We start from the raw sequence: 60,948 nt of genomic DNA on the forward strand, positions 1-60,948 counted from the left end.
CACCTAAGGAAAGTCCATATTTGCATTATGCATTATTACTTTTTATGTCAAACATTATACCTGAAAGACTGTTGTTTTTGGTTGGTTGGTTGGTTTTTGCTTGTTTGTGTTTGTTTGTTTTTAATTGTAACAGCCTTATATCATCACAAGTTTCCAGCACTGCATATTGTTTTGGAGCAATGTTCTTCAGTAATATGGAGATATTCAGTGCACAGAAATTCATGTATTAGCTCTTCAAAACACTACCCAAGGAGGGATTTACAGGTAGATCTTGAGATGTCTACTGTGCATTACTTTATACAAAACATGCTGTGAACATGTTTGTTTTCTCCTGTTTGCATTTTATTTTATTTCATTTCATTTCATTTCATGTCATTTCATTTCATTTCATTCCATTTATTATTTTATTTTATTTTATTTTTAATATATCAATCTGGGATAAGCAGGTCTCAATGTATTCTTTTTTTTAACATGACTTTACAATTTCCATCATGTTCTGTAAACCTTGCAACAGATTTTATTAGATCCTTCCATTCTACCCATTAAATGTTTCACAGTGTATTGTCCAAGTTGACACCCAAACTGTTACTGGAAAATTTTTAATGCTCTTTACAGAAGTATAAAACTTTTCTAATTGTTAAAAAATATATTAACTCATCAGTACATTTTTACTGGGATTGAAGTGTTTTCATTGACACAGAGATTATTTATTTCCACAATCATCTTTTCATGCTGAGTTAGGCGAAATCAGACATTCTACTTAAGCTTTCAGTGCCTGCAACTTTGGAGTCATACAGATACTTTTTACTTATTTCTTTAATTTCTTCAGCTAACAAATCACATAGATCTCTTCAAAATGGAATACAATTATATTAAAATTTATATAATTTTAATTATACATTCGTAATTTATAAAAATGTAATTGTATAACATATTTTGGTTTAATTGCACATGTTCATGGAGAAAAAAAAGAAATATTACTAGTAGTAGTAGTTACTTTTTTAATGCAATAGAACCTAATAACTAAGTACCAATAAGAGAGTTACTGTAATTTCTCCATGTATGTTGCGCTGCTGCTGACATATTCGGGTAATTTGATTTGAAAGGCTATATGAATTTTGATCCTTCCTCAGTGTGCAGATAAATTTGGCTCTTTTACAGAGTGAGCAGCAGTATAATTGAAAAGCGTTATCACACTTACATACACCGTCTTTCAAGTAAATTTTGTCATTATATTGGTTACTGTCCTAAAGACTCAGATCTCAGTCTAGAATCAGATCCTTTGGTTTCAGATTTTACTTTAAAATCAATAGACATTCAGAGGCTAAAACTGTAGTACAATATTCACCACGAGAATGTGAACAGGGGTATTTGGGAAGGAAAAATTAGATGAGCAACATGGCTTTTTTGAATGCAGAATTTATTGTATTAAGATCTCTAGAAACAAAGGAACTAAGCTGCACTCTTTAATTTTTATTTTATTTTTATTTTTAAATTTTGTTTAATTAACTGTGTTTACTCATGTATTTAATGTTCTTAAAACTTCTGGAAAAGAGGAATATTAATCTCAGTAATCCATAGCATGGCAAAATCTTTGGACAGACTCAAGTAAAACAATCTTTACCTTTAGGAAATATCAGAAGCTGATACAGATATAGATCTATGCTCTTTCATGCATTCACCTAGCTGTGTTCTTGCTCTTTACCAGGGATTTTTTTATTATTATTTTTATTTTTGGGGAAAAAAAAAAAAGCCTTAATTGGAATAAACTGTCATATTGGATCCTTGCTCTATGTAAGGAAATATATATACATATTTATATATTTATACACATATCTATATTCCCCCTCAGGAAAACCCTACAGTTTCACTAATACACTTTCTAGCATCAGAAATATTTGTAAACTATTACTGTCCTTTATTTCTAAACTGTCACCCTACAGCACAAATTGACAATACTGAGTATAACTGTATATTTTAATCTTATAATCTGCAGAATTCTTTTTATGTAGCCAGTGCCATTTTCCTTCACCTTTTGCAGTTAAATCAAAATTATTCATTATTTCAATTTATATACTCCATGCAGATGGAGAAGATCCATCTGCAAACCACAACAGAAGCCCTAAAATCATACTAACTGTTTTGACTTTCTTACACCTAGTTAGGGAAAATAAATGTTTATAAAGTAGATTTATCAGAGCATTTTTTTAAGTATTATAGTTTTAGTCATTAGAAAGGTGTTTTCAACTTCGTACTGCCAGTTCTGCTACTCTGCTAAAGAAGAACAGCTACTCCTAAAATAATCTATTTTTGCAAGCAAAATCAAATTGTTGAAAGATAGAAAAAAAAATGGGAAGGAGGTCTGCAAATATACTGTCAATGTGATTGTCAAATACTGGTATTTAGCCAAAGGTTTCATAAAGTAGTTTTAATGCCCAGATTAGTTACTATAACAGCTAAAAATTGCTGGCAGATTTTTTCGCTTTAAAATAATCTGGGGCACGTTAGGCAGTCCAAAAAAGCTGGGATTCACTAACTGCTGTCAGGAAAAATCATTGCAACCACATCATAAATATTATACTCTAAGCAAATCTCTCTTCTTAGAGATTCAAGCTCATAGGAATCCACTTAGTCAAAATCCCAGCAAAGGTATGTAGGTCTGCATGATGTGAATCCTATAAGTTTTTTTATAAATTATGACCTTTCTTACTAATATTTATTCTTAGAAATGACTTTTTCCATCAAAATCCAGCAAACTTGAGCCTTCTTAAGTGAGGCTTTAAAACCTGCAGGCTGACTCCAGATAATCCCAAACTGAACTAAACATTCCAACTTCAGTGTCCTATTAGGACTAATAAGGTTCCCTTTAAAATTTTACCCAACTGTTCTTTCAGTTCTTCTGGTTCAGAGACTGTAATCCTGCCAAAACAACCTGCAATATCTTCATCTAGAGATGTCCCAGAAGACTAATCAACAAAGAATGGTGACACCTCTCTGCCTACTAAACTGAAAGCAAGGCACCTATATTTCCAAAGTTGGCTGGGTTAATAGCTTCATGCCTTAGAAAAATTACATATGCTTAATCTCGCAAATGTAGTGTACTTTCATACAAATTCTCCATTCCAGAGTACACCAAATTAATAAAACACATAAACAAATGAATAAGTAAATAAATCATTTTCTTGATTGTTCAAAGAACACTTTGGCATTTTTATTTCTCTTTACCTTTCTCTCGTCATTGAGGTTAAAATTTACTCAAATGGTGATGACACACTTAAAAATTAATACTTAACACAACATGCATAATTTCATTCAAAAGTGAATATTTAGTTGAATTAAGCTGGCTCAAATCCAAGCCTGATTCCCATTTGGAATAGGAATGATTTCATGTGGCATTGCCTATCTATTCAAAACTGGTTCACATACAAATTCCCATAGAACAATCACTGGTTTGTTCAATTCTGATAAAATATGTGTTTTTGTTTTTAAAACAGTTAACCAAATATAAAATACCTAAAAGCCCTCTCCACCTCTATCTGACTAGATCTGTACATAATGTTGTTACAGAATTTGACCAGACAGAGACATGCTTCATCACTTTTATCAGTTGATCTCCCAAGTTTATTTTGGTTCTGATGTGGCTTGTCTCTATGTTCTTGCATGCAGCTGAAACATGTTGAAGTGGCATATGTGCCTCTCATGTGTTTATCATCTGGATAAACTGGTGGGAGCTCCTTGTTGAGGTGACAAGAGCGCACATAATCCTGACAGTTTTGTTCAGTGTGTTATTTATGGCATTAGGAAGATTCTATGTACAAGACAATAAAACCCACCTCTCAAAGTCAAAAACAGTATCATATTAATGTGGCTCCATACAGTTTAGAGCAGAGTGTCTTGGCACAGTTGGTATTGGCAGAACATGGCCCATTATGCACTATTACTGTTTGTCCCCTTTCCAAACGCTCTGCTGAGATTTTACCTAAAAACAAGGTAGTAGCCACTGTGCTCCATGGCCTCTAGTAATACTCAGCTTTTAATACCTCAGGTTTCCTATTGTGCAGAAAATCTGCCTTTCTTATTAAATTCACAGAGCTGTTTTGGGGTGTTGGTGCATTCTTGCAAAATTATGTTAGAGAAAGAGAAATGAAGATTCTTAACTCAAATTAAATAGCTCATGCCATGTCCTGAAGTACTTCTCAGTATTAATGTACCATTGCATACTCTTATGTATTTCTGTCTAAGCACCTACAGTTTCATTATTCTTGAATTCAGAAGTAACATCGGTCATTAATTGCCCTTATCCTCTCAACACATCCATGAGGCAAAAAAAATGTAACCTTTGTTTTCCCATTGGAACAGACACCACAAACTGCTCAAGACCTCTCATTCTCTGGGAATAAGGTACTGTCATATCTTTGAAGATTATGGCTTAAGAAAAATAATACCCACTATTGCAGAGTTACCTCTGAGATGTCCTGCTGCCCAGCAAAATTCATACTTCACATCCAGTTCCAAAAGATCCAAACAATGTATTTGAACCGGTACATATCTGCCACCAGGATCCACAGATTATATTTAGATAGGCAGACACCACCACCTATGCCAGGCAAAGAAAGGGATGATCCTAAGTCTCATTCCCAAAGGCAGAGGGTTTCTCAGCCATGACTGACACACGCAAATCACTAAGCCAAGACAGCCTGAACACAGAGACTCTTCCCAATTCAAATGGCTCTGTATAGGCTAAGTAAAGATTATTTTCAAATCTCTGCTTAGCTTTACAGGGATCACAGATTCAAAACCAAGTCTTTCATCTCCAAGAATGGGGATTTCTGATACAGTCTGGTCAAGTTCCTTGCTGAAGCACCCATAGAAATACATACTTTCCCAGTTTTTCCTGAATGCAAAAAATTCCACATACAACAACAGTGATACCAACTGTCTTTGCTAGCTGCTTAGTCAATTCTCTTCTGGCCTAAGTATTGCCTGCGTCCAACCACTATTCTAATTAAGAAGAATTTTGGACCAGTTATTTTCTTTCTGTTTGAATCTCTGCCTATTTTTCCGTGAGACTGTTGTAACATAAAGTCAAATTCCAATTTCAAAATGAGCCAGATTCTTGGTCCTAGATGTGATTTTCTTGCCAATGCAAACAGACTTTGGGGGAAAGGTAGCCTCATGCTGCAGAAAATCACCACTAACTCTTGCTATCACATAGTACAGGTAATGTCAAAAGATCCAACAGTTAGTAATCTGGTTCCCTATTAATGTACATAGTGGTTAAAAACTGGACTCTGTGGTTGCTTTTTTCTTTACAAACACAAGAAGTGTTTCTACAGATTTAACCACCGAGGCTGCACTAAATTAGTGATGTCTTTTCCCATGCAATGTTTCAACTTATCTGCCCTTCTATCAAATGTATTGAAAAAATAATGCAAGATCCTACTTAGTATGGGGAAGACATGCACGCACGCACATACACACACTGATTACATTTTCATATCCAAAGTGCAGAGCAGATGTAGAATCCTTCCCCTACCCCAGCACATGCACATGAAGGAAAATCCACTGTTCTTTAAATCTTACATTTCTTACACACTTTGAAACCTTCACTCTAGGTTTTATTTTTAAATTAAACAAAATACATTTAAACATGGCATTTGTTTAAAGATCATAATGCACACCTAGCAGTAAGATGTCATCAATGTGACAGTTTCTTCTCCAATTATTTCCTATACCAATCTGTTTTATAATGAATTAGACTGGTTCATACCTATCAGGTGACTAGCTGATCAGTTGAACGTGATTTCAGATGAGCCAGAACTGGACAAGAACTTGCAGGAAATAAGGCAATCATATTGAAATGAACATGTTTCTGAAAAAAGTAAGAATTTTTGCCACGTGGTTTCCAAATAACTGTTTTGCTTTTAAACTTTTTTAGATTTAAAATGAAATGAATTAAATGAAACTCCATGCAAGCAAAACTAAAATTATTTGGTCCTGGCCACACAAAATGGTTGATGAATCTTTTGGTTCAAATGAATGCTCTTTTGTTTTGGTTTTTCTTTTGTTCACCACTGGTTTTGGAGGACAAGAACTTTTTAACACATAAAACAATAGTTAAGTTGAAAAGTAAAAGATAATCCTTAGTATATATTTCACTTTTCTTTTACAATGAGCAATTTTCTATTAGCTTACAGAGAATGAAAAAAAAAAAAAAATACACAGGAAACACCTTATGAAATGAATCATTCTACCACACAGGGTAATGGAAAAACAACCCAGTGTGTTCAACTCTTGTGAAAGGATGTGAAAACAAAACAATACAGCTACAGGTGTTCTTTATGTGTTTACACATGAACGATTTTATAAAGGGAGCGCTTTTAATTTGATTCAGACCTGGAAAACACTCCACATACAGATAGACTTCAAACACCAGGCCAGAATCTTAAAGGAGAAAATCTAACTAGAGTAGATATAAAAGACCATTACTTTTCCATTCAAACTATATTTTATTTATCTGTATAAGGTATAGCAAAACAAACAGTTACTTGTAACAGATCTTGGTCACTTATAACAGAAGAGCTTTTGACTGGAAGCCATTCTGTGAAATGACAGAAAAGAAAGGTTTATAATACAAACACAGAATTTGTTTTATTTTGGACATATTTATTTAAATTGTTACATAGGAATAACTTTATATGATACGACTTTTTAGTGGATTTTTCTTCTCTTTCCTCCTATGTCTATTCCAAGCTATGCTTATACTTCTTTTGATGTTCATATTTCAATTTCCACACTCTTCATGGGATGAAAAATGCTTTATGTACAAAATCATCCTCTGAAAGACACCTCAATCAACATCACACCTTTGTGTTTATTTGTAGGATGTCACTTGCACAAACTGAAGGGAGAACAGGGAGTTTACAGTGAACACAAGTCATATAGAACAATAGAATAATAATTATAAAAGTGAAAAATAAAGAGTCTGGTATATCAAAGTTTCTTCCTTAGTGCACTTATAACCAACCAATATACTCTCGCGGTTTTTCTGTAAGTAAGAACTGTATCCTTCCCAGAGTTTGTAAGCCATGCAATTCCAACTAACCACGCTCAAAGGCATTTCCTAAGCTATTTTATAATGTGGCATGACTTTTCTCCTGTGTGAATAGTCACTGGACACATAAATTATTCCATTTGCCAAGACAATATTTCCAGTTCTTGATAATGATGTTTGTAATTATCTTCCAGAAAAGTTGCCACTTGTTTACATATCCACGTTCAGTTCCTTTGCTAATGATCTTCCATCCAAATCACAAGGTTCACAGATGAAAACCTCAACTGTCCTGAATGAAAACTCAAGAGATATCACCTCCCCCATAGTTAATGTTATACTGTGTGTACATACACTTACATACAGCTTTGCAAAACTTAGTTTACCAAACAGGTTTACCCATGGGAAAGTAACTTTTTTCTCTCTTGCAGCTAAGGGGTACATTTGCTCAGAGACTCCCGTTTCTGAGAATTGCCTGTGAATTCCAAGATGATGACACCCGATGGTAGTAGAGAGCTTTGCACCAGCAACACCAATGGCCAAGGTCAGCAGCACTATTTTTGGCAGAAGAAAGCAGCTGTTTGTTCACAGAAGCACTGCCTCTATCTCAGCATCTCACAGGTTCCATTTTTGCAGATCTGAAATCTTTATGTTGAATTTCTCTTTTTGTCCTCCTTTCTTAGTTTTGTTTTTTTTTTGGAAGAAGGAAATGGGAAAAAGAAAGCCCGAGGGAACAACTCACGCCAGGATATCACTTCTCTTACTGCACCATACTACCAGTGTTATCATGGCACATGTTAACATGACTGGGATCAAGATCAGAGTTATGAGAATTTCATCTGGTGGATCTTCCCAGATAACCTCTTCTGAAGTACAGTTTGAAAAGAATTGTTTATGAATTCTAGTGATAAAGCCCTCTACAAGGGGGTTTGGCCAAAAGCAACTTGCATAGAAGGCTTCGTGTTCTGTGCACTGGGTAAAGATATCATAATACCTAGGAAAAGAACAAAATGAAGAGAAGTTTAAATAGAACACATATGTATATTATACTTACAGAAACCAAAAATGGGTGTGATCTGTAAGGTTGGTCTACCATGTAGATATTCTGCTGAAGGAACTGTAATGGAATCTGTGGATATCGAACACAACATAATGAGTCAGAGGGAGAACTGACTCACTTGTACTCATACAACCAAGAGATTTCATATGAAATGCTGAGCTTCTGGATAGACAGTGGTCAAAACCCTGTCTTTTGGGTACAGTTACTACAGCCAGGACCTCCTAAAGTCATTTAGGCACTACAGAATTAGAACCCCTCAGTAGAGACATCTACAGCATCATTAAAAAACTTGCACACAAATGTGGCATGAACAGGACTTTTTGAGCAAAATATGCATAATTTATGCCTCACCCATCATTGGACATGAGTTTGTGGCAACAATGATGATATGATGTTGGGATTGAGCCACAGCATACATTACTGTGTAATAATTTCAGTTCTGTTGCACCCAAGGCAGCAAGAAGACAATGGGAAGATAAACACAAAAAAAGTCAGCTTTTGACAGCCTTGATCTTTGACAACCTTCTCAACTCCAACAAATGCCCAACAGGGAAAAAAAAAATCATTCCTATTTATGTATATTCTCAATACTCATGAAAGATTGTGAAACCCTTTGTTGTGGTTTAGCCCGGCTGGCAGCCAAACACCACACAGCCGTTCGCTCACCCTCCCCCCTCCCTCTCCGGGATGGGGGAGAGAAACGGGAAAGTGAAGCCTGTGAGTTGAGATAAGGACAGTTTATTAAGACAGGGAAAATAATAACAATAATAATAATAATAATAATAATAATAGTAATAATGTGTACAAAGTGATGCACAATGCAATTGCTCACCACCCGTTGACAGATGCCCAGCCTATCCCCGAGCAGCCGGCCCCCCCACCCCGGCTAGCCACCCCTATATATTGTTCAGCATGACGTCAGATGGTATGGAATACCCCTTTGGCCAGTTTGGGTCAGCTGTCCTGGGTCTGTCCCCTCCCAGCTCCTGCTGCACCCCCAGCCTGCTCGCTAGCAGGACAGAGCGAGAAGCTGAAAAGTCCTTGGCTTGGTGTAAGCACTGCTCTACAACAATTAAAACATCAGCATGTTATCAGCGTTCTTCTCATTCTAATCCAAAACATAGCACCCTGCCAGCTACTAGGAGGAAAATTAACTCTGTCCTACCTGAAACCAGGACACCCTTGTAATGACAAACTTTTTTTTTCAACACAGCATGTGCTGAAACTTATTTGTACAAGGATAACTCATATTTATGAGAATTGGCTCCCCCTCATAATAATAAAAAAAAATAATAATAATAAAAACAAACAATAAGCCCTAATGAGTAACTGGATGGGTTTTCTGGTGTAAGCCAAAAAAAAATCAGGAAGCAAATGGGGTATGGGGGAATAGATCAGAAATTAAGAAGATGAAGAACTTCTTGTCAGTACATGAATAGGGGAAGAAATAAGGAAGCTGAATTATTGTCTGTTGCATTTTTATATATATCTTTCAGTCTTATGTGACTCAGTAAACTCACTTCAAAGGGAAAGAAAAAATAGAAAGGAAAGAACAAGAAACCACATGATACCTCAAGGGACAGCATTCTGTATTATTATTTGAAAGCCCTACCCTCCCTTTCAGTATGCTTAAATAAGGTAACTTGTGATGAATGACTCTTTCTTACATTAAGTATCACCAGGGACAGATGTTGACTCAATCCTTTGCTATGAAGTAGTGGAGGGGAGAGATTCAGTGTCTGGGTCAAGACTGAAGACTCCTGTCTCTCAGGAGAAAGGAGTCCGCCTGCCCCTGCTACAAGAGCACAGGCTGGGAATACAGGCTTCACAGTAACGTTCTCAGAGAAGGAAAAGAGGCCTCCCAAGAAGTTCCTTCTGCAGCCCCATTTTCATTCTTGGGGAATTTGAGGTTATACTGGGATAATCTCACAAGTCCACAACTTGATACTCTGTCACGCAGATGCATACAGACACAATGTATGTATATTTTTAAGCAAAGCAACTACAAAGGAAGCTTTTGTGACAAGGTCAGCAGCCACGGCCAAAAAGAAAAACAGGAAATAAGCTAAAAATAAAACACAAATATTAGCTGTTTGTTATTTTATTAGTGCCATTCTTCCATGTGACCCCATTGCATCCATTCTCTTTGTTCTTGGACTAAATTAGAATCTAAAGATGTCTAGCTGAGTATGGAAGAGACAGTCCCAGAGGACCTGAAATAAAATACTTCTAAGGGCATGTCTACAAGGATTGACGGACTACAATGCCGACATGGCAGAGCTAGCATCGAGTTGCCCAGACAGGTCAATGTTCTGTCTAGCACAGATACCTGGCAGGGCTCCAGAGAGCACTAGGCTCTGTTCCAGCCCTGTTCTGTGCCATGCTCTCGCAAGCAAGCCTGTTCCACCAAAGCTGCTCCAGCTCCTTGCTGCCGCAGCCACCTCAGTTTGCCTGTCTGCTTGTGCAGAGTAACAAAAACAACAAATCCAGGTAACCTGCAGACTTCACAGAAATGGACCCTAAAGTGAAAGATTTCATTATGTCTTTTTTTTTTTTTTTTTTTCCCCTGGATGGTCATAAAGTCGTATAGGAAGTTCACTATTCTTCCACAAATTCTTTGTTTGGTTGTTGGTTTTTGGTTGGTTGTTGGTTTTTTTTTGTGGTTTGTTTTTTCTTAAATGTTAGGTGGTGTAATCAAAAATATTTCCCACTGATTTTGCTCTTCAAGCCCAAACATAGCCAGAAAAATCTGCTTAAATGGTGCCAAAAGGCCAGATAAAAATAATTAGGGAGTTATATTATATTGAAAGACTGATTCCCTAAGAGACAAAATAGAATATAAACATTGTCTTAATAGTTTGAATTCCTCACAACTTTCTCTTAATACTCTCTCTTAAAACAAAAAGGTTACCTGCATTGTAACTCTTTTTCCTTTCAATTGTAGAATGTAAATAAGACAAAAATTCAGCTATTTGAGAACTATGTGTCTGACGGTAAAGCTCAATTCACTCAAATGTTGGTGCAATTTAGCAATTCAGAGTTTATACACTGCAACAGAAAGCTCACATTTTAACAAAAAATTCTCTGCATGGTACTGTGTAACAGCTGCTTTAGAAGGGAGCAACTGAATTCTAATTACAATAGCGTGGGCGTTTTGTAGTTGATCAATTGGTTTGCAAGTGGGTTTTTTGCTTGTCTGTTTGTTTTTAAGAGGAGGTAGTGTTTAATAAATATTTAATGCAAATTTTATTTTCCTATGCTTCATTGTCTTATGCTTTATGTAATGCCCTTTATTCAAATTGTAAAGGCTAGAGTAGGAAAAACTTTCCTTCTGTAAAATAAAATGCCTGTCACAATGAAATCCTGGCCTGATGAGGTACTTCAACACAAATGCATAAAAATTACACACTTCGTGAAAGGAAAAGAAAAATGCAATTTTCTACTTATTCCCAGAACAAGTAATTGGAAAGCAGGACAGTAGTACAAGCTCCAATACTTCACATCTCAGGTTATAAGGACGTGTGGGAACATTATTATTCTCTGTGCTGAGCCACATTTTGATCTCTTTTAGGCTAGCTACAAAGACCTTCATTAGTTAATACTCAGAAGAGGTATATTCACTGGGAGACATATCACAAGCTTTGTGACTAGTGGGTTGAAAAATGAATATAGCCATGAGTTTCATCTCAGTTTACTAGGCTACTACTTAAGGACAAAAACTAAGCATAGTCTGAGCACTGTAATTCATATAAAGATATGCTTTCCACTGGTATGCTCAGGAGAATCACTGTAAATTTTATTAAGGAACCAACTACTTGGTCATAATGCATATTATTTAAAGTATTCACTTTCAAAGAACTAAAAAAAAAAAACACTTAAATGCTCTTTGAAGCACTCTCTGAGCTGTAACACAACTGTCTAAAATATTTAAAATATTCTAGAACAATACTATAATTTTCAGAGTGAAAATACTTTTTCCCCAGTACTTTATGTTTCTACTTAAACAGATAGTAAAAATCACGTGGTTAGTTTTTTGCAAATATAAATATATATTTATAACCAAGATATATATATACTTAGAACCAAGAACCTGGACAATGGTTATTTATTATCAGGGACACTAACGCACACATGTGCCTTAATGGGACAGTGCTTCACGGATCGCCCATTCACACTATTTAAATAGACATCTGGATGTATCGCATCTCACCCATCTCTCAGTATGTAGTCACCTACCACTCAGGGAACTGCACTCAAAGTGGAGGGTTTGAATCTTATCTACATTTTCCCACATCCCTAGGGAGGAAAACAGTGATTTCTTTCTCCCTTTTCCTCAAGCTCCCTGCACAGAAAAACCACAGAGATGATTGATTTACAAACACAAAAAAATACAACTCCCTCCTCCATATTTCTATTAACAATGAGGCCAAGAAACCAAATAGATTGCTTCACTAAGAGCTTCCACAAATAAGCACTTTCCAGTGAAAAATTGTTCTTTCAAGAAATCCCAAACAGTTCTTATACTGCAGAGTACCATATATCATGTTATTCAAAAGAAGGCTTTTGAAGGCCACTGGCAGTAGACCACTGGCAGTTCCAGTAAGAGAATGCCCCCTATCCAGCACTCACGGACAGACCACCCCTGAGACTCTGCACACATGCAGACAGGGATGTTTTGCTATTGCTTAATGAGATGGATCAGTAATTAAGAAAAAACAAACAAACAAACAAGAATCATCTCAGTTACACTATCCCATTTTACATAAATTAGCTGCATTATTAGTGATATAATACAACGATGGAAAGGTCTTGCTTTCAAACAGCCAGGTACACACAATATGAGTTATTTTTTGTTATTTTGAGTCTACTGAGTATTCAGAAAATAGAGGGAAATTCTATGTAGCATAAATAAGTCTTGGCATAAATCAGGAAATAAATACTTCAGGGGCGCTTATTTCTGCTACTCCACAATCCTGATTAAGAATTTAGAATCACTGTTCCAGGGTACTACTAATTATGTGGCACATTTCAGTAAATAAAGATGTCTTAAGCATCTTCTTATTTTTTTAAAGATTCAACCAAGAAATTTCCTTAGACATAATTACATGCTTCATTACAGTTCAGACTGAATGATCATCCTTGTCATAACCTCCATCCAGACTGGAATGAGAAATGCTGAAATAATAATTATAAATAATATACAATGAGAAAGGCTCTTCTTACAGCATTTCCAGTTGAAGTGGAGGCAGAAGATACGAAACAACAACAACACCCCTCCCCCCAAACATCTTGTATGATATCTAGTCAGATTTTATATAATTTAAAGGTGTAACTGTCTGGATGAATTTCAAATAATATTCCAAACCTTAAGATAATTATCTGCTGAGGTTTCACCATTACATTTAAAAGAAAGCCTTAGTATTATCAGCTATGAACCTACAAATACGGTGGAATGCTTCTGAGCTTTTTTCATTTAACATATCAAACAGATTTGTTACTGTATCTCACCATTCCTTTACTAAGACATCTGCCAAGAAGAGTGTTCTCACAGAAACACTTGCACTTCCTAATCAGATTTGCTGTTGTGCATTTCTATTACAGAATTCAGCCAAAAGAAAATAGTACACCACAAAATGTAAGGAAGGAAACGAATGTGGAAAAAAAAATCTTGCTGGTTTAACGACATCATAAAGTATAGTTTACACTCGTGCCACTGAATAATGGACAGATTTACTCACTTGGCTTGAAAATAATAAATACATGATGTCCTTTCAAATAATTACAGATCTCCGTTCTTGGCTTCAAATCAACAGCTGGCCAGAAAATGAAAAATGGCTGAATAAATCTAACAGAAAACCCCCAAATACATAACTATTATTAAATGTTTGTTAATTTCCTAAAAAATATAGCAAGAAAAGATAAATGTAAAGAGTAACTGTAGATTCAAACAGTAGTTTATATACATAATATTAATCTCCAATAGGCAATAGAAGCTACCGTATTAAGCAATTCTAGAACAGGGAGGAAAATATAGCCTGACACCAGGTACTACACTATAAAAATCAGAAATTTAGTAGCATTGGAATTTTACTAAGGCAGAAGCTACTACTAGGAAGTGGACTTTGCCTTCCACCACTCCTGAGCTATATTTTAACAATTACTTAGTTGTAAACATAATCCATTTTGGGGGAAAACGAGTTTAGAGAGGGAGCATTCCCTGAAACCAATGTTATGCAATGGCAACAGGAGCCAGCCCCATAACTCCTGTGTATTAGACAAATTCAAAACACTAGGTGGGCGGAAATCCTAATCCTGCAAAAACTCAACCATATGTATCCAACATCTTAAATGCACCTCACGGCCCAAGTAGCCATCGCCATCAGTGACAATGTGTGAAAAAAGATGTACTTAATACACTGAAGATTCCACGCTGGTTCTCAGATGCTGTCAGTCACCTCATGAATTCCTACCTCTGTGGCAGAGAGAGAAACAGAGATAAAGGGAAGGCACTGGGCAGGGCAAAGGAAAATGTAGGATTCAAGATCAGCGCATGGAACTGGCATCATGGGATTCAAACACCAAAATGCTTTGCAAACTGGCTTGCAAAGATTTATTTGTGTACTGTATCTTCCAGATAAAGAGCTTCGTTTAATCCTTAGAAATTATTACAACATTGCAGTGTCACTCTGCTCTATGCAGTGATCTGGCTCAAGAACTATGGCTTTAATACAGTTTGTCAAAACCTTTATTTACTATCCTATTCCATAAGCAATGAGTCGTCAGAGCACATTACTTAATCATGAACTCTTCAGGGACAAGGGCTAAAATGAAGAAGGCAAATCTACTCCAAATAAATCCTTCTAGAGATAGCTTTCAGAGGAAATATGTATGTAGCAATGAACAAATACAAACTATTTTAGTGTGCTCAGTATTTACAGGAGGAACTTAAAAAATGTATACTTTTCATGTCCATTACAACAAAATTCTGCTGGCAATGAGATTTTATGCATGTATACATTTATACGCGTATACATACAACTGAACTTCAGAGGCCATGGAAAGCTAAACAATCTTCTAACACATTCTGCTGGAAAAAATGCTTCTTGATTTTTTTCTTGATTTTTTTTTTCTTGATTTTTTTTTTGTTGTGGTGAACATGGGTACTATTGGAATTTGCCAAGTTGAGGCAATTCCCTTCACCAGTTCAACGCAACAGATATTAAGCTGCTATATTAATATTAACATGCACACTGGACACTACATTTCTGGCTTAGAATTTTATGTTACTGTAAGAATAGGATCATTTGTGAGTCACTGATTTTAAACCACTGCTCAGTTTATAAAGTTGAATTACAGCTTTGGTGATAGAGCAGCTGATAAAAACCTAGTTACAACTAGCAGTTCATTTCTGTGTAAACTCCCGAGACATACCAAAGTGTTTGCTAAAAAACTCCTCAGTAAACAGATGTCCTCAGATTTGCAGCAGCAGCCGTGCTAACTCAATTCAGAATGAACTTAACATGTAACATTGCAAACAGGACTAAAGACTGGGTCCAGTACTATTTTAGGAAGTCTGATGCCTGTTCTGTGCCCTGATGCAACACCAGCAGACACTGTAGTAACACTGACATTTGATGGAAAACAGAGGGAACAGCAAGAGGAAAAGGAAGGGTCATTTGTCATTCATTTTATGTTGTGAGCAGAGTTAAAGCATGTAGTCTGTATCTGGAGGGACATGAGCCATTATGTGAACTACAGTAAGTTGTTTAAAGACAGATTATTAACACTGTTGAAATTCCTATTGTCACTAAAAACTCCTGAAATTGTGTGTGTTATTCTGCAGTAAACAGATGACTTGATACACATGAATTCCCTGTGAAGTATATGCAAGTCCTGTTTTTTCCCTCTTCTCTTGGTACTACTAAAGTGTCTGTACCTGAACTGCAGCTACAATCATTACAAAATTATTTGGGAATTCAGGTCATATTACCAAAAAGCAAGGGTGGTTTAACTTTGCAGAGATAACAGGTTTTCTATGCTCTGTTGTACTCCTCCCACTCCAGCACCATGATCTGTACTTTTCAGGAATCAGTTTCTGAGCCACTGCACCATGCAGCACCACGCCGGACCACCATGAGGAACTGTGGTGGCTTGCCCTGCAGACACTCAAGAAAGGGAGGTGCTGCCAACACGGTCTGCATGGGCTCTTCAGTTATACATCTCTGTTCCTTCTTTGTACCTCTGTAAAATGACGCTAAACTAGCATTGTCTAACCTCACAAAAACACTGTGCACTAAGAGACAATGCAGTCTCTAATGACTACCTTAATCGGGACCATATGAGTCATATGCAAATAGTTGCACTCAGTTTAGAAGTCCAAAAACTTCCCAAGTACATAACAACAATCCTTGTGTTAGATTGCCATGCAAGTGTTAAAATTAAGCTACAGTAACTGTATATGTTTCTCATTCTCAATTCTGTTTGCTGTGCTGCTTCAACTGTAGGTAATAGGTTAAGCAAAGAAAAGAAAGCCATCCCTTTATATTTTCTGCTGTAAAACAGCCAGAAAAATGTGGCATATTTTCAGCATCACTTCACAACTTCTTCATTCAAAAAGCCACACAAGTAAGCATCCCTGCAGTGACAGTGAGAGACCAGATAGTACTGAAAAAATGAGTAAGCAAATAAAACCATTTTGGTTGACTGTATAGTTTTGGTTTCAAAGTCAGAGAGCAGTTATGAAATGCTAGCTAAAATAAATCAACTGGTTTCTAAATATGGGATTGTAACACAAAAAAAAAAAAAAAAAAAAAAAAAACATGTAAGACTGCTATCTCAGACACCGACTTTTGCACTGAAACGTCCAAACATTTAAATGGTTTCTATTTTTTTTACTAATGGTAATATGAAAAAAAAAATAGTATGGCTAATAATGCCTATGCTTCATCCAATACCTTTCACTCATTTATTTACACAGGAAGCAAATGTTCTCTTTGTCTTATAGATGACAAAACTCAATTATAATACAGATCCACAATTTGCCTGCAGCAAAGTAGTTCATGGCAGAAATGGAGATAGAGCATGGGTCTCCCAGGCCCTAGATACAACCCAAGCTGCTTACTAGGACTGTAAAAATCTGGAGAGCCTGAAGTACCCAAATCCAACTCAGAAATCAAGGCAAGAACAGAGACTATACCTACATAAACTGGTGAGGCTGCTCCCATTACTGGTTATTTCCTCACAGGGAATCACACTCTGACACAGACAGGGGAGAAGCAATGACTTCCCATGGGGTGCAAGAACACAAGCCATGTCAGACTGTGCATTTGAGGGGCTAAATACCAAATACCCTATCCTTGCTGATAAATCTGCATCTATACTCCATAAGGAAAAAAAAAAAAAAAAAAAGAGAAAAAGAAAAAAAAAAGAGGAACATTCATCTTCCACTCAATTTTGAAGTCCATTTTAAGCTTTTAATATGACAGGACAGGTTTTCTATATAGTTTCTATGTAGTTATATAGTTTTCTATATAGTTTCTATATAGTATAGTTGATACTAATTTGAGAGACTCACCACTGCAGACAAGATGCATGAAGACAGCATTATTTATTGCCACTTTTAAAAGGTAAGTAAGGAAACTATGAAGGCCCAAGGGGTCAAGGTTTCTGGTTCCTGCCTAATGAAAAACAAACTTTAATTATTCTCCTGTAACAGCAACTGGGGTACTAAACGACTCTCTCCTTGTGAAATTCCCACTAACTAAGCTCCTCCTACAACGCTTCCCTCAGTGAAAGCAATCTCTTTTATGTAGCTGCCCACTTTTGTGAAACTTGTAAGAACTTCATGTCTTAAGATTACCTTTTCTCTTCCAAATGTTGTTAAAGTCAGTTAAGGGGCTCAACAGCTACTAAGAGAAACTGGCACACTGACACACACAGGACATGACTACATGTGACTTAATTCCTCAAGAAACCAGGCAGTTGCCAGAAAGTGGCCTGTTTTTCAGCGGAAGTGGAGCTCTAGAAAAGCTCAGTCTTCAGTCTTTGCAATTACTCAGATAACAGAGCACCAGGTCTGCTACAATCTGACAGGGGGCAAAGGAAGGATGTCCTGAACTTCTTTCTGTTCTTTCCTCTGTGTCTGACTGATATGCATAGGAAAGGACAATGCTGTCCATGGTGAACTCATGGACAGAAAGCAAAGTACAAAGTTACACCTGATCATTTTTCTCAGGACATACATAAAAGTGCAACAGTATGAAAGAGATCCATCAGTGACTGAGACCTGAATCTGCTTGCTTGCAAATAAGGACTATATGAACCACCATCTTTAATTCACGATATTTACCTGGTATGCAAGATACCCTGTACCTCAGTCCTGAGCAAATGCAAGAGGCTCTGTTCCCTGAGAGTTCATGGATGTAAGTTCCCTTTACATCCATGTTGCTGAAGATTGCATAACAGTTCCCAGGCTAAAGAATATTTACTTTTAAATTAATTCTGCAAAGTTATATACTTCCTATAAAAAGCAGACCTCAGCACACAGGCCAGATGAGCCCCCAGACAAGCTTCAACAGAGCCCTGATAAAGGGCTATCAACAAAGAAAGCTTCTGGAGCATTGCACAGCAAGTGAACCACAACAACAGAAATCAGACACAAAATGGAGGTGGAACTCATTACATCTTGCTTTGATCTTGCTTCATTTCCCTGCAAATGTATTGAGTTTGTATTTTTCACCCAATGATCAAAACCCTGCCTAGATTCAGCAAGTCACTTGCCAATTTTAAGTTTTGCACAATTCCAGCAAAGCTCACTACAGGAAATTTATGTTACATCGACTTGCATATCCTAACAACTTGAAATCATACTTTTGAGATATGCTGCAAACAAGTCAGTAAATGTGATAAAACAGTAAAACAGATTTAAGGATTCATAACACTTTTGCAACTACTTTAAACTTGAGTTTCACACCTGTTGTTTCTCCCTTCCATAATTTCTCATTAAAACAATAATCTCATAAAAGATCTTTGATGTTTGGAAAAAACATACATTTCATAACAGAACAGAACATCAGGAAATAAACAATTCCATTTGTCTATAGACCAGTTAAGCTCAGCTACACCAAAAGAAATCTCAAGTGTTTCTGATGTACATGGAATCGGGAATGTTCTTAAAAGACCCAATAGCATTTATGTGCCCTAAAGAAGCTGATCTTTCAGAGTAAGCTCAGGACATTGACTCCAGTTTTAAATACAAATTTTTGCTCCTGTCAATACTTTTGCAGAATGTTTGCCATCACCCATGGAGTCTTGTCACCACAAACTCATCTGTGACCACCTGCCACCTCTTAAGGTACCAAAAAAGGGAACATGATTCGTGACATATAAAAAGCAGTTTTTGTACATCTAAACATATATTGCTCATGGCTAGAAAGGTTCTTCAGTATTTTCAAAACATCTGTCAGACTTATCACAAGACCTGTTTTGCAAGCCTGTTTGTCCTAAGATTACATGAACTACTGTTGTGGTGGATACTACTAATTGATGCTGCTTTCTACTCTCTCCAAGTACTATTGGCTTTTTTTTTTTTTTCTCCATAATGCAGAAATTTTGCTTTTGGAAAGACATACTGTGCTGCTAGTTTTACAGCAAGCAAAATGATGAATGGGTACAGTTTAAAAGACAGAAACCTGCATGAACAGCAGCAGAGTTTGTAGTTTTGCCCGGGGCCCTGGCTAGAATCTCTGTTGAATAACTACATCTCTAGTTGAATAACTAATCAGTTGAAAAACTAATCCTCAACAGTAAAACAAATGCATACAAAAACACAAAGAGACCTTCTCTAAGATTGATTTTTATCTACAACATATATAAAAAAAAAAGCATGGGAAAAAAATAAATAAAAAAAAAGCTCTCCTGTTAATTAAACTAAGCAAAAATGAATTAGCCCTAATCCTTCGAGAATTAATCCCACACCAATCATATTAATCTTGCTACCGACAATCTAACTTTTTCAAATGGAGATGAAAATCTAGATGAGCATGGCCATTTTTAATTAACTGCTTTACTGGCAAAGTAATGTGGGAGTGGTCACTGCAAAACCACAGCCATGTTCTGCTAAACTTAGGTCTAATGAAATGTAGCATTCCCCCAGTAACAGAGCTCCTCCTCCAGCCAAATCACTGAACACACTAAAAAATCCTCACCCTCAAATTCAATAGCAGAAAGAAATAAACAAAATTACAGCTAAATCACAGGCCTAGAGTGGAATTCCTCAGCCATAATGTTTTATTGCAATTTAAATCATCAGTTCCAGACCCAGACCCAGATAAAGGAAGTGGTATTCTAGTGGGAATGGCAGTAAAAAAACCTCCATGTATATGGCCTACATAATATCAAAAAACTCCTACCTTTAATATCATTAATAAAGTGACAAGGGACTAAAGAGTATAAATCTGGCTAAGCAGCAAGATAATAGTTTCTCAATAATTATTTGCTGGAAAGAACTTTGATAACTGTACCACACAACTTTCCCAGTATTTATAATTATACAACATGAGTCCATAACCGTTATTCCTATACCAAATGACTCATAAATAAAAAGATGCTTTTTCAGTATGTAGATCTGTTTATACTTGAGCCACTAAACTAACAGTGCAACACAATTACAACACTGTAACTTTCTATTAGCCAGCCTGAACATTAGACATGGTTTAGCTTTACCTACATGCACCTCAGAACAAGTTAATGTACCTCATTTTTGCAGACAGCTTTGCTCAACTGTATTCTTCTATGGAGTTGACTAGTATCATTACCAATATATGTGGTTTAAAGGAAGTCAGTTGAGCTGACATTACATCCCATCTGGTGATGAAGCTCCTATGTGGACACATCCACTGCAACACTCCTTTTTCTTTTTCTTGTCCTTTTCTAGGAAAGCATAGTTTCCTAGTTTACTCCAAAAGCAATAACTCATATGGATGAGATGAAAACCTGTTTGATCTCATTTGAATAACGAAGAGATCATTTGAAGAACAGTAGCCAATAGGGAACATCCATTCTTATTAGTAAATGTATTTTTATGCTTCTGCAAAGTGAGTCGTGGTTTTGGCACTGCTTGGTAATTAAAAGAGCAAGACTCACATTATCTAGACAAGTGGTAAGCGCCCTTGTTGATCAAGTCCCATCCCATTTATATTCAAAACAGTATCACCGAGTCTAAGGAATAAGGAATGTCATGGCAACATTTGTAAAAGATTACTGAGCTTCATTGTTCCAAGACTGCTACTGCTCCCCCAGTTTCTTTCGAGAAAAACAAAGCTGAATGTAAATGAAAGCTAACAACAGAAGGAAGGTTGCTTGACATATTCCTTGATATCTTCAAGTAAGCAAGGTCAGAGACAACAAAACTAAAAGACACTGAACAATGTTCAGGAAAGCTATATTTGAGTTCATATTGTTACAAAATATATGTCTTCCTTCCTGGAGTATTTTGACTGAGCAAAGCCCTTCCTGTATGTAGAAAACCTTGGTTGCATAAAGTTTACAAGTCAGATGGTGACACTGCATCTTTAAACACCCCTACCACAATCACAGACAAACTAACACTCATCACTTATTTCCTGATCATCATTATCTTTACCTCCTAGCTCCCACATGCAGCTGCCAAAATTAAAAAAAAAAAAAAAAAAAGCCAAAACAAGTAGCTGTGAACTTTCCATGCACAAACTGGTATTCACTTGATAACAGTCAGTAGAGAACAAAACTCCAGCTTCACACAATATTGGAAAGGAGAAATTATACAAAAGCGCTACGTAGCTGAATGGTGGCTCAGGGAATTTAATTGTATTAAACATCCTAAGTGAGGACAGTTATCTTGATACAAGAATATTATACTGAACAATTCAATACTGTTCAGCACTGATTCTTCTTTAAGAAAAGAAGATAAAAAAACTTTCCCCCAAAATCTGTGTAATTCATATTAGGGTATTAATTTGAAACTTAATCTCTCTGACTCTGAACACATTTAAATCCTACATTTTGTAAAAGCACTGAGTACTTCCAAACCTCTGTGACATAGCATGTTTTTGAGGAAAAGAAACATTACTTAAGGACAGTTCTTTCTAAAAATCAGTGTTCTGTTTTTTACTGTTTCTACAATGGGAAATTTTTACCCATGGAAAATATCTTCAGTGCATACAAACAATACATTTACAGTTTAGCAGTAAGGACATTACTTTGAATTCTTACTTAATTCAAGGTATCAAATGCTACAATTTTGATAGACACATCTCTAATGAACGGGAATTACAACAATGAGTACATAGAACAAGTTATAGGGGAACTGAACTGCTGCAGGCACCTCTTCGTTCACTAACAGTCTCCAACCTCTGAATTCAGAGAGACAAAACTGTGTTACCTGCTGCTGGACAAACCCAGCAGCAAAGTTCTTCTGCCAAGGAACAATACCTCAAGAAAGATGAACAGCCTGCTACTAGAAAACAGCTTTTTTGCTCAGATGATCTGCTAACACATGCACACCTGCAACTCTGACATGCTAACAAGACAAAACATCAGAATCTTTACAGACCCACATAGAGTTTACTTCCAAAGATATACATTTTTATATAACTCTTTGTCTTCTTTTTTAGTTTGCTTTTCAATACCCATGAAATGCTGAGTGGCTACTTCAGTATGACTAGTCCCTTACGCTGATCTCTAACTTATGAGTTTTAGACGGATACCAAAAAACTCTGTCAAGAATTGATGCCTGTGTTTTCAGTGCTCATCAAATATCTTGTCCACTATTTCTTAGTGTCTCACCCTCTTATTGTCTGGTGCAAACTTGGCAACACTTTTTATGTAAAAACATGATATCTTCAATATAATTTTTCCCCTCAAAGTAGTATCTGAATTCAGAGCATTTTCTTTAGATTTTTTTTTTAACTTTCCAAAAACGTATATCCACAAGACACACCCATATGTAAAGTACAAAAACTAGAAAAGGGAGGAAAGGAAAGAAAGAAGTGAGGTATAGTTCTGAAATTAACAGGGTTAATGTGTGACAATTCCAACTAGCACAATTGAAATATCCTTTATGTAAGAATACAATTGGCCAGATAACATGCTAGGAAACACCCTGGTCTTAAAAACTTGTACTGCTTCCCAGACCACAAACATACATGTCAGACAACGTCAGTTCACTACAAGTAGCATGAAGCATTGCATATCTACCCCTTGGAGTCAAACAATTCAAGCTTGTGCTTCTGTAAATTAAATGAAGACTTTAAAACCAAGTTTCAAAGATCAAGTTTCACAACTATTGTCACCTTGGTTAATTATTGAACTCCTTTCACCTTCTTGGGTTTCTCATGAAAGGAGATGACATGTTTCCGGCACAGGCATTCAAATACATCTTAGAATCATAGAATCACAGAATGGTTTGGGTTGTAAAGGATTTTAAACATCATCTAATTCCAACCTCCCTGACATGGGCAGGGACACCTCCCACTAGATCAGGTTGCCTAAAGCCCCATCCAACCTGGCCATTAACACTTCCATGGATGGGGCATCCACAGCTTCTCTGTGCAAGCTGTTCCAGTGCCTCACCACCCTCATAGTGAAGAATTTCAATCATGTGTTTTTGTGTCAATATACTCATCAGTATTTAAAATTTTACATCTAAAATTTTAATCCTTGTATTAGAACCTGTCAAAGGAACCAGGAAGTACACCAGAATTCGGACCCAGGTAATCAGACCATCTAATAAATACTTCTCAGTGCCAAAAATCACAGATGCACATTCTCAGCTGCCTCATCTGCTTTTTCTCTATTAAAAACAGCTATTTCTCGATACAACTCAGATTATTTCCCACCAGCTTTGCCTCTCCCTTCAGTCTCACTAAGAATATCATTATTGTTTTCTAGTGTGTATCCTCCTTCAAAAGCCCAAGCATGAAGGCGATGAGAAGCCTGAGAAGCAGTGGGCTCATCTTCTCTGCTGGTCCTGCACTGAAACTTGCTTAAAAGCAAATATTATACAACTTTGCTCACGGGAAGGAAAGAAAGAAAGAGAAAATAAAATGAAGGAGAAAAAGATCTTGCTAATTTGACAACATCCATGATCCAAGCTACTAGCACCACTTGAAGACACATTCACACTATTTCTTGTCAGGTTAGATTTCAAAACAAACTTCCACACACTTATAAAGCGGGATGCCCTTATAGTCAGTGGAGACATTGGAATAATTGTAGGGCATGGCGTACATGATCTCTTTTAAGATGTCTTCCTTATGCTTCTATTAGCTAGGAAGTAAGTCTAGGACAACTAGTACACTGGATAGATGAATCCCACACCTGAATCAAGAGAATCACCAAAAAGCTAGTTATTCAAGAATTATGATCAAATATGCCACCATCAATGACAGAGAAACATCCAAACAATATGCTTTCCTTGTACCTACCCAAGCTTACCTCCTTCCCAGAGATATTACAATCAGTCACCATTTGTTTGCACAATTATCCCTCCAATCAACCTGATTGCAAATGCACTAACTGCATGCAGGTATGCAGGTCAGTCCCTAGCATCAGACATCTGCTGATGCAATTCTGCTTTCTCCCAAACACATCAGTCACTTTAATAATTCACTTCATAAAGTCTGCTGAAAATAAGGGCTTATTTTACACCACTCTTCTCAAAATGTTCCAACTCCAGCAATCATACTATAATGAGTATTCCACCAATGTTTACAAAATGAACACTCAATCAGGTCCAATACAGTCCTCCAACATTTGTGGAGGAGCCAAAGTCGTGAGGAAAGAGCCAGTTCCCCACCCAGTAGTATTGCTCTGAGCTAGTAATTCTCAGCACACTCCTCATATCATTGCAACAGCTCTAGGCTTTTCTTTCCATGTAGATGAATGAAACTGACTCAAAAGTAGAAAAAATGTGGCTCTAATCCAGATCAGCACTACACAGCTGGCCCTCCAGACAGATATTCAAAAAAGCACCTGTGAATTTAGTCATTTTTCAGACCAAGAGAAAAAAAATCACAGGGAAAGAAGGAACAAAAGGCATGGGAGCCCTCCACTTTCATTTCAGCTTTCATTTACAAACAACTGCTTCAGATTCCATTTTTAAAGTGTCATCTGCTGAGTAGAAGCTGTTATTAGATTTCACTTAGTCCAAAGTAGCACACGCCTTTTGTAACTCCAGAGCATCATATCTTAAAGTGGAATCAGGGGAGAGAAACATTTGATGATATCCAGCTGTAAAACACAAATCACAGTTCAACCAGGCCTAAGACTCTAGGAAATACCCTCTGCTGCATGTGTGTATGGTGAAAAATAAACTAAATACAAAAATAATTAATCTGCTTCTAAGCAGAACTTTCCATCATAATTTCTATACCCCTCCTTACTTGATTTTTTTGAGCACTATAAGAATATAGATTTTTTCTGATTTTTAAGAAAAACATATGTGTTTTATACATACAGATAAAATTCCTCTAATTACAAAGTGCATTTGTTTTGGGAGGAGAGTGGCAGTTTTTTTCTGCTCAAATCGTACCATAAATAATAGAGTCAAAAGTCAGGCAACTAAGATCTTAAGATTACAGATCTTAAACTTCAAATCTACTATTCATAGTAGAGTACTATTACTGCTACTATCTAGAAAATTAATGAAACAGTGGTTTCACTTCCAGGTTTGAATAACAAACATTTTCTTTAAAATTGCTGTCTGCCCATGGACAGTTCACAAAATCATAATCACCTTAATATGAAATGGGTAACTTCAGCAGAAATGTGTGAAGGAGATCTGTATACCGCAGAGAAATGTAAAACATTGGTTTTTGGAAGCTGAAAAGAATGGTGCTTTTAACTGTTCACCTATCCACTATGCCTTGGAAACTTTTGTTCTTTCCACCCCTTATATACTCAGCTATTACCATAGAAGAATTTTTTTTTCAGTTTTACAAAGCTGCTGTATCTCTTGGGTATCATTTTTCCTAGTGACTATAGTCATTTTATACATTGCCATCAAGATAATCAATGGAGCTAGTAACACATCTATTTGCCCTTTGCAAATTATTCAATAGGCTGGAAAAGGTGACTGATCTCTTTAAGAGTGCAGAACACAGCATTTCTTGTCTTGGAACTACTTTCCAACATTGAATTACATACCATTTTGCCAGGGTGAACAGAAAAAACAGAACCTTGTCAATTAACTATGTACAATACTTTTTTTTTCTAAGTATCGTTATATAATAAAATTCTGTAATTGAAACAAGACCCTGAATACAGAATAAATGGATACTGCTAATTCATACCTCGTTGTGCTGTCAACAGATTACCACATGACTAATACCACATCTAGCTTGAAGCAAGAAAATCCAGATTTTGCCTCTGCTGAGTTAATCTTATTGCTATTATTCATGGTGGATCCATTTGAAAAACAAGAATGTAGAAACTGTCTTGCAAAAGAAAACAGAAGAACCACAAACGTTTGTATCAAGTATTCATTTTCATAACATATTTATCTTCTTCTGCATATTCATTGCCTCTAAAAACATGCTGTGAATAACATTTGTATTGAATAAATGATACCAGTCTATCGGTTATGCCACATTATTTTACCATGAAATAACTTTAGACAAAATTTTTACAAATTGCTTATATTGAAATATAATTGCTTATATCTTTAATAAAAAGATCTATGCAGATTGTTTTCTGTTACTGATTACTGTCTACAACTGACATGGAGAAGGTTGAGGTATTCAACATTTTTGCTATCTACCTGGATATGTGTAAGGCTTTTGATACTGCCCACACAACATCCTTGCCTACAAAATGGAGTGACATGGATTTGATGGATGGACCACTCGGTGGATAAGAAATTGGATAGATGGTCACATTCAAAACTCTGTGGACAACATCTTGATGTCCAGGTAGAGACCAGGGATGACTGGTGTGCCTCAAGGGTCTGTACTGGACAGTGGAATTGAGTGCAGCCACATAAGTTTGTAGATGAAACCAACCCGAGTGGTACTGTCGACATGTTAGAATGAAGGGATGCCATCCAGAGGGATTTTGACAGCCTGAAGAAGCTGTCCCATATGAACTTCATGAAGTTTAACAAGGCCAAGTGCAAAGTCCTGCACCTGGGTCAAGTCAATTCCAAACATGAATATAGGCTCGGCAATGAGTGGATTGAGAGCAACCCTGTGGAGAAGGACTCAGGGGTATCCGTGAACAAAAAACTGAACATGAGCTTGCAGCCCAGAATGCCAATCATATCCTGGGACGCACAGAAAAAAAAAAAATATATATATATATACATCAGATCAAGGGAGGATCCTCAGAGGAGGGCCATAAAGATGATTAGAGAGCTGGAGCACCTCTCCTATGAAGACAGGCTGAGGGAGCTGGAGCTGTTTAGCCTAAAGAAGAGAAGGCTCCAGTGAGACCTTATTGCGGCCTTGGAGTGCTTAAAGGGGACATATAAAAAAGATGCAGAGCAACTTTTTAGCAGGGACTACAGTAATAGGACAAGAGGTAACAGTTTTAAACTAAAAGAGGGTAGATGTAGATTAGATATTAGGAACAAAATCTTTACTCAGAGGGTGGTGAGGCACTGGAACAGCTTGCCCAGAGAAGTTGTGGATGCCCCATCTCTGGAAGTGTTTAAGGCCAGGCTGGATGGGGCTTTGAGCAACCCAGTCTAGTGGGAGATGTCCCTGCACATGGCAGGGGGTTGGAATTAGATGATCTTTAAGGTCCCTTCCAACCCAAACTATTCTATGATTCTATGATCTTGTCACAATAAAATTCAAATATAGCATGAACGATGTTGAATGATGTTGAAAGGACAAATCAGCTGACAATCATAAGATTTAAGTGGGGATTGGTTTCCAACATCACTTCTAAATTGCTTATTTCTTGCAAGTGACTTTAATCATTAGGATCATTATGTTCTTATATATTAAACTATTTGTTAAATGATTTGGTAAAGTAAGCATTGTTCTGACAGAGTTTTTAACAGTGGTGAAGTTAAGACCACCAGTTACAATATTTTAGCAAGGCTACTGTGACTCAAATTGATCTGTGCCACAGTGGATGCATCTGACTAATGGCTGGTAACTTGCATGCACAAGGTGGGACAAGTACAGAATCACAGAATTATATGATCAGATCAATTTAAGTCACAGCAGCCTTGCTAACTTTAAGAAGAAATTACCAATATTTATACTGGTGACCTTTTGGTAAATGACAAGTGCCAGATTTCATTCTCTTTTTTTAAAACACTGACTCATGGAAAATAAACATAACCAATGTCAAAACCTGTTGAAAAAAGCACTTGAAAAACTGAAACTGAAAACTTGAAATCTGACATTAAAAATTGATGAGTTTTCAACTATTGGTAATTAAAATGTCCTTTTTTTTTTTTTTTTCTGTACATAGTAGCAGCCACAGAATATCCCTCTCTTTTCTTAATAGGTTGTTAAACCTTTCACAAAGATTTGCAAAAGTCTCCGTAAAATGATGAACAGGAAGGTCTCAGCTCTTAACAACCTTGATAGAGATGGAGAATGGGCAGCAAAAGCACACTACTTTGGCATAATAGTCATCATAATTATCTCAGTTGCAGACTTAGAGTTTCCAGTAGTTTAACAAGAAAGAAATAGTTATCCTAGATGAAAAAAAAAAATCCAATCATTTTCTCTTCTATCCATTCCTCAGTAGTGGTATCCCTGAAGTGAAGCTTTTGTAGACTGCAATTGTAACATATATTGTGGTATATATGTAACAAATAAGATTATTTTGGTTAATCAAATCTGAACTCTTGGAAGTTCATGCAGCCTCCCAAAAAAATGGTCAATTTGTCCTTATACTGTTTCATTCAAACCATTTACCTGTTTCAAAGAAGCTCTTCAAAGAGGTTTTCTTTGCCAAAAGTAAGATTTTCAGTGTCCAGAACTGGAAAACCCAAGAAATCACATCAGATGAAAAAAAAAAAAAAACACTTTGCTAGTGTGTAATATAGTCTTGGAGGAACTTCTCCACAGAAAGGGTGTGCAAGCATTGGAATGGGTTGCCCAGGGAAGTGGTGGAGTCCCCATATCTGGAGGTATTTAAAAGATGTGTGGATGTTAGTGATGGGAATCGGCTGAAGGTTTAACTTGATGATCATGAAGGTCTTTTAAAACCAGATTCTATGATTTTATTGCTATTTCTACAGTATGCTGCAGCCCAGCCATGGCTTTGGATTTATAAGCAAAACCATCTGCAAGGTTTTCACAGCATTCATAAATGCCAGTTTCCTTATTAAATTCTTAAAATTCAGAAGTCATACTTAGAATAGTTCATTAAAAAACTGATGTTTTTGAATGCTCTTCATTACCTTGTAAGGTGGCCACAGCAGACTGATATAGGAGCACATTGCCATAACTTTATACTAAAGAGAGGAAAAACCTCTCATCTGGAATTATCAAACCTAGATTCATTTTCACAGCCATGACTTGTATAAACAGTCTTTCCCTCTCCTATGGAGTGAAGGAATTTATAACTGTGTTAAGAAACCATATTTCAGCCACTGCATCTATCAGGAGGAAAACAGTTATGCATAACAGTAATAAATATTCTTGCCTAATAAGGAATCCTGGTCTCTGAATTCAAACTAACCACTTTATTCACATTCATCAGGATATACTCTCATCTACACGATACAAACAAAGCAAATATCTTTTATATGGAAGTAATGGAGATTCACGTGAAATGCAGTTCCTCTTAAAGATGTTCTAATATAGCCTCATTCAGGGAAAAGCCGTGACTTTGCATTACCTTCACATTTAGAGCTGACCAAAAACAGTAGGTGAACACACACATTTTCAGCACAGACCTGCATCTGGCAGTCTACTGAGAAACTGTAGGTCTTTTTTATTTCTCATTTTTTAAATAATAGATTACTATTTTTGCAATGAAAAATTGTCAGCTACCAGCAAGACAGCAACACAACTGCTCAGATGTGATAGCCCTTTCCATTATTTTACTTGTTAGTACCTAACTAATTTGCATGTGGCCTTGTGTGCCCAGGTAGCCAAGAAGGCCAATGGCATCCTGGCTTGTATCAGGAATAGTGTAGCTAGAAGGACAAGGGAGGTGATAGTCCCCCTGTACTCTGCTCTGGTGAGGCTGCACTTCAAGTACTGTGTTCAGTTTTGGGCCCCTCACTACAAGAAAGACATTGAGGCCCTGGTGTGTGTCCAGAGAAGGGCTACGAAGCTGGTGAAGAGCCTGGAACACAAGTCCTATAAGGAGTAACTGAGGGAACTGGGGTTGTTTAGTCTGGAGAAGAGGAGGCTCAGGGGGGACCTTATTGCTTTCTACAACTACTGAAAGGAAGTTGTGGGGAGCTGCGGGCCAGCCTCTTCTCACAAGTAACTAGTGACAGGACTAGAGGGTATGGCCTCAAGTTGTGCCAGGGGAGGTTCAGGTCAGAAATTAGGAGAAATTTCTTCTCAGAAAGAGTACTCAGACAATGGAACGGGTTGCCCAGGGAGGTGGTGGCATCACCATCCCTGGGGGTGTTTAAGGAAAGGTTGGATGTGATACTTAGGGACATGGTTTAGTGGGTGGCATTGGTAGCAGGGGGACAGTTGGACCAGAGGATCTTGGAGGTCTTTTCCAACCTTAATGATTCTATAACTCATAAACTGCTTTCTTCGCTTTTGATAAGAAAGGCATGAGTCCCAGAAGGAACATAAAAGGTTATTGGGGGCAATTACTACCAGCCTGGTTTTGCCTCTGCTGCCATGACCTCTAGGAGGTTTTAGAAGGATTTTTTCATATAAAAATATTTTAAGTTTTGATATCTAAAGAGGCAAAAAAGAAATACACAGGGAGAACAGATGAAATATCATTGTTATCTGCATTTCACTGAGAGCTCAAAAAAAAAAAAAAAGCAGCAACTATGTCTATAGAGGAAGCCTGAAGGAAGACCACCCTATTAAAAAAAGAAAATAACACTGTATCACAACACTCCTTTCTATACCAGAGCACAAAACATTTAAAGGTAAATAAACTACATATAGTAAGAGGTCACATAAACTGCAGGCTTCTTTAACCTTCCTCCACAGAGACACTAAGCTGATGAAGAGTATTTTCTTCTATGAAATCTGGGATGACAAAACTGGGAAGGTTTACAGCAGGCTAAATAAGGAATTTTGGTTCTCTTCCCAATAAATCTTCAGGGAAATAAGATAATTCTTTTCAGACATATAGAATGTTACTCAAAAACATTGCAGAAGATGATCCAGGGACCCAGCAGCAATACAGTGAACTTTTGCTATGCAAGCACATTTGTGATTTGCAGCATTTTAGCATGAATTTGTCTAAAATAAACCATAACCACTGTATTAATGTGTCTACTGAGATATAAATCCTGACACAAAAATGCACACATAGCCCTAAACGTCACAACTGAGGAAGAGTGGTAGTCCCTTTAAATCAGTACTATTCTGGATCTAAAATCACACACGTGCTGGATGCTCTAAGGTTCAGCTCCAGGAAGCCCCACCTCCACCTCAGGACCCCGCAGCCAGTGTTTCCTAATAACTGGCTCTTCTCATTCAGGGGTGCCCTGCCAGTGTTAAGATGTAGGTATGTAGGTGACCAGGTCTATACCGGAGCAAGAGCCTGCACTCACACCAAAGACGTGCACTCAGTGTTTCAAAAAGTTGGTCTTTACTTACAGTATACTCCTGCTTTACCAATCATTTTTATTCTTTTTCATCTTTTACGTGAGAAATACAAATGCAGAAATCCAGAATTTATGTTTCTGTTATAATGCTGAAAAGAACGAGCCTAAGGTATCCACTTTCTAAGTATGAGATATGCTATTGTGAAAAAGAATTATCTCACTTGAATCAGTCCCTCACCTTAGCTGCAAAACAAATCCAGTGATTTTCTAAGATTTTCACATGATATTCCTCTTCTACAGATGCTTTGACGTGAGCAGCTGGATGTGATCACCAGTCAGCATCTGGATGAGACTTCTTGCAGCAGTCAATAGGAAAGATGAAGAAAACCTTCACAACTGACCAAGAAAATGTCTCAGTTTGGAGGGCTTTTGCCCCACTTCAGTCAAGAAAGGTTATTAACTCAAAGATTTAAGAACTGGGGGCATATAATATCATCCCGTTTCCTTCTACAGTTTGTTTTCTCATTGATATTAATGTCAACTGGCTTTCTTTTAATATTTGACTATGTTTCTTTGCAAACTAGTCACTTCTATAATTAGCTTAGTTAAGTCAAACAGGCAAAATTTATGTTAACTTTAAAATTGAGCAACAGCTTTAGGATTATTTTTTCAGAAGATTAGATCAAATTTGGCTCTAGTCATATACATATTTTTTTCCTTAATTCCTTTTTCAAATCTTAAACATCTGTACAGAACATGGGTGGATCTTCTTAGTAAATTTCAGTGGGAATGAAGCCTATTGCTTCTGTTTATGCAATTCATTTTTGATGTAAAGGGTTCTCAGAAAACTACACTGAGGCTGTATTGAAAAGAAAACAGTTGATCAGGGCGGGGATGGACCTCAGACCATGCTCATGCCAAAGCATAGAATTCCATCAGGTACACGTTTACTTGCAATGTGTCAGCTTTGGACATGTAGCTAAAGACAGATTTTTCCCTCTCCTCTTCTGCTAAGGACTCAAATTTAAAACTTTGGAAAAAATCAGAATTGTAACACCTTCCAGGTGCCCTAAAGCAGTGCCATATCTCAGCAAAACTGAGGGGCTCTCTAGGTCATAGACAGACATGATTGGGTCAAAAGAAACATAGGAACAGCAAGAACAAGTCTGTTGCAATTAATTATTTTGATGAAATAACAAATAAAAAATAAAAATAAAAATAAAATTATTTATAATTTATTAAAAAAAAAAAAAAAAGATTCTCCTTACATATACTACTCTGTCAGAACTCTCTTCCAAAACATAAATTGCTGTTTCATTCCTAGCCTTTTAATCCACTACTGGCAAACAAAGAATGATTGGCTGGGAGCTCCCAGGGAAACAGGTATGTGACTGTTGCAACAAGATGATTGTTGCAACAGTAATATAGGCTTCAAATAACAGAATGCCCTACACTGAAATAGATGACACATGACTAACACAGAGAATACAGATAACAATCAAATCCTTTATTTCTCAATTTCAGTCCAATACCGAATAAATGTTACCGAGGCTGCTCTGTCCCCTCAGGAAACAGTCAGCAGATTCAAACACTGGGAATTTCATAACAACACTGTCTTTTGGATATTAACTTATGAATTGTTATTTCATTTATTGTTTCAGCTGGAAAAAAAAAGCACTCCATAGTTTTCTTTTTCATCCATGAGAAATTAGTTTCGGGATGTGCTCCTTAGAACTCCAAGTTGCCATGCTTCTCTGGAAATTCAGTTTAAGAGAGGATTGTTGGAGTGACAAGATGTGTAAGGATACAAGATGAGTGACTGTGCAGCAAAAGACACATACAAAACAAGTAGGCATCCATTTGCCTTTGCTGAAAGGAATTTCTTTGAAGGAAGATCATTTTCTGGACTCATCTGTCACCACTGTCCCTAATTACATCGGAGAAATTGGTCAGCTCTAATGGGAAACATCAGGATACTCTCTTCACTGTATCTTTCATTCCAGAATCATGCAGCATCCTGCCCTCTTTTTTATTTCCCAATATATTTGCTTAAACGATGGTTATAGGATTGCACTCTTTAGTGACATTTGCTTCTCAGTGTCTCCAAAACACAATGTGCATCTTTTGCCTAAAGAGGGATGCTTCTGGCAGCTCAATAAAATGAACATAACTCTAACAGCTGAATTAGAGAAAGGAGATGGCTTATGCCTAAATAGCTACATTGTGGCCGTCTTCACTTTTCCAGGAGTGACCCCTTGATTATTTATTTCTCTGTATTCTTAGTCTTTTAATTGCAGAAAAAAAAATAAACAAGCCCAAATCAATGGGAAATCCACATACTTCTGAACAGAGGTGCCTGGTGATCTGTAAACAAAAGGACTATGTAAATGACATGAGTATGTAAATGCCATTAGCCCTATCACTATCACTAAAAATACTTAATTTCTAGAGATGATAATGATGTAAAATCAGGAAAGGTGACAGGACTGCTACAATACCATTTATTTTGGACAGTTTTTTTTTAGTGAATGTTCTTTGAATCAAGTTACTGGATGCGTGTGTGAAAAAAAAGTAGTACAACTCTTTGTCTTTAAGAAATGCAGTGCAGGATTAACCAATAGCACGTATTAATCTAGCAAAGCTTGATATCATACACTAAGTAAAAGCTTCTAATTAATCAAAGCTCTTTATATACGTCACTTTTCAGTATAAATTGGTACTAAAGTTTTTAGCGTTGACATGCCATGTAGATCTGTATTTCCTATGTTTGTATAGCGTTTGTTACCACAGCAGCCAATCAATCAACCAGATTGTTCAGTTGCATACTATAATTCCCTGCCATTTTAACTACCTAGTCATGTTTTTATCTTCAGAGCTATTTCTGAATAACATAAAAGCACCAACAAAACTGTGAATGACTGATCCCCTTCCCTTTTGTCAGTGAAGGTCTCCAGCCTTTTTTTTTTCTTTTTTTCTTTTTTTCTTTTTTTTTTTCAAATAAAAGGGGCGGGGGGGTTACTTTTGTATTTTCTGGTTGCCCTTCATATTCCAGTGTTCAAACATGAACCACTGAAACCCATGTGTCTAAACAATTTGAAAATATTTGAAAACCCCACTTGGACCCTTAATATATCTAAGATTTCAAAAACTTTTGACAATCTGACCCAGAGAATGTGCGTCCTAATTTCTGTATGAATCCTCACAGAAAAATAGGAAAACTGATGGGGAAAATTTTACCAGACAGTGCTTCTGTAAAATGTTACTTGGTATCTTTATATTTTGTAGTTGATATGTGATTGCTATACATTTTCAGCAAGACCAGGATCAGCTTCAGAGATTAAAAGTCCCATTTTGTTTTCCAGTACCAGTTGCCATACATGACAGCATCGTCTGTTTAAAACTAGCCAAAAGTGTGGTTTTTAAAGAATACAAGTTTGTTAAGAATGAAATTGGGAAATAAGTAACAGAGCTGTCAGAAAATCTTGCAGTAAAATTAAGTGACAGCAAATTGAAGTCACTGAAATCTCTCTCATGACTGTTTGGCCAAGCAGTGAAATAATGCAGATTAATTGATGGCATTCTTCTTCCAGTGCTGCATATGAGGAAAAATGAGGAAAACTTCAGACTGACAGGTAATTTCAGGAAAAAAAACAGCAGGAATTTTCTCGTACAGGCAATGAAAATAACACCAAAGGGAAACACTAACACAAAGAAGAAAGGCATTTTTAACCCTATCAAAGGGTTCTTAACTAATTGAATTTCAGGAGAATTCAGAAACATCAATCACCTCCAAACCTTGGAAAAATCTTGCACCAGAATACTTAAACTCTTGAAGAAATTTTAGCACAAGGTGTGTAAAAAGCTGCCTGCTTTTTCACCTGCATTAACAAAGGCAGTCTACTACTTTGACTCCTATAAGTATCATTCTCTCCTGCAATTAATCCCATTAGTTAAGGATACTTACCAATATGAACAAGATATCACCAAAGAACTCAGTTTCATGATTATAATACATTTGTAAAGGAGATCAAACAGGGCAAAACTACAGTGTTTCCTTCAAAATAAGTAAAATTACATTTTTACTTAGATGAGTACAACCCAACTCATTCTATAATTCTGTGAGTTGCAAAATTAAAGTTATTGCTCTATAACATAGAGATATTTGTACTTGCAGTACCTGTATTGCAAGACTTTTTCTTTGTATACAGATGCCTTTGTCAGATTTCAATGCAATTTTTGCTAGGTGGACAAGAAGGGCTTACTTCCCTTACCTCCTGGTGCTCTTTCCCACAGTTAGAGGGGAAATTCATGAATGTATCTTTCACTCCAATGCCATGAGCTTTAAGACTTTACCCGTTAAAAGCCTGAAAGGTTGTAAAGTCACCCACCATGTGCAAATAAAAGTCCTAAGGGAAAAACATCTAAGTTGTAAGATTAAATTATGAAATACTGTCAACAGGTGGAACATCTCAACATGGATATCAGTTGTAGGGAAACATAGGGAACTGCACATAGCACTGAAGTACATTTCATTATCTACCATGTCTATCAGTTGGTTAAAATCTTGCAAAATACACGAGGTGATACTAAATAGGAGAAAAGATTGGAGACCATATGAGATAAGAATGTAGCTGGGGCAGATGCGGCAGCAGCTGCCTTGCGACTACCCTGCCTCGAGAGCAGCACCCAAAACAGCACCAGTGCTGTTTCAAATCCAGTAAGATGTTCTGCTTTAGGCTATCTTGTATCACACCAGAGCTAATTCATTTGAATCTCGTTTTCTGAAGTGCTGAACAGCTGCAGTTTCCTCTGATTTCAGTTGGTGTAAAGGGTACTCAGCACTTCCGAAAACCAAGCATTATGCATGAGCAGACATGCATCGAAGAAGCTGATGCTCCACAAAGCCAAAAATGCCACAAATTACACAAGCCCTGTGAGTTTCCTCCAGAGTAGAGTTTGAAGTGTGCAGCTTTGTAGAGAGATGTCTAAATAGCTCCAGCAACTACAAAACAGAAATAGAGATAAGATAACCTCACTGCTGTCAGTCTTGCAGTACTATGGTCACTCAAACAAAATACACTCACTCTTCACGCTGTCTGGCAGGCATAGAAACAAACTGCAGCAGTTTCAATATAACACATCATTTTATATTTGGACAGGATAGCTTCATACAAGAGGTGGATTTCTGAATTGGTGTACGAAGAAATGTTATTGTCATCTTACTGAAAAGGAAATCAGAAGAGGGAACTGCACAGAGGAAAATAGGCTTGCATGATTTTAAAAGTACATTGCTTTAGTAATTTAAAAGAAAAAAAAAACCATGGATTTAAGTAACATTTGTCTAAAATGTAATGAAATATAAAGTAAATATAAAAACAACTGCCTGAGGTAAAGATAATACCAGCTAGTGTTGATTAACTCACTGGTTAGTTTTCATTAATGTGTTCTATTATGCACACTCGAGTTAAATGGGTCTACCTGTGTTCATGTGGCCACATTGCAGGGGCTTAGGAGCTACAGCTTAGCCCTATGCAAGTGGGAACCAAATACAGGAGGATTTTAATTTATCTGGAACATGAATATTTTACATGCGTTAGGGATAACGATAAATCCTGGCTTCCATTATGTGATAAAGCTATCCAGAACCAAACATAAATTGTTGTGAAAGGTGCTCTGACATGAAAAGCTGAAGAAAGGAGTGTTAGTGGAATTATTTCTTCATGAAGCATTATCGTGAGTTTTCACTGTTGTCATAACTGAATGATAACATGAAGGCAAGTGAGTGGCTAAGACAAAAACACCTTTCACTGACTTCAATATCATTTATGTTGAGTAGAACTTTTTCCTGAAAAGAACTGCCCAAATTTGGCAAGCCTAGCCTGGTATATGTGAGGAATAAAATAGAGATGTCCAAACTATTCCGTTTTAGAGAACTTGCACATCCTTATTAGGTATTATGCTGTTCACTGTTCTAAGTATTTGAGATCATCAGGGTTTTTTGTTTGTTTGTTCTTAAGGACAAATATTGTTCTATAGTGAGAACTATCAAAACTCAAACTAACTCTTACATGATAAATTCTGTCAGGTTGCACCATTTTTTGGAGTCCACTTTCTTCATCATCTCTTCAAAGAATTTTCCACAGGCAGGCAACTTTTCTAACATGAGAGATTCATTGCAGACTTTAGTCTGTTGATGTGCACCTAGGTAAGATAAGAAAGCACCTTAAATGTCAAATATTGAAATAGAAGAAGCACGAACACATAATTTGCAAACTCCTTCACATAATTCTGCTTGCCTCTTTCTGTTGGAAACCTAAACCTAACATTCCACTTCTTTTCCTTGTATTAGTTACTTTGAAAGTAGGATCCCATCATTCCTGAAGAGAATTGGTGGCTTTTTCCTACTTCATCCTCTGCTGCTCCAGAGGACCTGAAATCCTACCTTCTTCCATGAAAAAGGAATCTTACTTGCTGCCTACTTGACAACCAAGTACTGCTTTATGGTTTTCATTTTCATTATCTCTTTCCTCAGCTTCAGTTACTTCATTCACAGTTGTTACATAAATAACAAATACTAGTAACTTAAGGCTGTCAGGAAATTTCACAATGATAATCAAAGTTTCTCCCAACTTCTCCCTCTTTTCTAATTATGTTCTAATTTTATGTTGTGTTGGCCAAACACAGTCAGGTGAAGTATGCAAGTCTTCACTTAAAGAGAAGTCAGACACAGCCCTCACTCTCAACAGTGTACTGTTGCTTACTATTTAGTCCAAAATTACTGAAGCTAGATGGTTGGTTTCATACTTCATATCAAGACTAACCTGTCAATCAGAAACTTGAACATCTCCATTCAAAATGGGATGTGTGACTGTAAAACAGCCTCAAGTGCATGTTACGTGTCCCAGTCATGAAAATGATGGCTCCTTCAGAGCCCAGACAGGAGCGCCTTTTGATTTAACTCAAGCTATCACAGAGTACTTCAGATGGTGAAGTCACCAACTCACTAATTCCAGGTGCAAATCAAGAGACAGCTATCATATCTGTTGGAAGCATGAAAACAAGCTTTCAAACAACAGCACACTCATAACTAGACAGCCTATTCTAAACCTGAGAGCCTAAGCCTACAGTTTCACGCTGGCCACAAACTTCTCCAGGTGTACAGATTACTAATTGGGACTATCTGAATAAACCCTTTACATTTGCCCATACCTCCTTCAGCACATGTGACTGGCATAGCTCTCATGGCTGACACAAAGCCTTTGTCAATGTCAGAAAAAAATCAGATCTACTACTAATCAATAGTGACAAAAATGGTGACAATTGTGAAATAAGGCAAGTGTAATTTTATCCTCTGGAAGTTAACATGATACTATGAACCTTTTTATTTAAGCATTCCCACAAATACATCTGGCATCTGCAGCAGTTATAAATTGTACTTTGCAATGCTAGATGTGCAGATGAATGTTAAAGCTGGACAGAATTCAAAACCAGATATGATAGTTTTATGTCTGACAACTTAAATCCTGCATTGATGCTTGGACAAAAGTTAGGCAATGCAGACTTTCCTGGCAGGGCAATCTAAACTGCCAACTATCACTTGATTTATAATCCTATAAATCAAACAGAATACAAGTTTCTTCTCCATTACATAATGTACACTGACAATTTACTCCAGCTCCTTCTCAATGGAGTGTTTAAAATGAATTTTCCATAGCCTTGGTATTTTTGGTTGGCTCTCTTTAGAACTTCAGTATTTTGCAGGGTTGTAAGAAAAGTTCTGATAGAGACATTTGACAGTAACAATATGACAACATACTAGCCTGTCTAAATCCCTGGCCAAAGGGATTCAAAATTATGAATAATTTTACAGTTTTACCATCTCTACTGAGACTGACCTTTACAGAATACTGAAACACTCTCTGTTCATACAGCCAGTGGACAAGACCAACGATAAAAAAAATGCTTGACGGTTGAATAATTGAAATGAGATAAAATGGAAGTGCTTCTCAAATGGCTATCACTGACAAAATAGAAATTTGTAAGCTTTGAATTTTAGAAGTGAAGCTCACCTGCTAATCCCTCACCTGCTAATCCAAGCGTCATTAGACCATTAACTAGAAGGGGGAAAAGAGAGAGATCAGTTAGATAGCTTCATTCTATCATCTAAAAGAATTAATGCAGATACAAGCAAACTTGAACATAATTTATAGTTCAACAGAATATCAGAATATTCAAAATGTTAATTTGAACATTAGTTTTGGTTTTATTAAAGAGTAAGTTTGAAAGAAAAAATGAACACTTAGAGAACATTATGTTTTAAATTGCTTTTTATCTATCCTTTAAATGGGAGAGTCATGCAGACTTGTTATGGGTCTGTCTATACCACTCTTTCCTGTAATTTCCAATGTAAAGGATTAGGAACAGCAACATTTTTTAGTTTCTTGAGACTGCTGACATGAAAGAGCTGGAGAAGCTAACACATCTACTTGAAATGTAGGTCAACTGCACATTCTAAACTGTAAAGTACGCAAAAATCCCTTTGTTATTAAAATTAAGCAAGCACAGAATGATAGAATAGTTTGGGGTTGGAAGGGACCTTAAATATCAAAGTTTCACTACCCCTGTCCTGGGCAGGGACACCTCCCACTAGATCAGGTTGTCCAAAGCCCCATCCAACCTGGCCTTGAAAACTTCCAGGGATGGGGTATCCACAGCTTCTCTGGGCAATCTGTTCCAGTGCCTCACCACCCTCATCATGAATCCTCATCATAAATGTGTTCCCTGTGCATTTGGAAATGTAATCTTGTGTTTCATGGTCTCCACCTTTTACACAAAGGAGCCATGCATTTTGAAAAAAAAAAAAAAAAAAAGTTCAAAACCCCTAAGCATCTCATGCAGATGTCATGTTAACCCAGGTATGTCAGAAGAGCATCCAAAAGGAAACACAGACTATGCCAACAAAAGGAGTCTTCTGATCAGCAATTTGCACTACATCCAGATGGATGAAATTAACAGAAGCCCACTGTGTTAGCACAGCACCAGCCACACTTTGAATTTCACAAACATAGCTAAGAGGGATGTGGCTTCAATTATTTTTGATCTCCTACGGGAAAAAAAAAAAATGCTGGCAAATATTTATAGTGTTAACCTTACATCAGAAATGAAATGAATAATTTCACACAGATGGTTGCCTCCTGCTCCTTTTTCAGAACCAGCATGTAACTCCAATAAAATAAACCAAGATATATGTCACAGAATATCAGTCCCAATCATATTGATTCTTTGCCTTCACTGAAATATGCCAAGCTCTCTACTGTGAATTGTTACATACATACATCTGAGAAAAATTTAGGTCCTTACCAGGAATATATTTTTATTCCAGACAAGCAATAATCTCTGCATTAGTTACCAATGAACCAGAATGTACTGAAACTGTGAAGAGCAGGAATCCATGTATTAGAATTTTTTTTTTTGCATCTAAATACACAGATGAAACATTATTATACACTCTGATGGCTGTATCTCTTTCATAAATAAGGCCCGTTTTTTTTTTTCCCCCAAGGGTATTAGTTATTATACTAGTAAATATACTTGATTTCCTGCATAGTTTTTTCTTTAATCTGTACTTGAAAATGTGCTTTATCAAGTCTAGAAAACTGAAGATCAAATTTAAAGCGCACACTGTATGAGGAAGCCAAACCCGCCTGTTTTTTAGGAAATAACCTAGATGCACTACCATACATGGTCCCCTTGATGACCACAGACTGCACCTGCAATTCTTACTCTATTATTTCCGACCATTGATATCTAAATCCTTCATAGTTATTGCTGCAGTGATCCTCACAAGACCTTGGTGAGGTAAATGAAACACAATTTACAATGAGAGAAAACCGGTAAGGGAAAATGTGTCCGTGTTTTATAAACAAGAGGTTGAGTGACTTCTCCAGTGTTATGCAGGGAAGCTGTGATAAACCAAGTACAGAATAAAGGCTCACAGATTTGTGGTCTCATCACAGATTCCCCTGGTCACCGAAGAACTTGCTTTTTGCTCTTTCTGATCTGAGCAAAACAGAGTAGCACAGGATGTTTCACACGTACACTAAACCAAAGGAGTCCACATAGACTCAGATAAGGGTAAAACAACAATAAACACTGGCACATGCTATTGTGCTCAAGCCTCATTGTTTTCTTTGCTCTCAAATATTCAACTCATAAAAAAGATTCAATCAGTAGACTACATTTTGTTGGTTGTGAAAATTTTCACAAAAAACATGACCCTTCAGGCAGCCCTTTTTAGGAATGGTGAAGTTCAGTTTATTTCTTGGAAGGCTGATGTCATCATATCTCATAACACATGGGAAAACGAGTGGGTCACAGCTGCTAGAAGATGTTGCCATAATCCCAAAATAAACAGTTGCCAAAATACATCCCCATACACTCCTACCTGAACCAACAAAAAGGACGTTCAGTTTAACTGTACTAGTTGCCTGCATGTTAAATCATGTCAATAATAGATCACAGCAATGGCCTTCTTCTATTTTCTCCATATACTGTAATAGAAAGTATGATTGCCCCTAGTGTTAGTGGAATCATACTACAAGACCATCAACTTGGAGCCAGAGAAAGAGGTGAAGGAAAACACCAGCAAAGTACAGATGAGGAAAAATAGGTTTGAAGAGCCTTTCATAAGGAAAAGATAAGCAAACTATGATAAAGTAGTAGAAAATAAGAAAACCAAAAAATATAACAAGCTTTTATTAGCAATCTACTTCAAATTCTTGTACATTAAAAAAAATCCTAGACCTATATTGCAGCCTCTTATTATCTATACTATCCTTCTGTAAACAGACACCATTTTTACATTAAAAAAGAAAGTCAGAATGGGATTCACAGCAATATGTAAATTCACCATTAGGAAAGAGGGAAACTGGTCTATAATGTTTCAAGTATAGAAACTTGATTTGCTGTGAGATGGATAAATACTTCTTTATGTTTATTTTTCTAATATACTGTTATTATTCATTGCTATTTTTTCTCAGAGGCTTATAGCCTTTACATGACAACTATTTCGTAGATCAGAAACAACCTTTGGATTGCTGTGTGTACATCCTACTGCATGTTCCACTAACCACTTTGTAATAATAATTTTGAAGACCTTGTATGAGTATATAAGAAGGAAATGTCAGAATATTATTTTCCCTTGCCTTAACATTTCTTGTGAATGCTGCAATTACTGACAAGATAGATAGTACTATTTTTGAGAGGCTCCAATACTTCTTCAAAATACACGTGAAGTAATTCTTGTTTTATCTGACCGCTGTGCAGTTTTTCACCAGCAATTACAGCAGTGTAATCCTACGCATATGGTGTCTGGGATACAATTTTGAAATTTTTGAAATTTCTGTGGTCTGATCCATAAATGTATTTCTTCTCCATCACGTTTTTCGCAAAAAATAAAAAATAAAAAATAAATGACTTCAAGTTGAACCTCATGTCAATACCCCACTTACTTCTATACCTCTTTTTAAAGAGGATCCTGACAGTCACCATCATATAATTTAAAACTACATTTCTGGACATCAGACCAATATTGGAAGTTACCCACTAAACAATCATCTACCTTTCTCCAGAATCTGAAGTTTTATTGATAGCAGCACATTACTGTGTAAGAACTGCTCTGACACACAATTCATAACAGCAATTAAAAGCACAGTTTGAAATGACATCTGTTGCTTCAATCACGCACCTGTAAGTTGTTTGAGATGCAGAAGAGACTTGAAAATTCTATTAATATAATTTTCTCATACTGATCAAATCTCATTACTCACATTTATTTTATAAATCTAATTTTAAATACTGAGCAAATCAACCTTACAGAACTGTACCAAAGTTCTTCCAGGTATTTATTTCAATGTTACATAAAGTTACCTGTTGCATGGCCAGTAAATTCAACAATCTTTTATTTAAACCCAAAATTATGCTGTTACACGTTTTCTTGCAGGAATGCACAGACACTTTAAGGTAGCTAATCTAATAAAAAATTCATGTGGAAATAACTTCACCTATGCTCTGACACAATATCAGCAAGTACCCTATTACACCACAAAAATACTGGCTACAGCTTGAGTAGGATTCCTTTATCTGTTGTCCTGGGCATTTATGAGCACAAGAACTTCACTGCACTGGAGTCTGTATAAATACAGAAGGAAAAGGTAAGCTAACATAAATGTCATGTGTCTGCCTTCCAAAGAGCTCTCTACAAGCCCTGAATGGGAGAATTTTCAAATGTATGTGTTCAGGACACCTCAGATTATGAAGAGGCTGAGCAGTCCTGAAACTTGATGGGAAAGCTTATGACGACCCTACACCTGAGCCCTCCTGGGACTTCCTGGCTGACAGAAGGAGCCAGTTCACATCTGGAGTAACTTTGGATCCACTGTTATCTCACCCCTCACTTTACCACAACTTTCTGTGGTGATGGGGTGTCTTGGGAGAAAAAAAAAAAAAAGTTTCCCAATTACAATCTTTGGATAAGAGGACTGTAAGACAAACCTTCAAATATATTTCGTCAAATATACCTTCCCTGTATAACCTCCATACCTACCTTCAGCCAACTATCAACAGTAAGCATTTCCTAAAGGCAGATGAACATACATCTCTCTATTCCAATTTTGCATTGTGTTAGAGCACACAGGCTTGTAATGCCAGCTCAAGCACAGTGCTGGAAGGAAGGGCAGAAGTACACTTAGTTAGAATATGGTCATGGAGCTCCCAGAGCAGAAACATGTCCTGACAGCAAGAGAAACATGAAAGAACTTATCGTTTCTGTACCTCCAGCTACAAGCTAAGGTTTGCTGCACCAGCTGTTGGGAGAAAACGGGATGATCCTTAGTTAGCATGTAAGACCGCTCATTGAGTTTCAATCATCTCGGTTCGCTAAGGATCTGACTCTGGCATATGCTGACATACCCATCCACCAAAAGCGAAAGCAAACATGATAATCGAGTTGCTGAAACAGATCTGGCTTAAAACCTGCTATGCCACTGCCTACAGCTCAAAGAGAAGAGTCTTACCAGCTTTAGCTTCACAAAGGGCTGTGAAAGCATAAGGTCATATAGCTCCCAGGAACCACACCATACACCTTGCTCAAGTGCCTTAGGCATCTTACTGGTCCTCTCCATGCTGCAGCCCATCCTTAAGGATCTAAGTCTTTATCTTTACTGTCCTTTTAGGCCTACTTCATACTCCCACAAACTGCAGCTCTGGGTTATTTTTTTAAAATGTTGAATCACTTCTCTGAGCCCAGTTCTTATTCCAGCTAATCCCACTAGGATGTTAAACCCTCAACAGAGGTAACAGTGATAATATAGCATTAAATTTATACATAGATGTGCAAAGCATAAACTTCTTCTAAGAAAAAAAGCCTGAAACACACTCAGGAAAGCAAAAATTCTTGAGGACTGTCCATTCTGATGTGAGCTCTCAGGCAAAGCACAGGGACCACTCACAATTGCCAGGCTGATTATGCACAGCATTGGCAGGGCATTTATCAGGGATCAGCAGGAGTGGGGCTGTGTGAGAGGGACAAGCTGGGGTGACCATGGTGCAGGTCATACCCTTGCCAATGGGATGCTGCCCCCCCAGCCTGAACCAGGAGGGCAGAGCTGTGAGTGGATAACGTGCTGCGCCGACAGCCCCAGCATGGCAGAGGACAAACCAGGGAGCATGGACATAAATGAGGAAATAGTGCCAGAGGCAGAATGGGAGACAAGGTGAGTCACTACTTAGGTTCACAATGCATACAGGCTTGCTTGCCAGCAAGCCAGAACGTGTGCTAGGGCCAGACCACCTATGGTGCACATCAGTGAAAGCGGCCCCCCAGACCAATACACAGGGTTCAGGGGGACCTGGTGAGGCTGTTCAGGGGACTTATAATGCGCTGACAGTCCTGACAAGCACATGAGCAAGTGGCAAGCAAAGTCCAGCTTTCTACCCAGTCTTAATGAATGTGATTCAAACCCTACAGCACAAGAAACAAACAACAGGAAGTTACAGGTAAGAACACGTGTTAGGAAAAGGCTGTAAAAGCAAACCTAACCTTTTAAAATACATAGACATGTCATGTATTAATCTACCACCTGGTTAAGCTAATTAGAAGAATACTTCCCCCCTTAGGATGGTAGAATTTCAAAATGTTTGCATCTCCCTATGTATTTTTTTTTTCTGCTCTGTTACGCAAGGACATAAGCAAGTCAAAGATATTCCCAGAGCCTTCACTTCTCTTGACCCTGAGCGAGGGCCTTCCCAACAGCTCTGCACCACCTGCAGCCCCCTGCTCCACCACCCAGGGCCAGCCCTGCTCTCCTGCTCCCTGACAGCGCATGCCAGGTCTCACCACCCTGCAAGGCAACTGCAATTGAACTTGTTCACTTGTTTCACCATCATCATTCAAAAAGTGGTCCAGCTGGGTATCTCTACCTACTATACAGTGAAATGTAAGCACATACAGTAAAATGAACCACATCTTCTCAGGTGGCCCACCCTGTAAGAGGAAACTAACATGTATGTCTGCACTTTTTCAAGTCTAGGAGGTGTTGTAAAAGTACAAAAGGAAAAATAATGCTATTGGTACAAAAACTGAAGTCCCACCTGCCAATCTTTAAATAATCCTCACTACAGTATATATGACTCAGAAGGTTACCTTTTGTTCTCAGTTACTAACTGTACTTTTGACACTTCTCCTTATAAAAGGACCAGGACAGGGAGGGTGGACAAGGGCAGGACACAGGAACATCACCATATAGCGTGAAAGCAGCAGAGGAAATGAGGCAACTGAAGTTCATGGAGCCAAGCAATGACAGGAATCCAACACAAAGGAAGGATGCTGGAAATAAACAGAAGCTTGTAATAAATATAGTACTTGGAAAAAAAAAAAAGTGTCAAACTTGCATTCAAAACTGTCCCCAAAAGAAACATGCCTGTATCAGCACATGGACATGCAGGTGCAAGGTAGACAGCAGGGTAGATCAATCTGTTGGTGCATCAGTAAAATATAATATCATCCCAGCTCTCTGTGACTCCTCCTACATGTCAGTAACACACTACAAAGCAATCTGGTTTTGGGAAGGAACACTGGGCTAACTAGGGGATGTGAGCATGCAATGTGGCACATATGAAAAGATTTTTACTGGGCTGAACTCAAAAGGAAAGCTCAGGAATTTTCTCAGTGCTGACAGTGAGTGGGAGATCTCGTGTGGGACAAATAGTTCTGTTTTTCAGTTCTTTTTTTTGTTTGTTTTGTTTTGTTTTTTCTTCTTTTTTAATCCAGGTTAACAGTTTACCAGGTCTGTTAAAGGAATGTAGGCAGAAGAGATACAATTAACTGATGCAGCTGGTTTTGGCTAGGGTACGACCTGGAAATTTAAAGAAGTTTCTCTATGCCCAGGAAGTTACCCAGTGATGAAGGCTAACACAGAAGTCAGCTTTGCATTATTCCTTGCTTTGATGCTGAAACCTTTTTAATACTTTATATTTCTTTTCTTGTGTCAACTGCGTGGAAGACATTAGTCAAAGAAATGTAATATTTAAAACTAAATGTGCAGTTCAGTGCTGCACTTTATCGTGGTTTGAGGCGTTATGTTATTGCCTTTGAATTGGTAAAGTAATTTCAGACAGTTAACAATTTTGGACATTAGAGTCTTCTTCCTGCAGAGCAAGAAAAGCATGAAAGGAAGCAATTTAAGCTTTTTCATTTCATCAGTGCAAATCAACAGGGAACGTTACTGAGGGCATCAACTGTTCAGTCTCATGTTGGTTCAGTTCCCCAGCTTTCCAGTGACTACAAAGAAACGTGCCAATTATTCTGAACTCATACTTCAATTGTGAATTTTTCAGAGCAGAAATACAAATGTCTTTCACATTCCTTTGTAAAGTGCTTAAAGCACTGCTGCCAGCATATAAATTGTACTTGACACTTTCTGAACAGCCTACTTCTACTTCCAGAGTTGCTCAATGGGTTTTCTACTATTTTGCTTGAAACCAGTGTGCTTTCTTTATTTAAATAAATATATAGCCAGTGTGCAGTATTTAAATAAATAGTTTAAATAAAGCATACCAGTTCAACAACAGACTTAGGAGAGAGACTTTTTAGCAATCATCCAAATATTTAGATCTGCATTACATGGAAGTCATGTGGCTCAACGTGAAATGCCAAATGTTTTCTTCAACTCTTTCCTGTCCAATTATGATGTTTTTGATGAAGCACTGTGTAACTGATAAAATGGTATTTTTTACAACCACTGATCTTCAGACAGCAGATGAACTAAATATTCCAAAAGCAGAACTGTTCGCTTGAAGTAAATTCTCTTCACACTGTTTTAATAGAGTGGTATAAATCAATGTGCTCCTTGAAGGAAATCCTAACTCAAGATCCTCCCGGAGGGGTAAACTGAAGAAGAATAAAAACAGTATATTTCTTTCCATAGTAGAAATAAATTCATGGCATTAGAAACTGTTTAAAATGTTTAAACATGATAATCAGCAACAGGGACCATGACCTAATGGTCCCACAGACCCAACAAATTACAGGGACCATGACCTAATGTATGGTGGCCAGAAGAAGGTTCCAGAGGACGATGCTCCTCATGAAGTGCTATAGCCTACTGCCTGCAGAAATGATAAGAACAGCTTTTCCTAACAAATCCAAACCATCTCTGGTTGTATTCACTTCTGCACCCTGTTCCCAGGGTAGTTAGGAAGGAATGCTATTCAGGATGTATCTACAGGCCTTGCAAAAGCCTTGGGCTCATTTTCATCTAAACTTCTGTGAGACCTAGTCTTTGGGGTCTTGGGATACAGTGCTAGTCACACAGATTTATAATCCCTTCACCAACCAAATCATAGCTCTTAATAATTTATGATCAAAGATAAATATGCTTTTAGCAAGAGGAGGTGAAAACCTTGTTTTCCCCCCTAGATGTCTGCACTTCAAGTTCATTATAGTCTTGTGAGGAACTGCTACTGCAATCTCCATTTCACATCAACTATGAAAATAATGATGGAACTGGAAATTTGTCCAAAGCCAGAAACAGAAATCAACATCACACTGAGTACAGTGTCACCCAACAGCAGTCCTGTGCCAGAACCTGTCACACAGCCATCCCCTTCTCTCAGATAATGTTGCCAGAGCAACTGAAGTACATGACAATCCCTCTCTGCCTGAGCTAGCGGTGAAATGTGTCTACTGTGTAATTAATAGAAAAGGTACATCAATAAATGAGGCAACACAGTTCAGATTTACTCCCCCAAAAAAAGCCATCCAACCTGCAACTACAGTGGAGAGACACTCTCCCAGTCTGAGAACAGTGATATCCACCAAAGGCAGTATGCATATCCAGGACCTGTCTGACACTAGCATCTGATCACCCTTGAAGCATGTATTTGATGTAATGGGTACTCATTATTGCAACTCAGCCGCCTATCATTAGCTGAAGAGGCAGGAAAAGACAAAAGAAAATGTGATGGAACATAAAGTTTCCCTATAATAAGGAAACGTAAGGTCAGCACCATACTGACTTTATGCCTATCCACCTGTGAATGAGTGTAAAACACCAGTCCCTCAAGGCAAATAAGGACTCTAATCTGCTTCTCTAGAATAGCCCAAGAGAGGTTAAGTGACTTTTTCTTTTATTTTCTTTTAAATAACCTTGTGAAGGGGAAATGACCCATGTAAGTTTCACAGACGAGGGTCACAGCACACTCCCTCCTGAGGAAGTCTTTAAAACCGTGAGATACTTGAAGACATTAAAAGTTTCTTCTTCCCTTGACAGACAGAACATTTAAATGAAGATACTGCCAACACAGAAGGCCTGGGAAAATATTTTTTCACATTCTGACCAGACAACTAAAAACCCCACCATGCAAATCCACCTTGTCTTGATGCTACACGCACTCCTCTCCTCATACTGTTACTTACCATGTTGTGTCATTTTACCAACATAGCTTCAATAGAGTCACATTTTCACTGAATTCTACGCCTACCATGAAAGAGTAAGTTGGGTTGACCATTCAAGTGTGAGGTTGTTTTCTTAAGGAGACAAAGTAGTCTATGAGTGCTCCAGAGCTTGTAGAACTCTAGAATCATACCATAACCCAAGTTGGAAGGGACCTCCAAGGATCATCAACTTCAAATCCAAAAATCAAACCATACGTCTGAGAGAATTGTTGAAATACTTCTTGAACTCCAGCAGGCTTGGTGTGCTACTTCCCTAGGGAGCATGTTCCAGTGCCTGATCACTCTCAGTGAAGAACCTTTTCCTGATATCCAACATGAACCTCCCCAGCACAGCTTCATGCCATTCCCTCAGGACCTATCGCTGGTAAACACTGTAGGGAAAAATACCAAAAAGTATTTCTCCCACTGGGTCCCCTAAGGTAAAAGAATTGCTAGGGACTGAAGAAATTATTTATGGAGTCAGGTTAAAACACTGAACACAACTGACCTTGAACAGCAGACTCCTGAGATTCTCAAATTTACACATTTCTGAGCTCTGTGATGGTTGATCCATCATCCAGAGTTCCCTGATGCACAGCAACCCTATTGTTTCATTATCCAAACCTTATTTGCATAACCTTTTTCTCAAACTTTGACACCGTAAATAATTAAGAATTTCTTCCGTAATTTAAGAATAAAACAAAAGCTCATTTTGGGGACTGCACAAATAAACATCTACATAAATTCAGATGCAAAAAAAATATATATATGTCTTGCTATTCCAAAAAGCATCGGAGCTAACTGTACTGTGTGACTGCTAAGACTTTGGTTTCGTAACTGGGAATTTAATTAGTGGCACTTGAGCCGACTGCTTAGTTTTGCACAAAACCAGCCTCCCTGCATCACTATAAGAGTGTTTCTATAACTCTTTGCTGCTGTACTAGGGGGTAAGTGAAGTGTTTTAATTCACCCTCACTTACAGAAAAGAGTGCTTCATACAATTCCTGTCACTTCAATGTGTATTCATATCTTTCATCCCAAAAAAGGGGAACTAAAATGAAAGCGTAGACATAATCTGACCAATATTTGTTATTCTCTATTGAACCATACACCATAAGAGTTTCTTAAGCACAAACACCATCAGTGAAGCTGCAAAACAGTTTATCTAAGTCTGCCTGTTTTCACAGTCTCAGAAACATTCTTCTTGGTCTGAAATTTTCCCCTCCTTTGGTCTAATATTGAGGTGAAGTTGTTTTTCCCTGAAGTCTGAGGAAAATTATCCTCAAGATTTTTGAGTCATGTAAGAAATCAGTACAAGAAAGTAGGGAAGAGCTTCTTCCAATAATTTCTACACCAGGCCAATAACTTCTGCTCAAATGAAAATATATTCTTCAAAAATATTTCCAGTTGTAGATTTCAAGATTGCAAGTGATGGAGAATTCCCACTTCCTATGGAAGATGTTTATTTTTGATTGTTTCTGCCAATATTTATTTCTTTGGCAAGGTTTTTTATAATTCATTACATGATAAAGTATGAAGTAGCTCAGAGGAAAAGGAAACCAAACAATGTCTAAGCACACAACAGCCCAAATCTCCAGAAGACAAGTATAACAAACATCCTTAAGGCAGCCTATGTGTCCCGTACTGCCCTGACAGAAAAGCAAGAAAAGGATAGAGTTGAAGCCTCCTTTAATTAAAACCCACTGAATAATGCCAGATTTAAAATATTACTCTACCACACAGATTTTTCCTTTTATTAAAAATACATAATTTAATGCATGAAGAGCATTAAGATTTCCCTCTAATATCTTGAAATGCAGAAAGACAAGAAAACACAAATATTTTGTGGAGCTTAATTTTCCTTTCACCTTTCCTTCAAATTGCTCTGACTTCCTTTGGTGTTTCTGGTTTACACTACCGCTAGTAAAAAAGAAACTGGATCCATCGTTACTGCATCAATACTAGCTCTACTTCACTGTGCATCGCTAAGTATTTTATGGCATAACACTTCCTATTCCGAACAACCTCCTGGAAATATGTTCAGCAGCATCATTAACCTAATGACAAAGGCTGAGTTGCCGGAATGCAAATCCAGCCTAGGTCCAGTGATCAAAAACAAGGAAGGAGGTATTTCAATGACTTTTTAATATGATACAGTAAGTACTAAGTTTGAGTTTACTTTGTGGTGTGAGGTTTTTGTTTGTTTGTTTTGTGATACTTAGCTTATAACAAAACTATATACTGATGTGCTTTTCTAAAACAGAAATATAGGAGATTTCATACGTACTGCATTACAACCAATGACTCCATGCAAATTCCAGCTCTCAGAGTCTTTGAATTGAAAACCAAACGTTTTATTTTTTTTCACATTTCACTTGAAGATGTAAACTTAATGCTGTACGTAGTAAACATAGCTAAACATTTAAATCTCTTCTAACATTACATTAGACAAGTTATGTTCTTGATATGTGGAGATCTGCTGGGAGTAAAGCTGGAACAGGTCATGAACTCATGAGGCATGGAAGGACTGTGCAACACCTGCAGTGACTTGCCAAACACAAACATGAAGAAATTAGCTCCACAGCCCCAAGCAGCTACCAGGCAACAAAACCAGATCGCAAGGTTGAGATACCCTCCAAACAATAGGTCCCCTTCACTTCTAAACTGCAGAATGTGTCCAGGTACCCCACAGACAGTGGAGTCTCTTCTATGAGACTGACTGTGGGCATCCACATAGCCTCTCTATTACCACATCTGTGAGGACATCTTCCTCACAGCCACGTTGATGTTCTCCAGTTCACAAAGAGGCACAGGGGGGTGAGCAACAGGGAGGACTACGGATCAAATCCAACAATTTCTAAGCCTCTTCTGTCCCAGTACTCTCTAACCTAAAGTTCAAGAGCTTAAGCCTTGGAGAAAACCCAGATTTTCTGTCCTATTAATGAACACTTGAATGGCTTCTACAAAGTGTTATTTCTGTCCAAGTATCTTCCAGTCTGTTCACAACACCCAACAGCTGTGAACTCTCTTTTCCTTGACATTGAAGGCAGGAGGGCCACACAGACCAAGCGTAGCATATCCTGTCACATCTCGAACTAAGCATTTTTGAAAAATCAAAAGTGCAAGAATATTTTCTAAATGTTACAGTCTTTAGCATTAATCTCTCTGCACACAGAGGAACACAAAAGAAATTGGTCACTTACAACATTTGGAAACAAAACTCTGAGTTACTATGAAAAGTGACAGTCATTATTGGCTGATGTAAATTACAGTATTTCCTCTCACACTGCCTGAAGAATTTTTCCCCATATCATGCTCTCCAAAATAAGGGCAAATTAGTCACATTTATTAGGGTGTGAAAGTAATAAAACAGATGCTTTATTGTAGGGTGCGGTGCTTCTGCATAGTCCTTTGCTTACTCAGCTTAATCTGGTTAGATGCGAACAAGATGTGCCTTTGTCAGCCCAATGCTGTGCTATGGCCTCAGCAGGGCCTATCACATTATCATCTTCAGATCAGAGTCTCACTTGGAGCATAGGTGGAGCAAACAAAATCCTTTCTGCAAAAGGCCATAAATCTGGCCGTCTGCTTCACACAGATAAAATTCTCTATTCCAGGGCTAAATATAGGCCACCAGCTGTTATGCAGACATGCCCCTTGTTCAAGCCAATATAGTAGGTCATGTCAAGCTGCTCTCAAGATAAAGGCAGGGACCCTCTCTAGCCTTCAGATCATTTTAAACAGCACCATCACACTTTCTTTTAAAGCCCTTTGAGAAGAACCAAACTGCTTCCTCTCTTCAGTCTGGCCTCAGGGAAGCATAAATATGAACACAGATCAAACCTAAAAATTTCTGGAAATTAAGACTTCCTTTTTTGCTTTCTACTCACTTCTTTCCTCATACTCATACCCACATATCTTCCTCCCAAATGACCCAAAAGCTTCAGGCAGATTTTTAGGTTGTTCTACACATACAGCCACTCTAAAATAATGTCTTTTTTTCTGTCATTTATATTTTCCAGTTTATCTCAATACAGGACTATATTTGGAGACTCTTATTTTAGAAAAAAAAGTACAGGCTGTTTTCATAAAACACAAAATAATATACCTCTATTCTGAAATAGGATGTTTCATGCAACAGCTTTTGCTAAAATAAAAAGGTGTGAATTAAAACAAGCTTCATTATGTTTGTGAAAATTAATCTCTTTATGAGCCTTAAATGAAAATACGCTTTGCTTTCTTTGTACCTCTCTCTCAAGCACTAATTTCAACAGCAAAGACACAGATGGTAGCAAATGGAGTTTTCTAAAGGACACCCTCACTTTGTTTCTTTCCTGAGTTGGAAAAACTGAAATTTGATTCATTTGACTCTAACCCAAGCCATGAATCATCTCTTATCAATGGAGAGGTAGAAGAAACTGGAAAAAAAAATAAAAATAAAAAAAAAAAACAGGTGCTGCTGCAATGTTTAAGTACAACTTAATTGGCAAAACCTCCCACAGTTCTCCTTGAGGTGATCTGTTCTTGCTCATGACCCTTTTCTTGAAATCTCATGGTTCTTGTGTATCTTCACCTATAGTGCTACCTGCCTATCTCAGTAAAGAATTCTAGCTTCAGTTTGCAGCCTATCATAGTTTGTCTTGCAGATATGGCTAAAACAAACCTAAAATCTAGGGCCTCAGACCTCAAAGCTATTTAGAAACTGAACTAGTATTTAGGCAGGGAAATCTTACGAATTCAAGAGGAAGTGTTTACTACCTTAACGGTTCTCAGGATTGGATCTCACTTAGATTGGTGTAAATTGGGTTGAGAGAGCGCACTTCCTTCCAACCCAAATTCAATCTGGAGTTACCTTCAAACCCTTTGGTATCATCCCTACTGGCTTCTGGGACCGAGAGTTGGAAATGGCATTTGATGCTCTGTGCTACCACCTACAGTCCACCCCCAGAAACTTTAGATAACTGAACTCAAACAGTAAATACTGCTGTCAAGTGCACATAGCATGAACCTGTCTCCCGTTGTCCATGCAGACCTCAGTGAAAGGACAACACTTTCCCAAGAAAAGGGATCAGGAGAAACAGAAAGGGTGAAGGACAGTGGGAAGAACATATGGATACAACAACAAGTTGGAATACAGGTTGCTTATACGCTTAATGCCTTGCTTTCAGATGATGTTGATGGGGTCTGCTGATCTTCCTGCTCATATGGTGTTGAAAATCATATATTTAGAAAATGAAGCATATTTATTTTGGTAGAGAAGTATTTTTTTTATAACCTTCTGTTCTGTTTCAAAAGCAGATGTTCTGCCTTGCAAAGGTTTATTTGTTTTACATGCACACCCGCCTGGATCTACTAAATTCAGCACTCCCACACTGGTTTTCCCTTTTTTCATCCCACCCTTTGCAGCTGCAGAACAGCATGATAGATTTATAAAGAAATAATACACACACACACAAACACACACGTTGATTTGGTTTTCAATCTTTAACCTAGCAAAATTATTTCCCATTTGTGTTCCCCCCCATCAGAGTCCAAACTTCCTAGGAGTTATGGACACTGTGTTCCAGGCAAGGGGAACTTAGGACCTTACAAAATTCAGATTTTAATATATTTTTTTTTCCAGGATTGTTTACAGGATGAGATATGGTCTTTAAAAAAAAGATAGTAAGAACAGGCGTCTGAAGTCAGTCTCTGTTCCCAGCTTTCTAACCGTCCGGTTGTTCACCTCTTGCCAAGATGTTAAGCTTCTGCTGAGAAACAGGATTATGAAATGTGAACAACTATATACAGTCTTGGAAATCTGCATAGGAAACTATTCCTGATAAGTATTGTAATCTCTCTGTATGTGTATACATACACATGCTGTATATATACACATACTGAGAAAGATTCCTCTAGAATTTAGAAAAATTTCCAGCTCTATTTTGATAGCATCTTTCAACTCATATACAAATAACACCACTGAAATATGGACATTATGCAAACGATGAAGGAGCAAAGTTTTGGACAGGGATGTCAAAACAACAACTACTTGTATAAAAAGCCTACTTAGTCTGTTAAATGTCTTGGTCAAGCCCTTAAGTTTCTCCTTGCCTTAGCTTCCATACATAGAAGTGGAATATCATAATATCCTACTGGATTCTTTTAAATATATGATTATTTCCCAGGTCCCCAGATCCTGCAATCCACAGATACCTTCTAAGCATCTACACTCTCATGGGAAACTATCAATTACGTGCTCCTGTGCCAGCCACCTCAGTTCACAGATTCCTTCCCACCAGCAGACACATACACACACCACTGCAAACCCAACTTCTCCTGTATTTTCTGAGCTTCTGAGAAGCAAACGCACTGCCTGTTTTTGCCATCTTTGCAAGGAAAGACAACACAGCCGATGATTCTATATAGTGATAATGTTTTCAGAGCCACAGACGGAAAGACACTCAGAAAGCAGTGTACTGAGTTGGGAGAAGGTCCCAGTCCCTACCAAGACAAGCTCCCTACAGAATTCAGTGAGAGCTAACACTGGAGACTCTTCACCTTCCAGAGAGTTCATGGGTCTCTGGTTAGTCAAAAGAAGCCATTAGAAAATGAGGGGGAAAGCAAAATAAAAACTTTTTGAAATAACTGATATTAAAAGCATGCTTGCATTGCTTGAAGAAGTTTAGTTTTCAAGCTGTTAAGGCTTTCCTTATTAGAAGCTTTCCTCATGTTATGTCATAAAACTTTCAAGGCTCCCAAAAGGCTCTTCTACCAGGAAATTACTCTGATTTAATTTAGTTTTTGGTTATATCTATCCTTTCCAACTTAAAGCAAAAGTGGTGTATTATCAGTTAACAGATATACTTAAACTCATTTCTTTGCTGTTATGCTTTTAAGAAAGCAACTAGCACAGACAAAAATGTCTAGCGCAATTGATTTACCTGTGTTTCTGGTAAAAAATGTCTGCTAGCTTTCTGAGCTACAGGGATATTGTCCCTCACTCCACTCATTCTCTGAAAATAAATCTTCAGTAAGTAATTTTGTTTTGTAAAAGTCACAGAAACATCAGGATGTCTCCACAGTCAAAAAATAAATAAATAAAATTACTACTTGGTTCCCTAACTTCAAGACTGCATAAATCTTCATCTGTCAAGGCAGGTGCTAGCCATTTTTTTAATTCCTTTTCAGATGAGAAGTAAAGAAAAATAAAATGAGTGATCAATATAAGATTTTAGCAATTCTCAAGCCACAGAGATCAGAAAATTTATGTATTTGACCTGTAATTCTTTTGACAGAACATGTAAGACAATGCTACTGAACACTGTCAATACAACTACTCATTTATTTGTGGGTCTTTTTATAGAAAGCTGTCCAGTGTTTACTAGCTTTGTACTTTGGTAGGAGTGTGAAGTTAGTGAGCAAAGTTATAAACTCCTCAGATAACCCTTCTAAATCTAGAAGGTCTGATTTTCTTCTCCGCTATCTGTGACTTGTGGGAAATTAACCTCATCTCTGGGTTTATTGTAGAGGGAAGGTCAGAAATGCCTTCTCCCAGCAGCTTTTGACTTGACTGCAACACACTATATCTGGGAGTCCTAACACTAGCTATACTGGATACCTGATGGAACAAAAAAAAAAAAAAAAAAAAAAAAAAAAAGCACTACACAAGCGTTTCTAGCAATAAAGTTAATCTTACATTAAGCAAAAGAGCTGAAGGCTATCTACACTTCTAACCAATGCCCATTTGTAACTCAGTGCTCTAACAACAGCACCCCCTTCATCGGCAGCTGCAAACTTTCCCCTTCTCCCGCGACCAAACCTGCCTCCCCCAGGGTCGGATTCGGGCTCCGCGGGGCTGACCAAGTCGGTTCCGTCTCTCAGGGGGATGCTGTTTGCGAGACCAGCGGAGCAGATGCTGCGCTCTACCCCAGCCCACCCCGCTCCGCGGCGGGGAGCGCTCTCCCGCACCGCACTCAGCACCCTCGGCCCCCGCAGAGCCTTGCGGCAGGCGACCCTTCCTTCTCTCCCTCCCCAGGAGATGCTCCAGCCCCTTTTCCGAGCTTCACCCCCGCGCCGTGCGGATGCTCGGCCGGTCCCCACCGCCCCCCGCGGGGCTGCTGCGTCCCGGAGCATCCAGCGCCCAGCCCCGGGACGCCCCGGCCCGGCCCCCCCGACTCACCGCACAGCAGCAGGACGGGAAGATGCCGGCGGCAGCAGCCGAGCGCCTCCATCCCGGCTCGGCTTGTCGGCGGGGGGGACAGAAGCCGCATGGGGCGACCGCTCGGCAGCCGCAGCCCCCCGGCGGGCGGCTCCTTGTCATGCCGCGGCGGCCAGCCCCGGGCGGCGGCGCGGGCGAACGCGGGGGGGCGCGGAGCAGCTTCCCCGCCCCCGGGGGGCTGCCGGCAGCGGGGAGGGGGCGGCTCCGAGGCCGGGCTGGGCTGGGCTGCACCGGTGGGATGCTCCGGGTGGAGGCAGGGAGAGGGAGTCCCTGTATGTGTGTAAGAGCGGGGCGTGGGGGTATGTGCATGAGTGTGCGCGTGTGCCTCTGCGTGCACACGCGTGCATGTGTGCGCGGGTACGTGTCTGTGCCTCCAGGACCTCCCAAAGCCACGACAAGCACAGGAATACCATTCCCACCCCCCTGAGCCAAAGGTGGAGGAGACACCCTCCTGCCGTGGGGAATGTCTCTCCCCACACACACCCAGCCCCGCAGTGTCGCGGGGGGGGGGGGGGGGGGGGGGGAGGTCGGGGACCCCTACTCCACTGCTCCGGGGAGCTGGAACAGCCTTTCCTCTCCTGCCACCACAGCCTGGCTGAAAGCACAAGGGGCTGGAGGCCACCTGCCTTAGTCCACCCACAGCCCTTGCAGTTTGGCCTACGCAGCACCAACATGTTAACTTGCTTAATATTTACGGTTGAACATGGGCAGAGAGCTAGCCTAACCCCACACAGAGCCAGAGTGGCCAGGAGCTCTACAAAAACGCTTATTTTTCTGTTTCTATTTCATCTCTGTGTGGCACTATACAGAGGGAGGATGGTAAGGCTCCTCCTTTTCATCAATACTTAAAGGCTTTATTCTTTGAGTTCTCTCCTCTTTCTAGTAATTTACCATCTCCAGCAAGAAACAACAGATTGAGAAGCTGCTAAAGAAACCTTTTCTTAGCTAAAAATATTTGTACTGCTAGGTACAAATAAAAAAAGTCAGTGTGTTTCTAGGCACAAGGAATGGTTCACCTCAGTAACTGCCTTTCAGTGGAACATTAAATCACAGTCATTGTTAAAGGTCAAATGCACAGAAAAACTTTAAATTTCAGAAAGATTTTCATGCTGTGCACAAGAACATAGAAAAGCACCTATGTCAGTCATTTCACTCCCGAAAACTTCAAGCACTTGCCTAGAACAGTGCTTTCGAATGCATTTGGAGAGTGGGACCCCAAAAACGGCAGAACTATACATTGCACGTGCATCCAAGTGCAAGGTACTGAATACACAAACTGAGAGTTACTCTTACTGATGAGTTTATCTAGGCTGAAGAAAATGGAAAACCTGGGAAGCCACAGAGAAGGCTGTGATTCCAAGGTGCTGAAATAGCTCTGCAGACATTTAAGTGCGTCAGTTATAATAAACCTTCTATTTGTGTGTCACTTTTTCCTCTTAACTAAAATGAAATCTTGTAAAATGCCATAAGCCATAAATTACCCATAGCTCAAGGAGATCATCCTTCTGCACAGGGGCTGCCACTTGTGCTTTGCCAGGAGCACTTGCAAGCTGCGAGAGCAGAGGGAAGTACAGAGCGCAGCACAGTGACAAGCATGAAGCTCCTCACACCACAGACCTAGTATAGCATCCTTCCTATCGCTATGATCTTGGTTCCCCTTATAAAGTCAGTTACAGGCAATATCTGAAGTTAGAATCAGTATTTTCAGGAATTTGGACTGATCTTCAGGAGCGTTATGACATGTGCTTAATTTGCAGCATTGTGTATTCAACAATATATTTTACAATATACAGCATACTGCCAATATTTCTGTCACATAGGATATGGAAATAACACCACTAATTTTTCTTCTAATCTGTATTCATCAACCTCATATGCTTCAGATGAGAAATCTAAAATTTTACAAGTGAAAGTGACTGCTTTCAGCTAGCAAGGTTCAGCAAGCACTTCTCATTTTATGCTTGCAGCAGACAGAATGAAGGTGCAAATATTCAAGGTAGAAAAATAGCTAAAATATATAGGAAAATGCACTAATTTAGAGACAGTCAGGTAGTAGTATATACCAGGCCAAGTATCCTAGGTGATATCTTCAGCAACATGAACTAAAGCAAGTATGTGTGATACACAGGTGTACCCGTGAACAAAAGTGTCAATGAGTTAGAACCATTGGTAAGAGGCAACTTAAGACATTTAAAGGTTTTCATTAAGACTGTCTCTCCCCCTCAGCTGAGTAATGCCAACAAGTTTACTTCAGAAAGGTTGTGAACTCTTATTCTGCAAATCTACCTTACTAACATCATGTGTCTGTGCCAGTAGAAATCCAATTCAAATAAGAAACACTACAAATTCCCTCTGCTGTGCTTAGCTCTGAACCCCACCCCAACAATATGCAGTTGCAATAACCTCAAAACCATAGTTTGTCCTAGTGTCCCAAAACACCACCTATGCAGATCACCCTTTTTCATGTACCCTGCAGTTAAAAAAAAAAAAAAAAAAAAGGCAATAGACAGGTAGCTAGTTTTTTCAGCACTGAAGGTTGCCAAGGAGTCCAAGACAATAAAAGATAGAAGGAGCCAAGCCATATAGGACCATTGCTATTGTAAGCGCAAGGGTATTCAGGGCAGCATTACATACAGCAGTAAACTCTCATGCTCCAGAGCCTGAACTGATCCAACAGAAAAAAAAAATGCTTAGAAAATAAAACATAAAAAGCTGGAGATATTACACTATGAAAAGCATCAGCTTTCTCTTTCTCTGTAGCCTCAAGTCTCACTTGCCTGTGTGAAGAAATACCTTGTTGGGTTACAGACTGGAAAGTTTTTTTGTACTCTTCTAACACAACATTTTTGCATTAAGATTTTAAAGCCATATTTTATTAGAATTGCTCACTGGCGTGAGGACTGAAAGAGCAAGTTCACTTCATCTGTGTTTCTCAACTAATGTAGGT

At 38.1% G+C, this 60,948-nt stretch overlaps 1 protein-coding gene across 1 annotated transcript; it reads right to left on the reverse strand.

Annotated features, from left to right (window-relative positions):
• Positions 1 to 6,501: 6,501 nt before the first annotated feature.
• Positions 6,502 to 45,411, reverse strand: RAMP3 (receptor activity modifying protein 3). The gene is made up of 4 exons (XM_050708758.1): positions 45,318 to 45,411; positions 39,894 to 39,923; positions 37,878 to 38,010; positions 6,502 to 8,045 (listed from the first exon to the last, which is right to left on the reverse strand). Exons 1-4 carry the CDS (start codon positions 45,409 to 45,411, stop codon positions 7,790 to 7,792), a joined length of 513 nt encoding a protein of 170 aa, XP_050564715.1. The 3' UTR covers positions 6,502 to 7,789.
• Positions 45,412 to 60,948: the final 15,537 nt, after the last annotated feature.

This window comes from Cygnus atratus, chromosome 2 (genome assembly GCF_013377495.2).
Source record: "Cygnus atratus isolate AKBS03 ecotype Queensland, Australia chromosome 2, CAtr_DNAZoo_HiC_assembly, whole genome shotgun sequence".
Classification (NCBI taxonomy): Eukaryota; Metazoa; Chordata; class Aves; order Anseriformes; family Anatidae; genus Cygnus; species Cygnus atratus.

What these genes read in the sequence shown, in the direction of transcription:
- RAMP3 (XM_050708758.1), bottom strand. Translation starts at nt 45,411, where the DNA reads ATGGTCACCCCAGCTTGTCCCTCTCACACAGCCCCACTCCTGCTGATC. An exon ending in AATGACGCTTGGATTAGCAG is followed by an intron (nt 38,011 to 39,893) that starts GTGAGGGATTAG and finishes TATCTTACCTAG; the next exon opens with GTGCACATCAACAGACTAAA. An exon ending in AACCTGACAGAATTTATCAT is followed by an intron (nt 8,046 to 37,877) that starts GTAAGAGTTAGT and finishes TTCTTTTCCTAG; the next exon opens with GTATTATGATATCTTTACCC.